The sequence below is a fragment of the Amborella trichopoda genome, chromosome 11 (assembly GCF_054954075.1).
Source record: "Amborella trichopoda isolate Santa Cruz 75 chromosome 11, AtrichopodaSantaCruz75HAP2 v2.0, whole genome shotgun sequence".
NCBI lineage: Eukaryota > Viridiplantae > Streptophyta > Magnoliopsida > Amborellales > Amborellaceae > Amborella > Amborella trichopoda.
This window is the reverse complement of record NC_142346.1, coordinates 829,529-887,132: the sequence shown is the minus strand read 5'-3', so window position 1 is coordinate 887,132 and position 57,604 is coordinate 829,529. Positions and strand designations below refer to the sequence as shown.

General features: G+C 37.4%; 3 protein-coding genes across 3 annotated transcripts; all 3 read left to right on the top strand.

Moving 5' to 3' along the window:
• The first annotated feature begins 26,293 nt into the window (after positions 1-26,293).
• On the top strand, positions 26,294-27,593 carry LOC148779660 (uncharacterized). The gene is made up of 3 exons (XM_088852301.1): positions 26,294-26,885; positions 27,168-27,505; positions 27,549-27,593. The coding sequence occupies exons 1-3, from the start codon at positions 26,459-26,461 to the stop codon at positions 27,591-27,593; spliced, it is 810 nt and encodes a 269-aa protein (XP_088708427.1). The 5' UTR covers positions 26,294-26,458.
• On the top strand, positions 27,578-43,084 carry LOC18441445 (DNA (cytosine-5)-methyltransferase 4). Its single transcript, XM_088851909.1, has 10 exons — positions 27,578-30,361; positions 31,159-31,326; positions 32,205-32,403; positions 32,839-32,950; positions 39,227-39,371; positions 39,654-39,836; positions 39,936-40,169; positions 40,300-40,485; positions 41,574-41,720; positions 42,830-43,084. Exons 1-10 carry the CDS (start codon positions 27,593-27,595, stop codon positions 42,977-42,979), a joined length of 4,293 nt encoding a protein of 1,430 aa, XP_088708035.1. The 5' UTR covers positions 27,578-27,592; the 3' UTR covers positions 42,980-43,084.
• Positions 43,085-45,323: 2,239 nt separating this feature from the next.
• On the top strand, positions 45,324-50,583 carry LOC148779659 (uncharacterized). The gene is made up of 2 exons (XM_088851908.1): positions 45,324-45,877; positions 46,146-50,583. Exon 2 carries the CDS (start codon positions 46,288-46,290, stop codon positions 49,954-49,956), a length of 3,669 nt encoding a protein of 1,222 aa, XP_088708034.1. The 5' UTR covers positions 45,324-45,877; positions 46,146-46,287; the 3' UTR covers positions 49,957-50,583.
• The last annotated feature ends 7,021 nt before the right edge of the window (positions 50,584-57,604 follow it).

The following is a 57,604-nucleotide window of genomic DNA, read 5'->3' as shown; positions in this document are numbered from 1 at the left end:
CAAATATCATGTGTAAGAAGATTATGGAAAATAAAAAAAATGTATGATATTACTTTTTATGTTTTTTTTATTTGATGGGAATTATGTTTAGGAAGTTGAATGATAACATTCCAGCACTTTTATTTGAATCATGATGGATGATCTAATAATTGGATGACTTAGATCTCTCACCCCACATGTCTCCTATACTAAATGGTATGGAATTAATTTCCATAAAGATGATTTACCCTAACCCTTGAAAAACTCTATAAATAAGGAGATCTCTCATCTCATTTGAACACCTCTCTTAAGGGTGGCACACCACCCTATCACCTCTCTCTCATCCATCTAATATCTTTTTTTCTCTCTCTCTCTCTTTATCTCTCTCTCTCTCATCTCTCTTAAAAAATTAGTAATAGAAGGGGGCACGCCCCAAGCTAGGCTCAAGAGGGGGGCATGCCCCATTCACACAAGGCATCAAGACCTTAGGGTTTGTAATACATAGTTTCATAAACTCTCATATTGTTAAGGGTTATAATCAGCGTTTTAAAAAACGCCGAGTCGAACCGGACTCGCCCGGTTCGACTCGGAAATAGTGAAAAAGGAACCGGATCGCCCCGAAAATCGGAAATCGTCCGGTTCTAGAGAGAACCGGACGATTCTGTACAGTGAATCGCCGATTCACTGTACGGAATCGGCGAGTCCGAACAGTGAATCGGCGATTCCGTACGGAATTTTTTTTTTTTTTTTTTTTTTTTGGTAATCCATGATAGATTTTTTTTGTAATCCATGATCGAATTTTTTGGTTTTTTGTAACCCATAATAGAATTTTTTGTAATCCATGATCGAAATGTTTGTTTTCTTTTCTTGTAATCCATGATCGATTTTTTTGTTTTTTTTTTTTTTTTTTGTAACCCATGATAGAATTTTTTGTAATCCATGATCGAATGTTTTGTAATATATGATCGAAATGTTTGTTTTTTTTTTGTAATCCATGATTGAAATGTTTGTTTGTTTTTTTTTAATCCATGATTGAATTTTTTGTTTTTTGCTTTTTTTGTAACCCATGATAGAGTTTTTTGTAATCCATGATTGAATTTTTTGTAATCCATGATCGAACTATTTTTTTCTTTTTTTGTAATCCACGATTGAATTTTTTGTTTTTTTTGTTTGTTTTTTTTTGTAATCCATGATCGAATTTTATGTAATCCATGATCGAATTTTATGTAATCCATGATTGAATTTTTTGAAAATTTGTGATTTTTTTTGTTTAATCCATGATCGAATTTTTTTTTGTAATCCATGATAGAATTTTTTGAAAATTTGTGATTTTTTTTTTAATCCATGATAGATTTTTTTGAAAATTTGTTTTTTTTTTTTTTTAATCCATATTATTCAAAGAGAAAACGAGAGAGATGATGATTCTGAGGCCACCCTATCCCAACCATATTATTCACATATCGAGTCCCAACAGCAACAGTGTAGGGATGAGCACGAAATACTGTAAATTAAATGCTGAATGGCGGTTCATGCAGGGAAAGAACATATCAATATTTGCATATTCATTCAAAAACATGAAAATTCTTAATGGAGTACCCTCATTTTTTATTGAATTCCTAAAAACCAATATTTATAATGAATTTTAATAATTTTTTCGGATTTTTTTGAAGCTTTATTCTGACCGATTCACCCGATTCCGATCCGGATCGCCGATTCGCCGATCCGGATCGGTTTTTGAAAAGCCCGATCCGGGTCACCGATCCGGTTTTTAAACCATTGGTTATAATCATGACTTTTCCATACTTTATAGATATGAGATAGACCATTTATCCATGCATCATTAGAGGAGGGGGCCTAGAGTAGAGTGTACTAAATCCAGTTGAGGTAATCTTTCAGCATTTTGCGTTTTGCTTTGCAATCTTGTACTTTGTCATGATTACTTATTCCCATAAGCTTTATGTTATTTTTATTTATTGAATAAAAATTATAATTAGTGGTAGAAAGTGAGAACCTCTTTCGGTTGTTTATTTTATTTACTTTAGTTGACTTAATTGTATTTTGACCATTGTGAGTGTTTTAGTCGGTGAAAAGAAAAAAAATTAAAAATTAAAAACTATATACGCTGTGCTAGATCACTTTGTTTAAATTTCATTGGTTCCAAAGCATATGTTTCTTGCTGCTGTTAGGAGGTTTTAATTCTTTTATTTGAGTATTGTATTTGCTTTGGGAAAAGAAAAATGGCTACATGCAATTTTATCTTCGAGATCATGAAGATCGAAAAGTTCGATAGAACAACTCTTTATAGAAGTGCAAGATTGACTATGTGCTTTATAAGGATGCTTTGCATGAGATACTTAACATTGTTCTCACCATCCTACAAGTGATGCTTCTCAAGCTAGAAGAGATGTATACAAACATGGAGGCATAAGAATACGTTTGCCAAACATATCTTACTTTGCTCTATGAATGTCTCATACGCATTTGAGTATGAGCCAATAGAGACTGAGAGGCTCGAGAAGGAATATACATATCCTTCTCTTGTGAAAAAAATAAATGAGTATGAAAAAGTACAATGATATGAAAATGGTCACGGGTACAAAAGAATCGGAGCATGTGTATACTTTTAGGGTAGTTTGAGAGATAAAAGACAATTGAGATGCAGTTATCGGAACCAATGCACGTCGTTCATATGGTACACACTCTCTATCCTCTCGCTCTCTTTCTCTCTCTTTGCTTGATGGTGTTGTAGTTGATGGTGGTTAAAATACAACAGGGGTATGTCATATTCACAACTATTGTGTATCCAAAATCACATAAATCAACAATAGAAACATTATATAATCAAAAGAATACTATGTAATGAAAATACAGTAGCAAAGGATTTAACATGGTTCAACCACAAATCGTGACCTACATCCATAGGCTCAGACTTCAAATTACTGTAGCCCTTTCTCACTCTAAACATGGCCCATAATAGGGCATTATGAAAACCTAGAAATGAGTTATTCTTGACATTTTCTCTCACTAAAATAGGACACAATGAACCCACAATGGAGCTCATGGTTTTGCTCACTTTCTTTCTCTAAAACAGAGTCAACACTAGCCCACAAGAGAAAACCTAGCGGCAATCAATTTCTTTCTCTCTCTCTCTCTCTCTCTACAAAATGGAATAAGCTCCTTTTAAGAGCAAAGTTCTTAGAACATCACAACCTTCGATTAGTTTCAATCCAAAGGCTTAAAACAAGAGATGAAAAGAAAAAATGAACCACATGTGTGATTTGGATTCACACATACATAACATATATCAATTTCTCTCTCTCTCTCTCTCTCCCCCTGCTTGATGTTAATTGCAATACCAGTAAGTAACCTTCTTTCCTTGTAACTTGGACCTGCCTCAGCCATGAAATTTACAACTATTAAATCCAAGTGGTTAATCTCTATGTTGTTTTTTTCATTTACCTAATGCGGCCAATGTTTGATTTGATTCAAAAAACATTTGTATGGATGTCATTCTAGTCCCTTCATTTAACAATGAACCAACATCTTCTTTTAAATTAAACTTGTTACCCATTGTATTTGTCACAGTGGTAATTAAGGTATTCTAACTAGTAAGTAAAGAACTCAGTAAAAACAAACACAAAACTTCTTCATTTAAATTAACTTTTAGTGACCTCAATTGTACATAAATATATTTAAATTCACTCAAATGTGCTTTAGTTGTTGTACCTTCTTTCATTTTTAAAAGAAATGACTTTTTTATCTCATGCATTTGTTTGCATCACATGATTGTTCAAAAGATTGCTCCAAAGATTACCAAAGCTTTGCAAATGTTTTACATTGACAAACATCAAATAAAATTGAAGGTGAAGTACAAGGTCTAATGACTGTCAAACAATTTCGATCAATAATATCTCATTCCCAATCTTCCATTCCGACAGATATGGCATCTTTTCCTTGGAGCGACCAATCTAGTTTTTCCAACAAGAAAATCTTCCATCATCATTTTCCATATTCGTCAATTACTTTGCTTTAGTTTTTTAAATGCCATTACCCTTTCCATTTTAGGAAAAATAACAAATAAGCATAATAATAAAACCCTTTTGTTTACAAACACAATAAAGCACAAACCTTAGGCTCTAATATCAGTTGTTGTAGTCAATGGAGGCAAAAATCCACTAGGGGTATGTCACATTAACAACTATTGTCCGTCCAAAATTACATAAACCAACAATAGAAATAATATAGAATCAAAAGAACATCACAGAATGAAAATACAATAGTCAAACCATCAAAGAATACAAGGATTTAACGTGGTTCAGTCACAAATCGTGACCTACATCTACATGAGAATAATACAAAACTTTCTTACTGATTTGAGAAGATTAAAAAATGAAATTAGGGCTCAAAACTTCAAATTACAACAACCATTACTCACTCTAAATATGCCCAAAACGGGGCACCAAGAATATCCAAAATGAGTTTTCCTTTACACTTTTTCTAACTAAAATAGGGCACACAACAAACCCACAATGGAGTTCAAGCTTCTGCTTACATTCTTTTTCTAAAACAGAGTACACTACAGCCCATAAGAAAAAGCCCAATTGTAGTCAATCTCTTTCTCTCTCTCTAAATAAAAATAGAATAAACCCCATTAAAGAGCAAAGTTCTTACAACATCACAATTCTTGGACATGACTTAAAACAAGAGATGAAAAGTAAAAAAAGACCACATGTGTGATTTGGATTTACACATATATAACATATATCAATCTCTCTCTCTCTCTCTCTCTCTCTCTCTCTCTCTCTCCTGCTGAAATGGGAAAGTATTGTCTGGCACAAAAGTGTGTCAGACTAGTAGTGAGGGTTTTGGAATTTGAAGCCATAATTCAGTGCGACACACTCGAACCATTAGATCCTCTTTCGGCTTTAGGCTTCGAATTTCAGAAGCTTGAATGCCGATCTGGCACATTTTTGTGTCTGACCACATTTTTTCAATACACTTTTGTGCCGGACTGCACTTTCCCATTTTGGGTGGAGAGAGAGAGACATTAGAGAAGGGGGAGAGAGATACTCAGGTGGGGGGAGGAGAGAGAGAGATGAGAGAGACTAATATCAAGTGGGAGAGAGAGAAACTGATATTAGGTGGGGGGAGAGAGATTGATATCAAGGGGGGAGAGAGAGAGAGAGAGAGAGAGAGAGAGAGAGAGAGAGAGAGGATTGAATGGATAATTTAGTCTTCAACATATTAACTTTTGATTGGGAGGTAAAAGCACAAAAAATTAGTAATCAGGCTGATTGTCATCATCATCATTTTAGTCTTTTTCCAATTACTTGAGGTCGGCTACATGAATATTGATTATCCATTCTGTTTTATTAAAAGCCATGTCCTTAGTGAGGCCATAATTCCCCATATATTTTCGGACAACTTCCAATCACATCTTTTTGGGGCCTATCCCTTGCCATTTTCAGTCATTCCTCTTGAACTAGCTCGCACCTCCTAACATGTACAATACTTGGTCGGCGCCATACATGGCCAACCACCTAAGTCTATTATCGATCATTTTATTACTTATTGGTGTCACACCTAAATTCTCTGGAATATATTCATTCAAATTATATCCCTCTTGTCTTGCCACTCATCCATCTCAACATCCTCATCTCCGCTACACATTTTACGGATATATTATTTTTGCTCATCCAACATTCCGTCTTATAGAGCAAAGCTGGCCTCATTGATGTCATATAGAACTTACCCTTCGTGATCACATAAAATTCCAGTTGCACATTTCCACTTCGCCCATCCAGCTCTAATTTTGTGTGCGACATCTTCAACGATCCCTCTATTTTCTTGAATTGATGACTCAAGATATCGAAAGTATGGTTGTTTTTGTACTTCTTAGCTATCAATCTTGATTACTTCATCGTCTCTACTCATATTATTACTAAACTTGCACTCCATATACTCTATCTTAGTGTGACTAATTTTGAAAGCTTTGTATTCTACAGCATCTCTCCAAAGTTCTAACTTTGTGTTGGCGTCGTTTCGGGTCTCATCAATCAAAACTATGTCATCTGCGAACAACATGCACCACGATACCTCATCGTGTAGGCGCCTAGTTAAGTTGTTCATAAACTAAGACAAAAAAATATGGGCTTAATGCAAACCCTTGATGTAGACCTATTGTTACGGAAAACTCACTTGTCTCTCCACTAATTGTTCGTACACTAATTAGCGCTCCATCGTACATATCTCTCACCAAGTAGATGTAGTGTTTAGAGACATTTTTTTTCAACACCTGTCAAATTAAATCTCAAAGTCCTCTATCATCAGTTTTGTCTAGATCAATAAATACCATGTGGAGGTCTTTTCTCTTTGCCCTAAACTTCTCAATCAATTGCCTAGGTAGGAAACTAGCCTCAATTGTTGATATTCTTGGCATAAAATCAAATTGGTATTCAGATAGTTTTCTGCCTTAGTCGTTGCTCAATGACTCTATCTCAAAGCTTCATAGTATGACTCATAAGCTTGATCTCTCGATAATTTGCACAATTATGTATGTCTCATTTGTTCTTGTAAATAGGCAACACAATAATTTTTATCCATTCGTCTAACATTGGCTTTGTTTTCAACACCCTGTTGAATATTTGCAATAATCAGTCGATGCCAATTCCTCCATGCACTTCCAAATCTCATTATCTTATAAGTAGGCATCCAACGTAAATTTTTGCCAAAAGTCATCGTGAATTGGGTTAAGGGTAGGATATGAAAACTATTGCAGCATTTGATGTTTACGAAATACATTCTAGAGGGTTATCCATAGTTTTTTTCCAAAAAAACAAAAAAAAAAAGTTGTCTCAAGATTGAACAAAGACCGTCCAAATATTTTTAAAGAACAGTATCTATACATTAAAAAACTCAAAATTCAAATTGTTCATTTTAAAATAATCACCTAGTGACTATTAGGCGATCCCCAAAATTTCAGACCGGAAAAAAATTTTCGCCTTTGAATGAGGGAGTAGATGCACAGTAACTCCTCCAGGAGCATAGTATATGCGTCCATTATTAATTACCCTGTTTATAGCGTCTATCATTTCAAAACAATAAAAAATTGAAATATCGTTAAAAACCGTTATTTGATTAGCAGATGAGTCAGCAGCTGTTCCTTGTCTGAGCAACGAACACAATCCCTCTTCCTTTTTCAAATAAACGCAAACTCTCTCTCTCTCTCTCTCTCTCTCTCTCTCTCTCTACAATTCCATTACACGAAGCTCCATAATCAAGTAGTAACAAAGTTCGTCACTCTCTCTCTCTCTCTCTCTCTCTCTATCTGTAGGCATTTTCCTCCAAATTTTTCTTGTTATCTTCCAATTTCCACCATTTCCTGTGCTCTGTTTTCTCTCTCTCTGAATCTTAATTCTTTTTCCCCTTCTCTTTCTTACTATCTTTCTCTGGTTTCCCTGCTGTAATGTTTTGATTAACCCAAGATCCATCCATGGAGGACTCATTCAATTCCCCAAAGAACAAAAGGCAAAAACCTCTAAAGCCCCAAAACGATGGTGATGATTCTTCTCATGACCAAAGAATGCCCAAAAGAAGATTGTCTTGGACTGATTCTCATGATCAAAGAAGGCCTTCTTCCATTTCGATGGAGGAATCAGAGCCCACCATGACTTCTTGCTCTGGTCCACAAGAAAAGGACTCCAAACCCTTTGTGGATTGTTCTCTTCCAGAAGAGAAAGATTCTCAATCTGAATCAATGGAGGTTTCTCTCTCGAATCCAGAGAAGAAGCCTGCATCAATGAAGCCTTCGCGCTATGGGTTGGGAAAATCCACATGGCCTGAGATGGCTCTCTTGCCATCAGGAGGCAGGAAGGCTTCATCCACTAGTCAAAAAGATAAACCCAAATCATTGGCCAAACCCTCTGTGATAGAATTTGGAGAAGAAGAAAAAGAAAAGGAGAAAGAACAAGAAGGAGGAAGAGGAGGGGGAGAAGGAGGAGGAGGAGGAGAAGGAGGAGGAGGACGAGGAGGAGTAATAGAAGAATTAGACCCTCAGACGCTAGTGGAAGTAAAGGATGAGATAGAAGTGATCCAAGTGACTCGGCTTGGTTTACATGACTGCCGGCCCCGAAGAAGGCTGAGAAGCTTTTCCATTACAAATTCAGGGGATGAAAAGGTAATGATTGATCATTCAAAACCGGAAAGCCTATTCATTTCAGGTGTGGTTATTCCTTTTCATCGATCGGCATCAGAAAAGTTACAGTATCGGTGTGGGCCTTTTGGGCCCGTTCGATCATGGTGCTTTACCGGCTTTCTTGCAAATTTCCTCTACATTTGGGTCTCGACGGAATTGGCAGACTACCTATGTGAAATTCCTGCGGCAAGCTACGTCGATTGCTATAGCTCCTTCAAATTTAAGGCTTCACTCTGTATTCGAACTTTTGAGAAACTCACTGTTGATCCCGAGGTGGAACTTGGCAAGCTTTTACTGTATCTGGTGTCCTCTCTGCTGAAGGATTGGCCAGGTTCTGCCTACTCTAATTCGATGTCAGAGACATTGAAGCCTCATATGGCTTTTGTGGCTGATCAGTTGGTTGCGCTTGATCAGAAGTTCTCTAAATTTAAGGCAATAAAAACGATATATGAGGTGTTTAAGGAGGATATGGAGAAGATCAGAATGCTTAGGCAAGAGAACATGGTGAATGGAAGGAAATTTTCAGGTTCTTTTTACTCGATCCACTTCTGCAATGAAGAATTTAACAAGGAGGCTTCAAACAAAAATGATGATGAGAAAGTCATGATTGCGGCCTCTTCCTCCCAACCTTCTTTGGAAGAAGAGAAGCGTTGTCCTCCAAAGAAGCGATTTCTTGCTACATATATTGAGAACCAGGAGAAGAATACAAAAGCAGTAAAGAAGACGGCCGTGGATACTAGGAAAATAGAAGAAGGAACAGAGGTGGTTAATGACGAGTTGGTTGCAGTAAGAATGACTGGGACGACAGATATCGAGATCCTTCGGGCCCAAAGAAGCCTCAAGGGATTCAAGATGTTGGACGAGGGAGAAGCATTGCAGCCCTTCGAAAATTTAGAACATGGTGGACTGTACATCACCTCTGAGATTTGGCCAAGCTACAATTCGAAAGAACCCGACCTAGGAGTTCTGTGCAACTCCTTTGGTCCAGCCGTATCATGGTGCATTACAGGTTATGAGGAGGGGGCCCCTGAGATATGGGTATCGACAGATTTGGTAGACTACCTTTGCCGAAAGCCAAGTGCAGACTACATGTCTTTCTTTAAGCCTTTCTATGAGAAGGCAATGCTCTGCATCCGAGCATTTCATATCATCACTGACAGTCCTGATTTGGAATTTGATGAGTTCTGTAGAGAACTGGTGTTAGATATATTGCCCTGTTTTGACACCTTCAAAGATGAAGAAACCACTTGGAACTATGTGAATTCTCACTTGGGTTTCGTAGCCGAGCAGCTTATTAGGCTCGATTGGATATCCTTATCTGAGAGACCATCAATAAAAAGCATTATTATTAAGTTCGGTGTGGATGTTGCAAAGGCATTGAATCAAAAGGCGTGTGGTTCATTTCTTTCACTCTATGACAGGACTTGGTGGAGCACAAAAAGTCAATCAGAATACAAGATCTGGGCCGAGAGAAGAAAGAAGCTTGAGATTAAGGTGCCTCTAAGTGGTTCAGAGATCTTAAACTCGATGATCAAGGCTTTGCAGGATCAGAAGGTGCAGAGAGAGAGGAAAAGGAAGCCATGGCGACAGTTGAAACTGGGTGAGGATTTGGCAGAGGAGGACACGAAATTAACTGCAACCAAGATTGTATGCAAAATATGCAGAGATTATCACTCTAAAAAGATGAGGCAAGAGGAGAGCATGCATGTACAACATGGTAAACCAGGGGGTATGGAACATGATAAAGCAGAGGGTGGTAGGGTGATGAGGAAAGAAGAGGCCATGAAAATGGTGAAGGGGGGCATGATTCAAGCAGCAGAGGTGATGGATGATGAATTGCTCATGACTAGGCCCAGATCCACTGAGATCCAATTTCGAAGGCTCACGGGATTCACGATTATTGATAAGAATAAAGATATGCATGCCATTGAGGATTTCGAACCCAAGAAGTACTATTTTATCGCTGAGATTAAGCCAGTTTCTGCAGTGATGCCGAGCGCAATGGCTCAACGCAGATTGTTAGGACCAATTACCGATTGGTGCATTACAGGCTATGATGTGGAGCACCCTTCTATTTGCGTCTACACAAGAGTTGCAGCCTATTTTTGCGATAGGCCTAGCACAGCGTATTTACCATTTTTTAAGCCCTTATACATGAAAGCAGTGCTCTGCATCCATGCCTCTCAGTTTCTCAAGAGAAAACCATCTGGGAAATTTACCGAGCTTTTTGAGGAACTAGTTTTAGCTCTAATGGCCCATTTTAAAATCTTCAAGCACAAAAAACAAGCTTGTGCCTTTGCCGATTCTCAATTGGGCTTCATAGTTGAGCGGCTAATTGAACATGACATGAAATTCTTCTCCAATTTACGAGCAATAAAAACCATGATAGATGTGTGCAGTGTGGATATAAGAAAGGCAGGAAATCAGACGGTGCATTTTCCATCTTTCTTTATGTATAGAAAGAACGAATTGCTTCATAAATGTCGCTCATATTCCTCGGCCAATCAAAAAAATGAGCAACATCAAAAGCATCAGTTGGAAGAGAACATTTAGAATGTCGGGAGAGATCACAAAGAAGCCAGAGAGCCATGTGAAAGTAAGCCAAGAGAAAGCAACCAGAGAAGAAGGAAGAAGGCAAAGGTGAAGAGACAGGAGCACCAGAAGCCAAGAATATAGTTAGAACTGTGAGGCAAGGGAAGGACATGGAAATGGAGCATAGTAAACAAGGAAAGGACATGGATATGGAGCATAGCAAACCAGAGGGAGGTCCGGAGATGAACAAAGAAGAGAGTAGTGGGAGTGGAGCATGATAGAACAGAAGGCCATCCGGAGATAAGGAAAGAAGAGAGCATGGAAGTGGAGCATGATAGTAGTGAAGGTGATCAGGAGATAGGAAAGAAAAATGCATGGAAGTGCAGCATGGTAAACCAAAGTAAACATTGATGTACGCATGAAGCTTTCTTGTAAGTCTCTATTTGGGCTACTATATGGCCCAAGTGATACTCCTCCAGTATATAGCATGCAATACATTGTAATAGTCAGGGGAATAGTGATACTCATCTCCATTGTTGTGTATTGTACACCATACACAGCATTTCCCTTGACAAAGAAAAGTTGGTCGTCTGAGAAATCACTGCTTGTGTGTCTTCGGTGTACATATGGAGATTTAATAACTTGCTACCTTGGAAACATTCTTGATGTAGTCCTCATATTTCAATAAAACACTTCCATATTGCAGAATAAGATTAGGATGAGTATACAATTAGACTATTTACTTTTGATATAAGGAGGTCACATCACTCTTGTCTATCGGATTTTAAATCCGGTAGTTGTAAGAATGTCATTGACTAGACTCAAGTTAAAAAAAAAAAATTCTCAAACTTTGTCACCCACCTCAAGCCATACAATTTGACATCTAATGGCTAAGAGTAATTTTAACCATAGTACAAATTATGACTTTTAAACGAGTTTTAGCGTATTGCTTTAAAAAATTTATAATAACTCAAATGAGTTCTAGCCTGGTAAATCTTTTCGTTGATTAAAAGCAAAACAAATCACCTTTTAGGATAAGAGAAAGAAATACAAGGGAAGTATTTAGAAGAACTGTATGAAGCTGCGTCTTAAAGGTCATCAGAAAATGTAACTCTAGCATCTGAAAGCTCACAAACCAATCATCCCGACTTCGAAAATAATGGATATGAAAATAATATTCCAAAATGCCACAAGTATTTTATCTTGCAGCACATCTTTCGGATATCCATTTTAAATATTCAAACAACTAGATCTGTAATCTTCAAATCCGACAGTCAATGATGAAAATCAATTTGCATGTAATCACAATGGTTTCTGGTATTGAAACTACATTTCTTGTTGGGGTTGGAGTTTAGTGAGAATTTATCAAGTTTGCAGCCCTACCAAAACTGCAACCATTAATATAAGATTATTAATGACTTTTAGCTTGGTATTAGCGTTTATTTCATGTCTCTTCCCATACGAAAACTATCCCAATGTGTCATTGTTTGAGTTTGACTATTGAAGATCTAAAATTGGTGGGGCTGCTATGCTTGCTCACAATTTTTTTCCAAAAAAAAAGTGGCAATGGCAGCCTATGGCCATTTTTTACACTTACCATACTTGCGAAAGCCCTAAGAAAATTGCGAGTCTAATTTTATTAATAGATTAGTAGGCATCATGCTAGGGCTTGAAGGGTTAAGAAAATTGTAAGTCAAATTTTATTAATAGAGAAGAAGGAATCAGGCTAGGGCTTGAATGGTTAACCGTTGAAGTAAGAAATGTTATATGTCATGATTCAACCTTTTTTTCTCACCTTTTTTTTTTTTTTTCTGAAACAAACTTTCTATGCAAATACCCACGAGGGAAAAAGTTTATTTTTTTAAGACAGAAATACTTTTTTCGTACACTAAAATCATTTTGCCCACGTTGACTTTTGAACCCCAGTAGCACTTTGCTAAACCACACTATCACATTGCCGGAGCGCACAAGTGTCGAACAGCCCTAAGACAACTATTGGACCGTCCTTTGCAACCATCGGACCGTCCTTTTCAATTGCTTGACCACATTTTAAATAGTGCTGAAGCCCTACTGGTAGACCACCCTTTACATAGTGCCGGAACCCTACTGTCGGACCGCACTTTACATAGTGCCAGAGCGAAGAGAGAGGCGTCGGAGTGAAGGAGAGGCGTTGGTAAAGTAAAAGGAAGGCATTGTAGTTTAGTTATTATTTTATTTTTTATTTGGTTGGGGTATTTGCATAGAAAGTGTATTTTAGTGAAAAAAGGTAAAAAAAAAATTTAGGTTGGGAATAAATTAGGTAGTCTTGAGGTTTTTTTTTTTTGTAATTTTTCTAAAATTAGGTAGTCGTGTGTGGTAAGTGGTCATTCATCATTCATCCACAATAATGGGCAGTAGAGATCTCTAACATTCACTCATACTTTAAAAGTGATTCAAATGTTATAAAAACAACATATCAAGGCGAATACGTACTCATGTATATTGATATATTTCACTAATATACTGTCCTTAAAATGTTTTAATTTCAAAAATTTCATTATATTTTTACTATAAATCCACTAGTACTCATCAGGTTTTAAACTTGACATACATGACTGTTTTCGCAGTATAAAATTGCCTAAATTAGAGTGTACAAAATTAGAACTTGGTTATAATCAATAAAAAAATCGCTTTAGACGTGCTTAAAAGAAACTGGTATTTTCCTAATTATCGATGCCAAAGGCATATCGCTTCCCTTAGCCCAAAATATGACATTATTGGAGTTCCTTTTTGTTATAAACCCTTCTCCAGCTTTAAACTTTTATTTTAAAAACTCCTTCAAAGTAGACATGTGTATGAGTTTGAATAATTTAAAATGCATAATATATTTAAAAATCAATGAATGAGATTGTTTTAATCATTATTATCATCATCATAGCTTTTTCTCAATTAATTGCGGTTGACTATATGAATCTTGATCCGCCATTATGTTATATTTAAGGTCATTTTGCTCTATTTAACCCTATATTTTCAGTGCGGCAATAAGTCCTCATATCCCTTCGAACTACTTCCAACCACGTCATTTTGGACTTATTTTCAATCATTCCACTTGAACTAACTCGCACCTTCTAAAATTATTTTAATAAATGTCTGTTTTAATGGTGGTGCTTCGAAAACTCTATTTATCCTTTTGTTTTTTTTTCTTTTCATAGTAAATAAATCCTTTTTTTTCTTTTCATTGCAATATTCCATAAAATACATGCTATCTTGAAAAAGAGCGTCGACGACCTGAGCAAATAATGTCCTTGCAGCACTATCTTCTCTCTTTCCCTTTCTTTCTCCCTAACCATGGTTCTCTCTAACCATCTCTCTCCCTCCTCTCTCTCTAACCATCTCTCCCTCTACAAGGCAACCACTAAGGGCACGTGTACTTTTCCATTTCATTTTTACGTTTTCAAAAATGATAATGATAATATAAGTGGCATGTGTATTATTACTTTTATTATTATTATTATTATTATTATTATTATTATTATTATTATTATTATTATTATTATAGAAATCAAAAGAAACATCCATTTTTATTCTTGAAATTAAAAATAAGCCTCATTTTTTTATTTTAAAAAATTGATCAAAATATGCTTAAATAGTCTAAAAAGATGAGGATCTTAAACTCTCTTAATCATTCTCATTATGTGGTAAAAGGGTTGAGTTGTATTAGATAGACATCCAATTCCAAAATATGACTCTTAATAGAGTAAGATCACGGAATAGGAATCATATAGACGATTCCAATTAATTGAGGAAAGATTATGATTATCATGATGATGATGAAAATACACTTAATTTTTTAGTTTAACACTATACCCTTTTATTTTGATGGTTACTCAAAATACAACTAATTTATCAGTTTAACGACATACCCTTTTCAACTATTGCAATTGGAGTATATTGTTCATTTACTCCCTCAGGTAAAATCCAATACAACATTAATTTTAGGACCTCAAATTTTTGGAATATAATCTTTTCTAACCAAAGTTGAAAAAAAAAAAAAAAAAAAAAAAAATATCCAAATTGAACTAGAATAAAAAATAAAGTCCCAAGATTGGTGGTATTCAAGTGTAAAAAAACTCAAAATTCGAATTGTTCATTTTAAAATAATCATCTAATGATTATTAGGCAATCCGCAAAATTTAAAACCGGGAAAAAATCCTAGCCTGAGGGAGTAGATACACAGTTACTCCTACGGGAGAATGGTATATGCGTCAATTACTAATTACCCTGCTTAGAGCCTTTATCATTTCAAAACAAAAACAAAACGAAAATATCGTTAAAAACCGTTATTTGAACAGCAGCTGTTCCATTTTCAAATAAACGCAAACACCCGCCTTGTCTCTCTACAATTCGAAGTTCCATAATAATCCAGTTGTAACAAATATGGTCACTCTCTCTCTCTAGGCATAGCTGCCTTCCACCCCTCTCCCTCGCAAAGCATTGTCTACTAGGGTTGGCGTCGCATCAGGTCTAGCAGTAGTACCTGTACCCAGACGCAAAATACCGTATATGAACCCAGACCTGGACCCGATGCCGATATTTTTCAACTCATAACTAACCTAAGTTAAAAATAAAAAAAAATCCATATTGAACTCGCTATGTACTAGAATAAAAAATAAAGTCTCAAGACTGAACGAAGACCCTCCATTTTTTGAAAGGGAGATCTAACAGTAAAAAAACCTCAAAATTCAAAATTTTAACCCTCGCCTTTAGAAAGAGGGAGTAGATGCACAGTTACTCCTACGGGAGCATAGTATATGCTCCCATTATTAATTGGCTGCTTACAGCGTTTATCATTTCAAAAACAACAAAAAGCGAAATATCGTTAAAACCGTTATTTGAACAGCAGCTGAATCAGCAGTAGTTCTTTCTCTCTCTCTTGACAATTCCATTACACGAAGCAGCAGTTCTTTCTCTCTCTTGACAATTCCATTATACGAAGCTCCGCAATCCAATTGTAACAAATTTCATCTCTCTCTATCACAGATATTATCATTTTTCCCATTCCCTTTCTTAGTTTCTTTCTCTGGTTTCCCTGCAGTTACGTTTTGATTAAACCCAGTTTCACCCATGGAGGACTCATTCATTTCCCCAAAGAACAAAAGGAAAAGATCTGTATCTCCCCAAGGAAAGAAAAGAAGATTGTCTTGGACTGATTCAGAAATTATTTCAGAACCCATTGTGCCTTCTTCCACTTTGATGGAGGAATCAGAGCCCGCCATGACTTCTTGCTCTGGTTCACAAGAGAATTTGGAAACAATTTCAGGTTCGTTATCTGGTTTGGAAGGGAAAGAAGGTCATGTACCTGGCTTTTGCTCTGCATCTGAAGAGAAACCCCAAGCCATGAAGGTTTCAGGAAAGAGAGCTGCATCCACGGATCTTTCTCATGATAGTTCAAAGAGAGTAAAGCCCATTTCAGTTGATCCTTTGAATTCCAAAGAAGCAGAGGCTTCTTTATCAGGTAAGGAACCTGAATTCGAATTTACTACAGCGTCCAGCTCTAATGAAGAAAAGGACTCCAAACCCTTTGTGGATTGTTCTTTTTCAGAAGAGAAAGATATATCTATGATGGGTCTTCAATCTGGATCAATGGAGGTTTCTCCCTCTTATCTAGAAAAGAAACCTGAATCAATGGAGGTCTTTCTCTCCAATTCAGAGAAGAAGCCTGAATCAATGGCTCCTTGTCTCTCTGGTTTGGGAGTGAAACCCACACACCATGACATTGCTCTTTTGCCATCAGGAGCTGCTATGTCTCTCTTGATATCAGGAGCCACGAGGACTTCATCCATTGGTCAAGAAAATGAACCCAAATCCTTGGCCGAACCCAATGTGGGCTCTTCCTCGGCTTCTAAACCATCGAAAGATTCTGATTCAAACAAGAACCCTGACCTCTCCATTCAAGAGGAGCAACACTCACGAGAAACATTAGAAGGAGAAGAGCAAGAATTAGAAGGAGAAGAAGAAGTAGAAGAACAAGAAGGAGGAGAAGAAGAAGTGGAAAAAGGAGAAGGAGCAGAAGAAGAAATAGAAGAAGAAGAGGAAGAAGAAGAAGGAGGAGAAGAAATAATAGAAGACTTAGACATGGAGGACATAGTGGAAATAAATGATGAGATAGAAGTGATCAAAATGACCTTGCTTGGCTTGGATGGGGACCGGCGGCCCAGAAGGAGGCTGACAAGCTTTTCCATTACAAATTCAATGGGTGAAATGGTAACATTTGATGATTCAACACCTGAAAGCCTGTTCATTTCAGGTGTGGTTATTCCTCTTCAGGGATGTACATCAGAAAAGTTACGGTTTCGGTGTGGGCCTTTTGGGCCTGTTCGATCATGGTGTATTACAGGATTTCGTGAAATGTTCCTCTCTATTTGGGTCTCAACGGAATTGGCGGATTACCTATGTGTAATGCCTAGAGAAAGCTACTTCCATTACTATAGCAGCTTCAAATTTAAGGCTTCACTCTGTTTTCGGACCTTTCAGGAACTCATTACCAATACAGAGTTGGAATTTGGGGATCTTTTAACATCTCTAGCATTCACTATGATAGAGGATTGCCCAGGTTATGCTGACTTTGACTTGATGTCGGAGGCAGCGAAGCCTCATATGGTTTTTGTTGCTGATCAGTTGGTTGCGCTGGATGAGGATTTCTCTGAGTTTAAGGTGATAAAAATGATAAATGAGGAGTTCAAGGACGATATGGAGATGATCAGAATGCTTAGGAAAGTGAATATGGTGAGCGGAAGGAAATTTTCAGGTTCTTTTTACTCGATCCAAGACTGGAATGAAGAGTTTAACAAGGAGGGCTCAAAAGATAATGGTGAGAATGCCATGAGAGAGGCCACTTCCTCCCAAACTTCTTTGGAGGAAGAAAAGCATCATCCTCCAAAGAAGCAATCTCTTCCTACAATTATCAAGAGCCAGGAGAAGAATACGGAAGCAATAAAGAAGACGGCCATGGATGTTAGGAAAAAAACTGAAGAAATAGATGTGGTTAATGACGAATATCTCGCAGTTAGCATAACTGGGACCACAGATATCAAGACTACTAAGGCCCAAAGAAGGCTCAATGGATTCAAGATGTTGGACAAGGGAGAAGCAATGCAGCCCTTTGAAAATTTAGAATCTGATCGATTGTACATCACCTCTGAGATTTGGAAGAGCTATAATTTGGAAGAACCCGACCTAGGGGTTCGGTGCAAGTCCTTTGGTCCAGCCATATCTTGGTGCATTACAGGCTATGGGAAGGAGGCCCCTGAGATATGGGTGTCAACAGAAATGGCAGACTACCTTTGTGGAAAGCCAAGTGCAGATTACATGCCTTTCTTTAAGCCTTTCCATGAGAAGGCAATGCTCTGCATCCGGGCCTTTCATGTCATCAATGCTACACCTGATTTGGAATTTGATGAGTTCTGTAGGAAACTGGTTTTAGATATATTGCCCTGTTTGGACACCTTCAAAGATGAAGAAACCACTTGGAACTATGTGAATTCTCACTTGGGTTTCATAGCCGAGCAGCTTATTGGGCTTGATGAGATAGTCTTCTCTGAAATACCATCACTAAAAAGTATTATACATAAGTGCAATGTGGATGTTGCAAAGGCATTGGATAAAAAGGTGTGCGGTTCATTTCTTTCACTCTATGACAAGAATTGGTGGATCAAAAGCTGTCAATCAGAAGACATGAACTTGGCAGAGATCATGAAGAAGCGTGAGATTAAGGTGCCTCAAGGTCAGAGTTCAGAGTCCTCAAACTCAATGGTCATACTTCTGCAGGGTAAGAAGAGAGAGAAGACAAAGAAATCATGGCCACAGTTGCTGTGTGAGAATTTGGGAAAGGAGGAAATGAGTTTTACTGCAACCAAGGGTGTATACAATATTTGGAGAGATTATCACCCGAAAAAGATGAGGCAAGAGGAAAGCATGGATGTAGAGCACCATAAACCAGGGGCTATAGAACATGATAAAACGGGGCGTAGGAAAGCCCTCAACCAGTTGCTGTGTGAGGATTTGGAAAAGGAGGAAATGGGTTTTACTGCAACCAAGTGTGTATACAATATTTGGAGAGATTATCACCCGAAAAAGATGAGGCAAGAGGAAAGCATGGATGTAGAGCATGGTAAACCAGGGGCTATAGAACATGATGAAACAGAGGCTGGTAAGGAGATGAGGAAAGAAAAGGCCACGGAAATGGAGAAGGGGGGCATAAATCAAGAAGTAGAGGTGATTGAAGATGAATTGGTTGCAGTCTCCATGACTGGGCCTAAATTAACTGAGAGAAAATCTCGAAGGCTCACAAGATTCACGATTCTGGATGAGAAAGAAGATATGCGTTCCATTGAGGATTTAGAGCCCAACAAGTTCTATATTTCCTCTGAGATTAGGCCATTTTTTGGAGAGATTTTGAGCAAGGTGGTTCGATGCAAATTGTTTGGACCAATCACCAAATGGAGCATTAGAGACTACGATAAGGATCATCCTTCTATTTGGGTCTATACAGAAGTTGCAGCCTACTTTTGCGATAAGCCTAGCACAGCGTATTTACCCTTATTTAATCCCTTATACATGAAAGCAGTGCTCTGCATCAGTGCCTCTCAGTTTCTCAAGAAATATCCTTTTGCGGAATTTGGTGTGCTTTTTGAGGTACTGGTTTTAGCTCTAATGGCTCATTCTAAAATTTTCAAGTATAAAAAACAAGTTTGCAATTTTGTAGATTCTCACTTGGACTTCATAGCAGAGAGGCTAATAGAACATGATATGAAATTCTTCTCAAATTTACGAGCAATAAAAACCATGATAGATGAGTGCAGTGTGGATATAAGAAAGGCAGGTAATGCGATGGCACATTTTCCATATTTATTGAGCTATAGAAAGAATGAATCGCTTCATAAATATCGTTCATATTCCTCAGCGAATGAAAAAAATGAGCAACAACAAAAACATCAATTGAAAGAGAACATTGAGAAAGTCAGGGAAGAGATTACTAAGAAGCCAGAGAGCCATGTGAAAGTAAGCCAAGAGAAGAAGGCAGAGGTGAAGAGACAGGAGCTCCAGAAGCCAAGAATATAGTTGGAACTGTGAGGCAAGGCAAGGACATGGAAATGGAGCATCGTAAACAAGGAAAGGACATGGATATGGAGCATAGAAAACCAGAGGGTGGTCGGGAGATGAACAAAGAAGAGAAAGGTGGGAGTGGAGCATGATAGAACAGAGGGCCATCCGGAGATAAGGAAAGAAGAGAGCATGGAAGTCTAGCATGATGGCATTGAAAGTTGTCAGGAGATAAGAAAGAGGAAAGCATGGAAGTGGAGCATGGCAAACCAAAGTAAATGTTGATGTGCACATGAAGTTCTCTAGTGAGTCTCTATTTTGACTACTATGTGGCAATACATATTTGAGGGAATAGTGATTCTCTTCTCCAGTGTTGTATATTGTACACCATACATATGCTTTCCCTAGACAAAGAGAAAGTGGTCTTCTTTAGAGGGAAATCGCCTCTTGTGAAAGGTGCCTTGGGTGCATATATATATGTGTACCATATGGAGATTTAATAACTTGCTACCTTGAATACATTCTTGATGTTAGTATAAGATTATAGTTTCTAAATGAGTTTTAGGTTGGTGCCTTTTTTTTTATAATAATTCAAATGAGTTTTAGCTTGGTAATTTTTCTCATCGACCAAAAGTAGAACAAATCACCTTTTAGTACAGGGGAAGTATTCAGTAGAGCACTATGAAGCTGCATCTCAAATCTCAAAAGAAAATGTAATTCTAGTGCTAGAAAGCTTGAATAATCATAACGACGTTGGCAATTATGGATATGAAAAAGATATTTCAAATGCTACAAATATTTTATCTTGTAAAACATTTTTTGGACGTCTATTTTAAGTATTCAGAGATCAGCTGATCTGCACATTTTGAAGCTTCAAATTCAACAGATAGGGGAGGAAATCAATTTCAAAGTAGGTGGCAATAGCAGCTTATGGAAATTTTTTAAGCTTCACCCATATTGGGGTTTTTCCCTAAGAAATCGAATTAGCATAGATTAATAGGAATCAGGCTTGGGCTTGAATGGTTATCATTTGATGTAAACAATCCTATTGTCAAGTTCGATTCCTACACCTGAACCACCCAAAAGGAAAAATAAGGAAACAGGTTAAGGGAAAAATGTGCGTACTTCCCTCTCTCAAATCATAATCCCAAATAAACCCCCCTACTCTCCGAGTTCAAAAAATAAAAGAAAAAGATGTTTAACCCTATTTTCATCTGTCATTGTCCTAATCACAATATGTATTCTTTTTATCTTTTCTAGTGACCCATTCATAAAAAATCCTAGAAAAGCTCTCCCTTTCCTTCTTTCTGTTCTCACCCATGAATCTCTTCCTTCCTCTTTCTCTCACGACCTTCCTTAAATCCTCATCCCTCTTTCTTTGACAACCTCCCTTGAACTCTCATATCTCTCTCTCTTGTTTGAGGTTTGATGAACCTCACCAGTAGGTTCAAAGAGGCATCTTAATTTCATTTATTTAATGTGTTATTAGAAAAAACAAAAAGGGTAAATGATGTAATTTTGATAACAAAAAATATAAGGAGAGGGTAAAATGTCTTTTTCTTTTAATTTTTAATGTTCCAAAATTTTATTAATCAAGAAAGATTAGAATGCAATCAAATAAGCAATACATCCGAAATAATCAAAACTTGCATCGAACCTCCTTTCTTTGTCAAAGCGTCCCCTATCTCATTACCTTCTCTGTAAATATGTTGGAAGGACACCGTCATACCTCGACACAACTCCATTACTTCCCTCCATTCTGATCTCAATTTCCATGGTGGCCTGGAAACACATGTACACCAGTTTATCACATTTTGAGAATCACATTCTATCACACACCCTTCCAGCAAACCACGATCTTTAAAAATCTTCAGACCTTGTAACACTGCGAGTAACTCCGCCTCATTTGCTGTTGTGAAACCACACGGGCCCCCAAAGCAAAAGATACAATCACCACGGTGATTCCTTAATACACCCCCGACCCCAACAATCCCCAGATTTCCTAACGAGCTTCCATCATAATTCATCTTTAAACTTCCCACCATCGGGGCAATCCATCGCCCTTTCTGTCTCACTTTCACAATATTCAGCAGCATTAAGTTCCTAACAATTGCCTCCATATCCACCTTTTGACACCCCAAATCCTTCCTTTGTAATAGAGAACCAACTCTAGGTTGTATGCTGAATTTTCCTCTTTACCAAATCCCTCTCCAATACCACCCCCTCAAAAACCCTCCTATTTCTCTCCAACCAAACTTCCCAAAGAACCGCAGCCCTTCCAATCTAAAAGATCAAGTTCGCCACCTTTGGCAAGCCGTCAAAAGACATATACTCTATAATGGTAGTATGACTTTGGGGTAAGGGACCAACAATTCTCAGTATGCTAAGAAGCCAACACCATATATCATGAGTAAAGGGAGAATGTTGGAATAGATGATCACCACTTTCATCACACTTCTTGCATGTATGCTAGTAATTATCTTACCCCTCTTCACAAGATTATCAACTGCTAAACACGTCCCTTGAAACAGCACCCACAAGAACACCTTCACTTTTTGTGGTATCTTCCAAGACCAGATTTTCTGCAATGATCCCCTGCTCCATCTTATCTTGTCATGGAACAAGAGATTTTAAGCTGATTTCACTGAAAAAAGTCCATTCTCAGCCTCCCACACCAACTCATCTTGAGAACCATGAAAGATTTTCACATTTTCCAATAAGGTTAGTAACTCCACCATCTGTAGAATACACCAACTCATCTCATGAAAGATTTTCACATTTTCCAGCACGGTTATTAACTCCACCATCTGTGGAATAAAATCATCACCGACCGTATTGTATATGCAGTTTATATCCTCCTCCCTACAATACATCTCACTACTTTGGCCCTTGGATTTGCAGAAACATTATAGATCAAAGGGAGCTGGAGTCTCAAAGGTGTCTCCCCATTCCACTTCCCATGCCAGAATGGAGTCCGTTAACTGTCTCCCACTTCCCATCTAGAGCACTAATCACAAACGTTCTATTGTGCATGACTCCTTTCCAAATCAATGATTTTACCTAGCCACAAATTATTTCTATCCTCACCATACTTAAATTTAATAACCTCTTGCCATAGAGCATCCACATCATCCATCGATCTCCACCACCATTTGGTATACTTCAATTTCCTAACTCCAAGACCCCCTTCAGCAACCGGAGTACAAACTCTATCCTAACTCACCAAGTGGTACTTGTTTCCAACTTTACTAGAGCCCCACAAAAAGCTCCTCATCAGTTTTTCAATGGCGACTTAAAGAGGATCTAAAGGCGTCCTATGGACCTAGGGGGTTTAAGATTTTAGAAAGAGGGGTATACATCCTTTTCCCAAAAGTTAAACACTATACATTGCCTATGCATGTAGTGTATGGTAGTAAAGTGGCTATCCGCCGTTCTAGACAATAATGGATAGTGGAGATGACTGTCATTCGCTGTCACGTAGGGATGAAAGAAAGAAAATAAAAAAATCAGAAATATGAAAGGCAAAAATTAATGTTGAAACATTATACCCTCTTTAAAGGTCTACAAAAGAGTCTCACCAAAAGATCTTTTTATAAGACCCAAAATACATTAGTCTTCTCTCTCCCTATCTATCTATCTCCCTCTCTCTTCTAGGTCTAATACTTGTTTTTTTATAGAAGAATAAAAACTCTAGATCCTAACTTGCTGCCTAATAAACCCTAATCAATATCAAATACTAACCTCTTATCAACTAAAAAATAAAATTCAATTCCCTACAACTAAAAAACGAAATAAGTACCCCTAAAACAAAATAGAACATTAAAACAACTCCAAACCTAAATTTTAATCATCCAAATTATTACTAAACAAAGAATAAAACCTAATTACTTTGTTCACCTGGGATTGGGAGAAGCTTGACATTGACCTTGAAGACTCGAACTATGAATCAAAGACTATCCCATTTATCACCATGTAAGTGTGTCCTTGGACGTTGATCTTCTCCAGGAATTCCATCCGCTTCTTTAGCCAAGTGTACTTAGGTCCTCCTTTTTGGGCATCACATGCACGGTGTCCAATGTCATTACACTGATAACACGTAATCTTAGAGATTTCCTTCTTTTTTTTTCTCTCTCTAAGTGAGGAATCACTTGTCAGTGCTCCATTATGATTTGGTTCCACTTGTAAAGCAATTTGAAAAGTCTGGCTTAAGGTTTGTTGCTAATGTCGAAAGGCTTCTTCCTTAGTGGTTGGTTGGAAACCATTAACATAATGCAACCTTTTGTCTTTTAGTCTCTTGAAGATTGTTTCAAGCCACAAGTATATAAAATTCCCTTGAATAATCATTTACTTTCTTCTCATTCTATTAAATATTCCTACCATAGGTTTAACTTTATACTTTTTTAGAAATTCACTCCATTGAAAGAAAAATTGACAGTGTTCAACCAATCAAGAAAAACCATGTGGAGGTAACCGTAAAACTCGGGAGATTGATCTTAATATTGATATCTCGTGAAGCTCTACATGATGTGGATCTTGCCTATAACTTTGCTTGTTATGTTTAAGACCAGTATCCTAAGTTGTTGTGGAACTTGATTTGTCTGTGTGAAGAGTTTGAGGTTTTTTTTGAAGAGACTCAATGTCCATTATTTATATAAAGGATGCGGTTTCTATAAGGTTGCAACTTTAAACAACCAATTAAGACGCACCTCCAAATTTTATCATAACATGTAATTTTGTTGTAAAAGTTTTTTAGGATTATCTTAAAAACTATTTTCATATCTAATTAGAAAATTTTAAACTCCAAAAATGGTTGAAATTAAGTAGATATATAAACATATGAAAATCTTAATGTGATGCAAGATGAACTATTTTTGGGACTCAAATTTGTTTTTTTTTAGTATTCATACATCTCGATGTCGAGATGATCAATTAGAAGGCTTTTCAACATTAAAACAATCTTTTCGATAGATTTTTGAGGTGCATATGTGCTTCTACATTTAAGGTTGTAACCTTATATAAACTTTTCCCTTATATAAATATACATACTTGTCATATAAACAAATTGCACATGAAAAGACAGAAAATAAATCACAGATACCTAAACTCTATCTAGACTTACCATAAAATACATATATTGTAAGGTTGCACAGGGACCAAATTGTTATTTTTTGAAACAATTTCCCCCGGACTTTAACTTTTTAGCCGTAAGTCTGATTCAGGCGATTCTTAGACCGTTGGAAAACTTGTGACCTCCTATACAATTTAAAATCAAATTTGATATATTTTTTAGGAGTTTATAAGGTTATGACTTTAGGGATATCGGTTTTAGGTTTATGGGTATCCGATCGATGTTCGGATCAGTTTTCTTGGTTCACAAGGCTCATGAGTGTCTAAAGTCACTATGTTAGGGTATTGAGATAAAATTTGGGATAATTCTATTAGTTTTAGGTCATCTATGATCTACTAGGATTTGTGTGGTCATTTGGACTTAGAATCGATGTTTTTTTTAAATAATTTCCTCAATTTCAAGGGGGGTGCCTACAGTGTTTTAGTTGGTGAGAAAAAAGAAAAATTAAAATCTATATACATCATGCTAGATCACCGTGTCCCACTATCAAGAACTTTAGAGGGATGCTCTAAAATCTTAATATTTTAAAATTACTTGGACTAAGTGTTAGAAAACTTGAATTTCAAAGTGTTAGAATCTAAATATTTTAAAATTACTTGGAATAAGTATTTTAGATTGTGAGATCTAAGTGTTAGTAAATTTGAATTTCAAAATTTTACTTTTGAAAATAATATCTAGCTAGGTGCTTCCCAAAATTTCAAATTGAAAATTTCCCCCCAAATAGGTCTTCTCACGAAAGGTTAGAAGTGTACTACGCTTCCCTCGAAAAAAATACGATACACATTCTCAAAAAGTGGAAATTAAGGGTACGGGTGAAATATAAAATATATAAAATTATTTCTTAATTTTGATACTAAAAAGGATTTTTGTTTTTACACGGGGTATAAGATATTGTGGAATAATTCGTCGGGCTGTTTCCAGCGTTATCATTTCAAAACAAGACAAATTGAAAAATCGTTAAAACCGTTATTTGAACAGCAGCTGAGTCAGCAGCTGTTCCGTGTCCGAGGTAACGAAGCCAACCCCGCTTCCTTCCTTTTTCAAATAAACGAAAAACCCCGCCCTCTTTCTCTCTCTATCTCTCTCTCTCTAAAATTGCATTATACGAAGCTCCACAGCCCAAATTTCATCTCTCTCTCTCTCTCTCTAAAATTGCATTATACGAAGTTCCACAGCCCAAATTTCATCTCTCTCTCTCTCTCTAAAATTGCATTATACGAAGCTCCACAGCCCCAATTTCATCTCTCTCTCTCTCTAAAATTGCATTATACGAAGCTCCACAGCCCAAATTTCATCTCTCTCTCTCTAAAATTGCATTATACGAAGTTCCACAGCCCAAATTTCATCTCTCTCTCTCTCTCTAAAATTGCATTATACTAAGCTCCAGAGCCCAATTGTGACAAGTTTCATCTCTCTCTATGTTTGCATTCTACAAAGCTCCATTCAGCTCTCTCTCTATAATTTTATTCTTTTTCCCCTTGTCTTTTTTAGTCTCTTTCTCTGGTTTCTCTGCAGTTACGTTTTGATTAACCCTAATTGCATCCATGGAGGACTCATTCAATTCCCCAAAGAACAAAAGGGAAAGACCTCTTAAGCCCCGAAACGACGGGCAGGACTCTTCTCATGACCAAAGAATGCCCAAACGAAGATCTTCTTGGACTGGTGCAGCAGATATTTCAGAACCCATTGTGCCTTCGTCCACTTCGATGGAGGCGTCAGAGCCCACCATGACTTCTTGCTTTGCTTCACAAGAGCATTTGGAGACAATTCCAGGTTCGTTATCTACTTTGGCAGGGAAAGAAGGTCATGTACCTGGTTTTTGCTCTGCATCTGAAGAGAAACCCGAAGCCGTGAAGGTTTCAAGAAAGATCGACACATCCACAGATCTTTCTTATGATAGTTCAGAAAAGAGAGTAAAACTCACTTCAGTTGATCCTTTGAATTCCGAAGGAACAGAGGCTTCTTTACCAGGTATGGAACATGAATTCGAATTTGCTATGGCTTCCAGCTCTAATGAAGAAAAGGACTCCAAACCCTTAGTGGATTGTTCTTTTTCAAAAGAGAAAGATATATCTATGATGGATCCTCAATCTGGATCAATGGAGTTTTCTCTCTCTCTAATCCAGAGAAGAAAAACCTGAATCAATGGAGGTCTGTCTCTCCAATCCAAAGAAGAAGCCTGAATCAATAGGGCCCTCTCTCTCTGGTTTGGGACTGAAACCCACATCCTCTGACATTGCTCTTTGCAATCAGGAGCTGCTATGTCTCTGTTGACATCAGGAGCCATGAAGACTTCATCCACTGGTAAAGAAAATGAATCCAAATCCTTGCCCGAACCCAATGCAGCCTCTTCCTCGGCTTCCAAACCATCGAAAGATTCTGATTCAAAAGAGAAACCTGACCTCTCCATTCAAGAGGAGCAACATTCACAAGAAAAACTAGAAGGAGAAGATCAAGAATTAGAAGGAGAAGAAGAAGAAGAAAAAGAAGAAGACAAAGAAGAGGAAGAAGGAGAAGAAGAAGAAGGAGGAGAGGGAGAAAGAGAAGGAGAAAAAGAAGAAGAAGAAGAGGTAGAAGGAGAAGAAGAAGAAGTAGGAGAAGAAGAAGAAGAGGAGGAAGGAGGAGGAGGAGGAGGAGGAGGAGGAGGAGGAGGAGGAGGAGGAGGAGGAGGAGAAGTAATGGAAGAAATAAACATGGAGGACGTAGTGGAAATAAATGATGAGACAGATGTCATCACAGTGACTGCGCTTCGCTTAGATGAGGTCCGGCCCAGAAGAAGGCTGACAGGCTTTTCCATTACAAATTCAATGGGTGGAATGGTAATGTTTGATGATTCAACACCCGAAAGCCTGTTCATTTCAGGTGTGGTTACTCCTTTTGAGGGATGCACATCAGAAAATTTACGGTTTCGGTGTGGGCCTTTTGGGCCCGTTCGATCATGGTGTATTACAGGCTTTCATGAAAAGTCCCTCTCTATTTGGGTCTCAACAGAATTGGCTGATTACCTATGTGTTATGCCTGCAGAAAACTACTTCCATTACTATAGTTACTTCAAATTTAAGGCTTCACTCTGTCTTCGAACCTTTGAGGAACTCAGTTATGATACAGAGGTGAAATTTGGGAATCTTGTAACATCTCTGGCATTCACTATGCTAAACGATTGCCAATTTTCTGCTGACTATAACTCAATGTCGGAGTCAGTGAAGCCTCATATGGCTTTTGTGGCTGATCAGTTGGTTGCGCTTGATAAGAACTTCTCTGAGTTTAAGGTGATAAAAAAGATAAATGAGGTGTTCAAGGAGGATATGGAGAAGATCAGAATGCTTAGGCAAGTGAACATGCTGAGTGGAAGGAAATTTTCTGGATCGTTTTACTCGATCCAAGACTCCAATGAAGAGTTTAACAAGGAGGGCTCAAAAGATAATGATGGTGACAAAGCCATGAGAGAGGCCACTTCCTACCAAACCATTGTGGAGGAAGAGAATCATCGTCCTCCAAAGAAGCGATCTCTTCCTACAATTATCGAGACCCAGGAGAAGAATATAGAAACAGTAAAGCCGACAGCCATGGATGTTAGGAAAACAGAAGAGGAAATAGAGGTGGTTGATGATGAAGATATCGCAGTTAGCATGACTGGGACCACAGATACCAAGACTACTCAAGCCCAAAGAATGCTCAAGGGATTCGAGATATTGGACGTGGGAGAAGCAATGCAGCCCTTTGAAAAATTAGAATCTCATCGATTGTACATTACCTCTGAGATTTGGACAAGCTACAATTCGGAAGAACCTGATCTAGGGGTTCGGTGCAAGTCCTTTGGTCCAGCTGTATCTTGGTGCATTATAGGCTATGAGGAGGAGGCCCCTCAAATATGGGTGTCGACAGACTGCGCAGACTACCTTTGTCGAAAGCCAAGTGCAGATTACATGCCTTTCTTTAAACCTTTCTATGAGAAGGCAATGCTCTGCATCCGGGCCTTTCATGTCATCAATGCTTTTCCTGATTTGGATTTTGATGAGTTCTGTACGAAACTGGTTTTAGATATATTGCCATGTTTTGACACCTTCAAGGATGAAGAAACCACTAGGAACTATGTGAATTCCCACTTGGGTTTTGTAGCAGAGCAGCTTATTGGGCTTGATCGGATATTCTTCTCTGAAATACCATCAATAAAAAGCATTATACATAAGTTCAATGTGGATGTTGCAACATTGAATAGAATGGCATGCGGCTCATTTCACTCACTCAATGACAAGAATTGGTGGATCCAACAATGTCAATCAGAAGACGTGATCTTGGCAGAGACCTGGAAGATGCCAGAGATTAATGTGCCTGAGGTTTGGACTTCAGGGACTTCAAACTTTAGGTTCAAGCTATTGCAAGGTACGAAGAAAAAAGACGTGAAGAGAGAGAAGAAAAAGAAGCCACGGCCAACGTTGAAACCATATGAGGATTTGGCAAAGGAGGAAATGGGTTTTGCCGCAACCAAGCTTGTATACAATATTTGGATAGATTATCACTCAAAAAAGATGAGGCAAGAGGAGAGCATGGATGTTGAGCATAGTAAACCAGGGACCATAGAACATGATAAAACAGAGGTTGGTACGGAGGTGACAACAGAAGAGGCCATGGAAGTGGAGCATGTAAAGCCAGAGTCTAGTATGGAGATTAGGCAAGAAGAGAGCGGGGAAGTGGAACATGGTAAACCAGAGTCCACCATGGAGATTAGGCAAGAAGAAAGCATGGAAGTGGAGCATGATAAACCAGGGGGTGGTCCAAACACTTCTGAGAAAATGGTGACGTGGATCAAGGCACCTATCCATGATCCCGTGTCTGGTGATATGTTGTTTGGAGGAGCATCCCTCAATGGAGAAAGCTTGCTGGTTAAAGAGGTGGCATTGGTCGAAGAAAATGGGTGTGATGTTTTGGTCCTAGTGCAGTATATGTATCAGAGGTCTGATCAGTCCAAAATGGCCCATGGGAGAGTTTTAGAGAAAGGTTGTGACACTTTCTTAGGGAATGCCGCAAATCCAAAGGAAGTGTTCTTGAAAGAGAACTGCATAGATTTCATGCTAGAGAATGTGAAGAGAAAGGTAAAACTAGACTTGAGGTTGAATCCTTACAAAACGGATGAGTCTGCTGAATTTTTTTGTAGGAATGTTTATCTGAAGGAAAAAGGGGCCTTTTTAAGGATTCAGAAGAAAGAACTTGAGCAACGGATAGGGAAGTGTTCAGTTTGCAGAAAGATAGAGGCTTTGGTTCCTCAAAAGTTAGAGAGAGGAGAGTATGTGTATGTAAAGGCTATGTTTTTGGGGAAAGATGACATTAAAATAACACATGTGGTGTGTGAGGTTTTGAATGTTGATGAACGGTGGGTGGAAGTGAGAAGGTTTTACAGGCCTGAGGACATTTCTGCCGAGACTTCTTACGAGGCAGACCTTAGAGAAGTGCGTTGATATCTCACTCTCTCTCTGACACACACACTATCTATCTATCTATCTATCTATCTATATATATATATATATATATATATATATATATATATATATATATATATATATATATATATATAAGAAGATACTACAAAACGCCTATAGGCGAAAATGAACAGTGATTTCAACTACCTTCGTTACCATCCAAACTTCATTGCATGGTCACAGTTGTCTGGTAGTGTTTCAATTTTCATTTTGTGTTTACTAATCGGAATGAGCTGAAATTTGGAGCGTATGTGCATCTTAGGGAGGCTCACCTAATAAAAATATGAAAAACATAATTCGGGGGTATTTTGATCAATTTATATTTTACGAATTATTGCTTTCATATTTTTATTAGGTGTGCGACACTAAGATGTACACATGCTCCAAATTTCAAGTAATTTGGATTTGTAGAAAAAAAATAAAAATTGAAACACTACCGGACAACTGTGACCGTGCTATGAAGTTTGGATGGTGATGAGGATAGGTGAAATTATTGTTCATTTTTGCCTATAGGTGTTGGGAAGAGTTTTCTATATATATATATATATATATATATAACATGAAGTATGCTATTGAGTAATCTTTACTTGTTTTGCCAAGTAATAAGTGGGGTTATTAAAAACTTGTCACAAGAAGAAATTTCTCTCTCTCTCTCTAAATAAATAAATATAAGAGAAAATAGACTTAAGGAGTCTTATTTGTTTTTGCTAAATGAGAAGAGGGTTGCTGAACAGCCTGTGACAGGAAATTGCTTATTGATATTGTAGGTGTATTACAGTGAAGACATATACCATGTTCCTATTGAGGGCGTGATACGAAGATGTGAGGTTCGTATGACAAGAGACAACTTTCCACCTCCACAGAGTCTTCTTCTCTTTGAACACATCTTCTATTGTCGATATATCTATGGATCAACAAATGGCGTTATGAAGATGGTATGTTCTATTTTTGACTTAAGTAGTTCAGTTAATCTGTGTCTGTAGCAAATAATTTGTAGTTCAGTTGATCTGTGTCTCTAGCAAATAATTTGTTTATAGTAATTTGGTCATTATTTTCCAATGAATGCAGTATGGCGATATATATATATATATACACAAAATGGCTATAGGCGAAAATGAACAGTGATTTCGCCTACTCTCATCACCATCCAAACTTCATCGTACGGTCAAAGTTGTCTGGTAGTATTTCAATTTTCATTTTTTTTACTCATTGAAATGATCTAAAATTTGGAGCGTGTGTACATCTTAGTGTGACGCACCTAATAAAAATATGAAAAAAATAATTTGCAAAATATAAATTGACCAAAATACCTCCATAAATTTTCATAGATATTTTGGTCAATTTATATTTTGAGAATTATTTTTTTCATATTTTTATTAGGCGCGCCTCACTAAGATGTACACACACTCCAAATTTCAAGTAATTTGGATTTGTAGAAAAAAAATTGAAACCTTCTAGACGACTGTGATCCCGTGATGAAATTTGGATGATGATGAGGGTAGGCGAAATCACTATTCATTTTCACCTATAGACATTGGGAAGAGTTTTCTTTTATATATATATATATATATTATGGTCTATCACTTCATCAGATGGTGATGATATCATGGCCTGCAGTCCATTAGAGTGTACTCTATTTTGTCATAATAAGCATATAAAGTAAATGGATCAATTGAAAGTATATGTTTCTGAGGACAACTTACCTGTAACTTCTGCAAATGTTAAAGCAACTTAGAAGATAACATCTAGTTTAAAAACTGACTATAATTCTAGAAAGACATGGAAAACAGTGGTTGATGTTATGGTTATTCAGATACCTGAGAATTTGTTGACTTGGAAAAAAGAAGCACAAATCAAGAATAAAAAAGAGGAGGGGAATGATGATCGTAAGAGGAGTAATGAGGAGAAAGAAGCCAGTAAGTCCGATACTCTATCTCCACAAGATAAAGGGTTGGCCATTTTGGACATATTCTCAGGCTGTGGTGGCTTCACACAAGGATTGCAAGAATCAGGTAGCTAAGCTCGACACTAGCTTTTCTTTTCTTTCATCAAATTCTACTTCATGCACACACATGCACAGAGCAGAGAGAGAGAGAGAGAGAGAGAGAGAGAGAGAGAGAGAGAGAGAGAGAGAGAGAGAGAGAGAGAGAGAGAGAGAGAGAGAGAGAGAGAGAGAGAGAGAGAGAGAGAGAGAACTTGGATTGTCGTTCATTCAGGAGTGGAAATCAAAGTCTCGGTTGTGCCCGTTAACTGAAAAAGAAAACCAGACTGAAATTCCGAACATTTGATTGATTTTGTATTCTTCAAAGCATATGGGGCTAATATTATTTTTTTAAAACTATTTGGCTATATTTTCCAGAATTAATGCTGATTTTCCTTAGACTGTTCATCTTTTTTGTCCTAACAATTAAGCTCCTTTTGATTGGTGGTTTGCTATTCACTTGCAGGAGTTGGATTCACCAATTGGGCATTTGAGCATGATGAAAATGCAGCCAAAAGCTTCAAACTCAATCATCCTAACACTGAGGTTTTCTCTGTTAATTGTGCTGTGATGCTGAGGTGCTAAGCTGAAACCCATAATTCCTTTTTGCTTTATCCTTTTTATGTGAAAAAGCCACACATGTGGCCCTCCCTGATGCTATTACCTCATTCTCTTTAGACGTTTCATATAAGTCAGTTGTTAAAACCGACAATGAACAAAAGCATGGACCAAACGTGGACCATTATGATCCATGTAGTGAGGCAGTTCAATGTGCTTATAAATAGGGTGTGCGTGCAAGCCTTAAGGAGAGTTAGAAATATGTTGTTATATGAGTTAGAAATAGAGGAGGGGTTGGATGAGTGTTAAAACATGTTGTAATAATAAAATTCGGTGCTTTTTCCTCTTCCTTGTTGTGCCGGATTATACATTTGGTATCAGAGCTTTCGCAAAACTCCACAATTGGTATCAGAGCAGGTTCGGTCAGGGGCCATTGTAAGTGAGTAGTTAGATGTTGTGAAGCCGATCAGCAGGGGCTGAGCTTCTAGGTGTTGATATCGAAGTGCGATCACACCAATCACAATGGCAGACCTAGCGAATGGATCTGGAGGAATCGAGAAACTAAACCACTTCCAGGTGTTGAGATCGAAGTGTGATCACACCAATCATGATGGCAGGCCTAGCGAATGCATCTGGAGGCATCGAGAAACTAAATCACTTCTAGGTGTTGAGATCGAGGTGCGATCACACCAATCACGATGGCAGACCTAGCGAATGCATCTAGAGGCATCGAGAAACTAAACCACCACAATTACGATGATTGACGTTCGTGCATAAAATCGTACCTGTAAAGATAGGACCTCTGGGAGGTCGGCGGCAGCAACGAAACCATACCACCCACGAGAGAGAATACTGAGGCACTACCACGATGGTACATCAAGGCCGGGAAGGCCATGTTCGTGTTAAAAATAACAGTTCAAAATGAACTCTTGGACCACATTCGAGAAGCCACCGTACCTAAGGAAGCCTGGGATGTGTTAGCAATACTATTTTTCAAGAAGAATGATGCTCGATTGTAGTTCTTGAAAAACGAGCTTGGATCGATGTCACAAGGGACTATGACGATCAGTCAGTACTTCACTAAGGTGAAATCTCTGTGCCATGAGATTTCAAAACTTGATCTGAAATCTCAGATTAGTGAGACTAGAATGAGAAGAATCATTATTAGAGGACTAAGACCCGAATACAATGGGTTCATGACGGCCATCAAGGGGTGGCAGACACAACCGTCTCTTCTAGAGTTAGAAAGTTTGCTGGAGAATCAGGATACGTTGGCCAAACAGATGGCCGGTATATTTGTGAAGGTTGAAGAGGAGGCTCTCTTCGTACGAAAGAAGGCAGGAGAGACAGTCGAGACCAATCAAAGGAGAGAGGGCTTCCAACCAGGGGGAGTTAGATGACGCAATACCGGCGTAAATTGGCGACCAAGGAAACCCCGATGAGACATCGAGTGCTACAATTGTGGCAAAAAGAGCCACTCTTCTTAGGAGTGCTGTTCAAAGAAAAAGAAGTCAGCTGAAGGAAATATGGTGACTACAACAAGTCACCAAGACAAGATCGAAGAAGATTGGAATGCACATGCAACCTTCGTAGTAACTAAAGAAACAGAACTATCGAGTTCGGAACTACTATCGGCCAATCAATGCAACGATAAGGCGACAAGAGGAACCTGAGGAATCCAAGGAAACCCTGATGAGACATCGAGTGCTACAATTGTGGCAAAAAGAGCCACTTTGCTTAGGAGTGCGGGTTAAAGAAAAAGAAGTCAGCTGAAGAAAATATGGTGACTACAACATGTCACCAAGACGAGATCGAAGAAGATTGGAATGCACATGCACCCTTCGTAGTAACTAAAGAAACAGAACTATTGAGTTCGGAACTAGCCGACTATCGGTCAATCGATGCAAGGATAAGGTGACCAAAGGAACCTGAGGAGCTCGCATGCAGCACAGTCTCCAGCTCTGAAGACATCAACTACAATCAAGACTGGATTGTAGATTCAGGATGCTCAAATCATATGACTGGAGACAATGGCAAGTTCCTCAATTTGACTGAGTACAAAGGAGGCAAAATCATGGTTACTGCTAATAATACAAAGCTACCAATCACCCATGTCAGAAAAGCTATCTGCATGCCTCAATTAAGTATAAGAGAGGCCCAGTTACAGGATGTATACCATGTGCCAGGAATGAAAAAGAATTTGTTGTCAGTATCACAACTAATAGAAATCAGCGACTTCTTCGTGTTTGGTCCAGATGAGATCAAAGCGTATCGAAGCAAGAAGTTTCCAGACCTGCTGATTATGGAGGGCTGACAACTGGACTCCATCTACATAATGTCAGCAGAGTCATCTTATGAACAAAAGGCCCGAAGAATCGACTGCTGATCTCTAGCATGCTCGTTTAGGGCATGTGGTCATCAACAGGCTGAAGAATATGATGGACCGATCAATGGTGAGGGGACTTCCTCAGCTATAAGTCCAAACTAATGCTGTGTATGGGCTGTCAATTTGGCAAGGCTCATCGAAAACCATACACTAAATCAAACTACCAATCTAAAAGGCCGTTGAAGATTATTCACTCAGATGTATTTGGCCCAGTAAAGCAACACTTGGTCAGAGGCATGAGGTACATGCTTACTTTCATCGATGACTATTCAAGGTACCTAATGAAGGAAAAGTCAGAGGTCTTTGAAAAGTTCAGAATTCCGAACAAAGATTATGGGGGAGATTAGCCAGAAGATTCGATGTCTATACACTGACAATGGAGGAGAGTACACATCGACGAAATTCTCAGCCTACCTAAAGAAGATTGGCATTCGACGCCAGCTAACCTGTCCCCACACGCTACAGCAGAATGGAGTAGCCAAACGGAAGAATCGACATCTAGCTGAAACATGCAGAAGTATGTTCCATGCTAAAAATGTGCCCGGTAGATTTTCGGGAGAGTGTATGAAGACAATGGGGGCACATCATCAATCGACTACCTCAACCAAATTTGGGATTCATCACACCATACGAGAGACTCTGGAAGGTTAAACCAACTCTAAGTTATTTTAAAGTATTTGGTTCTACATGTTAAGTGCTTGTTCCAAAAAGGAAAGAATTGAGGTATTGTGACCCTACAACCAACCGATGCTACATGTCACGGGATGTGGTATTCGATGAAGCATCATCTTGGTGGATTCCAGAAACTACCAAAGTCTCTAATATTGGAGACGAATAAGGTCAAGGAGACTCTAGATGGAGAGCATGAGGAACAAAACCAGGAAAATGAGATGCACCATAGCTCACCAGTCACACCAAGAAGATCTTCCAACCCATGGAGAGATGGTGTCTACCAGAGAAGGACCCCTAAAGAGACTCGACCAAGTCAACTAGAAGACATCACTAAAGAGCCTCAATTATGACGTTCAACCAGAGTAAGAAGAGAAAATCCCAAATATGTGGATACTGCATTAGCCTAGGTAGATGATATACAAGAACTAGTCTCATACGAAGAAGCCTGTCAAAGTGAAGAATGGAAAAAAGCTATGGAGGAAGAAATCTTTGCACTAGAGAAGAACCAGACATGGGATCTAGTTCCTAAGCTGAAGGAGGTTAAGCCCATCTCTTGTCGATGGGTATACAAAGTAAAGACTCTTGTCGATGGGTATACAAAGTAAAGATATAAGGGCAGACTAGTCGCTCATGGTTTTTCACAATAATATGGGATTGACTATGAGGAAAATTTTAGTCCTGTGGCTAAAATCACGACAGTACATGTACTACTTGCATTGACAGCCAGCAAATCATGGAAATTATGGCAAATGGATGTGAAGAATGCTTTTCTTCATGGAGAGGTTGATCGAGATATATATATGGAGCAACCGAAAGGTTTTGAAAACGAGGATAGACCAAACTATGTTTGCAATAAAGAAGGCCTTATATGGACTAAAGCAGACACTAAGGGCTTGGTATGGCATGATTGTTGAGTTCCTATTGCAAAATGGATAATCAGTCACACCTGCAGACTCAAGCTTATTTGTAAAAGTCAGAGACGGCCAACTATCCATTATACTTGTCTATGTTGATGATCTGATTATTACAGGGGACGACACTGAGGAAATCTACTGCACAAAGAAGAATATGTCAGTCAGATTTTAGATGAAGGAGACTAGAGAGGTCAGACATTTTTTGGGTCTCGAAATTGATAAAGTCAAAGAAGGACTCTTCTTGTGTCAGCAGAAGTACACTAGAGACCTATTACAAAAGTACGGAATGGTAGACTGCAAAATAATCTCAACACCAATGGAGACAAACGTGAGACTAAGCGTAGATGAAGGAGAAGATCTCAAGGACCCAGCCATGTACAGACAGATTGTCGGTAGCTTAATCTATCTATAACATTGACTAGGCATGATATTTCACATGCTGTTGGAGTAGTCAGTCTATTCATCCAGAATCCAATGAATTCTCTTTTACAGGCCGTTCGCAGAATCCTGCGATACATCAAAGGTTCGGCTGACTACAGATTGTTATATAAGAAGGAAAAGTGCGAGTTGACCGGATATTGTGATGCTGATTTTGCTGGTGACCAAACGACTCGTCGATCTACCATTGGATATTCTTTTAGTTTCGGATCAGCAACAGTCTCTTGGTATAGTAAGAGACAACCCACGGATCAGCAACAGTCTCTTGGTATAGTAAGAGACAACCCACTGTTTCCTTATCGACCACCGAAGCGGAATATAGATCTGCAGCAATGGCTGCACATGAATTCACATGGCTATCACTTATGTTGGAGAACTTGCATCAGCAAGTTGAGAAACCAGTGTCACTTTTCTGTGACAACCTATCAGCCATTCGACTGGCTGAGAACGCTGTCTTCCATGCAAGGACAAAACACATTGAAGTGCATCATCATTACATACGAGAAAAGGTCCTAAATTAAGAGCTCTCACTGATATCAATAAGGACAGAAGAACAAATTGCTGATATATTTATAAAAGGGCTTAATCTTACCAAATTTGCTAAACTCAAAGAAAGACTCGGCATAATCAGAAGATCAGTTGTAAAGAAGAGCCAGTGTTGAGGGGGGGAATTGTGAAAAAGCAACACATGGCCCTCCCTATGCTATTACCTCATTCTCTCTAGAGGTTTCATACAAGTCGGTTGTTAAAACCGACAATGAACAAAAGCATGGGCCAAACGTGGACTATTGTGCTCCATGTAGTGAGGCGGTGAGGTGGTTCAATGTGCTTATAAATATGGTGTACGTGCAAGCCTTAAGGAGAGTTAGAAATATGTTGTTATATGAGTTAGAAATAGAGGAGGGGTTGGATGAGTGTTAAAAATATGTTGTAATACTATTTCTTTTAATAATAAAAGTCGGTGCTTCTTTCTCTTCATTGTTGTGCCGGATTCTACAATTGGTACCAGAGCTTCCACAAAACTCTACATTTTATTTTTTTCTCAGTAAGAAAAGACTATTTCTAAGATGGGCACCAACAATTCTTTTGATTTTTTATGCAGAAAAAATGTGGTCGTATACTTACTGTAACAATTTATATGGCAGGGCCATTTAACCGCATAGCACTTGTTTTTTCTCAGATAATTCCAAGAATTAACACCATGACCTATGTGGTGTTGGATTAAGGACTTGTTTCTGAAATGAAAAACACATTTGGTTAAATATGCCATATATATACAAATTACGAAAGTTAATGGCTTCCATGACCAGATTAAGAGCAAAAAATAAAGCTAGCTCCTTAAAAAATCAAGTATTTAGATCAAAGAAAAAGGTTGGAGGAACTTTAATCATTCAGTCAGCTTGAGCTACACTCATCTAATACAAATTCAACTCTATTGTTGCTCTCACTTTTCCAGCCTATATTGAGTTTTATCTGTAATTTTGAGCATGCCTAGAGATACTTAAGCTTAGTCTTTTCACTAGAGAACCATAAGATTATGGGTGGGTGGGTGTGTGTGTTTGTGTGGATGCACACAACATATAACATATGATCCTTCAGAATGTGGAGATCATCTAAAACGGTAATACCGGACATAGGCTTTTTATCTCATAAAAAACCAAGCAAGGTACCATCCAACATGCATAATTAAAGTTGTAAATCTTTATAAGTGTGGAAATAATCTCAATCACATTGGAGTCACACAGCAAAAAGAAAAATCAGAAAAAGAAGAAGAAGAAGCTTTTACCTATATGTGCAAAAACATGCCTCGTACCAGTCTAGTTGCTTGTAAACTCTGAAATTTTGCCTGATTTAGTAATCTTTCTCATTGATGGTTTTCTCTACAGAAATCTAATGGAGATGAGTGGAAGTATTCATTATTGCATCTCTGACACTAAATCTGTTTCACTGGGTATGAAACTAAGCAAGGACCAAGAGAAGAAGCTCCCATTTTGGGGTGAAGTACAGTTAATCATTGGGAGCCTTCCCGAGGTTTGAAATTTTCCCATTTTGTAATATGTACCGATAAAAACTAAGGAAAACTTTGAAAGAATTACTCTTCCAATACTTAATGTGGTTCTCCATTTTATCGTTTCTTTTTCCAGAATTCAGTAAGCTTTCGTAAGAGCTTTCTATGTTTTTTGAGTTTGTTTTGGATTCCAGCTTCTTCTTCTTTTTTCCTTGGGAAGGGGTTTAGATTCACAAATAACACATGCATTTCTATGAAAGGGCCTTTGAATAGAATCGATCATGTCCTATTCCTTGTGTTCGCAGGTGACAGATGGAAAGGACTTGATTAACGAGCATGAATGGAATAGGGCCACAACGCTTCTATCCTATGTTGATTTTTTGCGACCCAATTTCTTTTTGCTTGCGAGTGACAAGAAATTGGTGACTCTCCCCACTAATCAGATCTTTCGTTTAACTTTTAAGACACTCTTGCAACTGGGTTATCAGGTAAGGAATTAGAAAATGTAGCTACCCATTTTAAGACCTCCTATAGATTCGTTTGGTTGCATTTTGCTCTCTCCTGGTTTAATTGGTCTATGGTTTCAGGTGAGGTATGGTATCATAGAAGCCGGATGTCATGGTGTTCCCCAAGCTGGAAGGAAGTCTTTTATAGTTGCAGCTTATTATGATGAAATCTTACCTGAATGGCCGGAGCCAATGCATGTTTCCTTGTGCACTAATTGTGATATTGGTGCCCCATTTCGCTCAATAACTATCAAGGACTCCATTGGTGATCTAATGCTTTGTCTGGATTGGGATCTCGAAGAAGGCTTTTTATATGTGCGTAGTCTCTTACCTTGACTTATGTTCTCAAGTAGCATCACTGGCATGAAATGGCATTTCATCGTTTACATATGTGCTCCTCAATCTAAGTACATGTGTGTAATGACATTTCGCTTGTGTTATACAGTTTAAAAATCAACCTGTTTCATGGTTCCAAAGCATCATTCGGGGAAACCAGAAGGTCTTGAAAGATCATGTAGAATTGAATTCAAAATGGGTTGATTTGAATTGGGTGAGAAACAAATTATTCAAAGAGGATTTGGATCTTAATTTGAATTTGGTGAGAAAGCAATTATTCAAAGAGGAACACGAGGTACGTAGCGCATCACTAATGTATGCTTATATGTTCAGAATTATGGATTCAAACATGTATAATCTGTGAAAGGTATGCATGAATATTGTATGTCTGACATTATTGTCGGCTCACTGCTAGCCGTTAGATTAGGATCATACATATAAATGTTCTAGACACTTAAATTATATACCTGTGGAAGCATAGAAAACTCACTTTTTTTTTATGGGAAACCTTTTTATATACTTTATCTTATTTGGGGACCCACAATCATCTGAATAAATATAAGATGACTAGGAGAACTAATAACAATGCCATAGGCCGGTACCAGCTATGTTGATCAGGCCATATTTGATGCCATTGATGTCATATCGCTCTCAACTATCTGATCATAATCGAATGGCTGGATGTCTATAGACCCATATAAGCTATATGTGTCGTTTAGACACGTACACAGCTTGCTCATTATATATTTAAGCAATAGCTCATTATATATTTAAGCAATAGAAGAAGTTGTCTATATCAAAATTACAGGGTCTTGTAGCACTCAAACATGACGACCTTGACAACCTTTCATATGCATGGTATCTTACATAGAATACATACACACATAACATAGCTGCATGTAGAAGAAATTAGAGGAATAGAATACGATCCAATATGTCAGACAAGTCGCAGTATATGTCAACCCAAGCTGCGCTTCCTCTCAAAGAATCCGAAAAGGTATTTTTGGAGCACCAGTGGGCATGAAAAAAAAAAGGAGTTAAGCACTATAATTTGACTTTGATGCGGAAATGTAAGAGTGGGTTTATTCATCTTCATGATATTGTCGTTTATCATATTTTATTCATAGATAGATATAATGATTGATTGAAGGAGGGAGAGAGAGAGAGAGAGAGAGAGAGAGAGAGAGAGAGAATTACTTAATCTCTTAACATTGTTGCTCCTTGGCTTCTTCTGTAGAATTTGTAATTATGTTGTTGTGTATGTGTGTGAGCGTCACTTCTTGGCTTCCTTTGTAGAATTTGTAGTATTATGTTTTGTGTGTGTATGTGTGCTTGAGAGAGAGAGACCTCTGTGTTCTGATGTCAAGAGATGGTTGATTTCAGAAAATACAGGGGCTCTTTGGAAAGTTGGATTGGCTAGGTAAGTTCCCAAGCGCTAGTCCTCATCCCAAGCCCATTGGAAAGCTGGGAACTTGGTCTCATCCAGGCCATAACAGACCTCTCACTGTACGTGAATGCGCACGTGCTCAAGTAAGTCTCTCTCTCTCTCTTCCTCCCCCCACCCGCTCCCCCCCTCCCTATATATCTCTCTAACATGCCTCACTATAAAACACATTATCAATTATAGAATCAATGTTCTAAAACTCATTGATCTGGATCTAGAATCATGGATCCGAATTAGAAATTGATAGGGATAGAACCGATTTCGGGAAGGTATCAGCACTAACCTAGTTCCACCTGAAACCCCCCCTTACATATATTTTTTCTTGTTTCCTTTAAAACCCACGCCTTTTACCCCAAGATAAACTCCTATCTTAATGTTTTCCTTTTTGTTTTGTATATATTTTTAATGGCAGATTGCTGATTCGGACCAATACGGATCATCAATCCTGCAATATAACATGGATATTGAGTGGACAATCTACCCAACCCAACCCAACCCATCCTGGTTTTGAATCACTGATTGTTCCGCTCTAAGATCACATAACCATATTTTGGACCTCACTGTGATCGCAAGGCCACAATATGGATCACTTTGTGGTGGTTCACAATTGGATTCTGTGCACGGTTTCTAGACCATAATGTTTGATTTTTTTTTGATTAATTAAGAGGGAAGAGAGGGCCCCTACCCATTTTTTCAAATAGTTTAGTAATTAGTTTTTTTTTAAAGATGTCAATGAAGTGGTGTAAGTAAGAATGAATGAAAACCACAATATAATGACTAGAGTATGGGGTTACTACCATCACGATCCCAACCCCTTTCCCCATAATGTCTAATTGCAATACACAGTGAACCAAAAGGATGGACCGATAAAACATATGCATAACACTGTTTGAACTAAAATTCTGTAGTATGGTCTCTTTTTTAAGCATGAGTTGGGACACGTGGCAGTTAGCCATGCGGCATCACGGAGGTGACACTTACTCCCTCCAAGGCTCTATTTAAATGTGCTCCATCAAATTGGCCGTATTATTATGTGAGTGTACTCGATTGATCTCGGTATTCGGAGCTCTTAAAGTTTGAAGACTTCAATAAAAGCGATATCATATTGTACCTAGGGCAGTGACAGAGAGAGTGAGAGTGTGAGTGCGAGTGTGAGTGTGTTAATCTATGTTTATGTTTTTGGTACTGTGTGCAGGGATTTTCGGATAGCTTCATATTTTGTGGTGATGACATTCATGAAAAGCATCAACAAATTGCGAGCTCAGTTTCTCCAGTTGTGGCTATGGCCCTCGGCAAGAAACTACTCGAAGCTGTCCAAGCCAAACGCAAACAATCTTCATCTTGAAGTTTTATATTTTCTCTCTCTCTCTCTCTCTCTGTAGCACGTGATCTCTTGTATTTGTGAAAATATTTTGTATAAATCATTCAATCTCGGCATGAAAGTGCATCAGTCTTTCTCATCATGTTCACCACAGGAGTCTTTTGTGTTGGTTACAATTTAGAGAGAGAGAGAGAGTTTGTGGAGACCAATTACAAAGTATAAACGAGTAAGCAGAAACCAACTTTTTTTTTTTTTTGGTAACTGAAAGGGGATCATGAGCCTTTACCCTCTTTTGATATAAACGAGTAAGCAGAAACCAACTTTTTTTTTTTTTGGTAACTGAAAGGGGATCATGAGCCTTTACCCTCTTTTGAAATCGTTAGTGATTTTTAATGCTTTAGGTTAAATTAAAAGCCTAGATTTTAGTTGGGGCATAAATAGTGCTACCACCACAACTCCAACCCCATTCTCGAAACCTATTTTTTGAGAGAGAGAACAAATACAAACCAACCTCTTTTTTGGATGAATACTAGTGTATATTATGTATAAACCCAAAATAATTACTTAAAATATAAAATGATCTAATTATAGGTGAAAAGTACAAAGATGGTCAATTAAAAAGGTTTTTTTTTTTTTTTTCAAAATTGCGCGTGATCCAAAGATGGGGATCTCAAAATGTTGTTTTTCTCAAAAAATGAGAAAAAAAAAGTATGGGGACCTTGTAAGGCCTACTCAATCCAAAGAGCAGCACGGGGTCGTTGCCCCTAACACATGGGACACTGCCTTACTAATAAATAAAAATTAAAATGCAGTCCGATAATGGCATCCTCGGATTAAAAAAACAATTATAGAGAAAATAAAAAATACGCGTCAAACCAACCTTCCATATAATTTTTACCCAAAGACCCATTTTGTATTTTAGATAAAGTTTTGCGATCCATACATACATCACTCTAAAGAGAAGCCAACCTTGGGAGAGACGTTTCTTCTTGTGGGAAGAGAAAGGGAGACAAACGTGTTAAGAGAACTACTATTTTGTTTTTGTTTTTGTTAAATGAATTGCTCAGATTAGTTATGATATTACCCTTTTGACATTTATTGTCAAAGGAAGGGATGGAGAGCATGAGAGAAAAGAAGAAAATCAAGAGATACGGAAAGTAGAAAGCATGGTAAACCCAAGTACCTATGAATGTTCATGTGAATCTTTCATGGTTTGAAGTTATCCTCATGTCTTTTTTGGAATGAGAGAGTGATCTCTCTCTCTCTATCTCAAGGTAACTAAACAGCACACACAACATTATATACCACATGGACTAACCAATTCATTTTTTAATTTTTATTTATTTAACTCTAACTTCTCTTTCAGTTTTCATTTGAAAATAAAAAAGTCCAATTCTGGATTTTGGAGAAAAATGGATTTTTTATTTGTTAAATAAAACATTGAAGCTCAATGAAAAATTCAGTTTCTAGATTTTGGAAATTCTACTTGCTTATTATTTATCAAGCAAAAGGAAATTCGAATTTCTTATTGGTAGAAGTAATAATATAACAACATAATAATGAATTAATGAGTAATTGCGCGTATCTTCGTAAAGTTTTGTTATTTAAAAAATATCCAAATTTCTCAAGTTATTACACCTATACCTAATTTTTGCTCATTTTAGAAAAAGAGAAATGATGTTATAGGACCCTTCCCCACCCATATATGTAGGACCTCAAAAGAGCACAATTGAATTTGTACGGATCTCTAAAATAGTAAATCCCATACCCATGCAATAACTTTTATATAAATTCATATCAAATTTTATAGTGATCCTTTGAGGTCCTATACACATGGGTGGAGGAGGGTCCTATAAGATCATTACTATTGAAAAAATGATGACATAGCTCATTCTTTTGATCTTGAAGATATCAAGTTTATCCTATTTGTAATAAAGGGCTGATACCTTTTCTTTTGGTGATTATAATGCTTACAAATACTTCAAATCTGAGACCTTTTCTTTTGGTGATTATAATGCTTACAAATACTTCAAATCATGAAAATATAAAATTCTCTATTTTCCTACTAAAAAAATCTGAACTTCTCTCACGCCTTCAGCAAGAGTGCACAAGTTCTCTCCGGGCTTGTTGGGCGCTAGAGAGAACTTTGGATTTTGAAAATCCGAAGTTCATACTGCACACCTGGAAGCCATCACATAACTTTGGATTTTGACAATACAAAGTAAAGGGAATTTGAAGAGAACAAAAAAAGAAGAAGACAATATATCGTTAAAACCGTTATTTGAACAGCATTTGAGTTAGCAACTGTTTCTACTCCCCCGCCTCCTTCCCAAAATAATAAAAAACCCCCACCTTCTCTCTCTGTTACACAGGCTATAGAATCTTGTTCTTTCTCTCCATCTCTATGGTTTTCTCTTTCTATGGTTTCTCTGTAATTACGCTTCCTTAACTCTGTTCCATCCATGGAGGACTCATCCAATGCCTCAAGAAACAAAAGGAAAAGACTTGCAGACCTACAAAGCAGTGGCGATGAATCTTTACCTGACACAAGAACGCCCAGAAGAAGTGTTTCTTTGACTGATTCAGAGCCCACCATGACTCCTGCTGCTGGTTCACGAGAGACTTCGGAAAAAACTCTGGGTTCATTATCTGGTTTGGAAGAGATCACGAGTCTAGTTCATGGTTCTCGCTCTGCATCAGAAGAAGTACACGAATCCAGGGAGGTTTCAGAAGAGAGGGAAAACCCAATCGCAGTTTCTTTCTCTAGTTCACTGGAGCCATCTCAGCCTGTGGAAGAAGAGAGACAAGCACCCATTGTGAATTCTGGAGCCATGTCGTCCTCTCATATGGACCAAAAAAGGGAACATGTACCAATGGAGATTACTCCCCTGAATTCCAATGAAATGGGGGTTTCTTTATCAGGTATGAAACCCGAATTCAAATTGGTTATGGCTTCCTACTTCAATCAAGAAAATAATTCCAAACTCCTTAAACATTCTTGCTCGATATATGTATCATGCTTCCTCAAGGTGAATCAGTAGAGGTTTCTCTCTCTCTTATTCAGAGAAGAAATCAGAATCAAATGAGGTTTTCTTTCTCTGGTTTGGGAATGAAATCCCGACCAATATCTGTTTCTTTCTCCAAGGAAGGAGAGAAAGCCTCATCCACTGTCATTTATTTCTTGATGCAGAACATATTGAGGCTTTATCCACTGGTCATGAAGAGCGCGGTTCAATGGAGAATCCCGACCTCACTAATCAAGAAGGACAACATTCACAAGAAAACCAGAAGAGGCAGAAGCGGGAGGTGGAGAAGTAGAAGAAATACCACAAATGGCAGAAGTAGGAGGAGAAAGAGAAGTGGAGGAAGGAGAAGAAGTAGTAAGTGGAGGATCACACGCTCATGCAACAACAAACGACTCAGACATCGAGGTCATCGTGAAAATAAATGATGAGAGAGATGTGGTCGAACTGACCAAAATTGGTGCAAATAAGATGGATCGAGCCTATAGAAGGCTTGTGAGTTTTTCCATTACAAATGCAGCGGCACACAGGGTTCGCTTTGATGACAGAAGCTCTGGAAGCCTCTTCATCTCAGGTGTGGTTCTTCCTTTTAATGGCCCCGTATCAAATCTTAGGTTTTATTGTGCGTCTTTCGGGCCAATTCGTTCGTGGTGTATAACAGGCTTTCATGAAGGGACCCTGGAAATTTGGGTCTCGACGGATATCGCTGACTACCTTTGTGTAAATGCTGCAACAGAGTACCAGAGTCTCTATAGGTTCTTTTATAATAAGGCCATGCTATGCATTAAAGCCGCTCATGAGCTAGACGAGGATCCCGACTTGGAGATGGACACACTTTCAAATTGTCTCACCACTTTGTTTCATGGAGAGCTTGGTCGCTTTGGCTATGATGCAGTAGTGATTATGGTGAAGCGCCATCTGCCATTTATTGCCGATCAACTGGTTGGGCTTGATCGAAGGTTCTCTGATTTTCAGGCAATAGAAAAAATCAGTGAGGAGTTTAAGGATCAGGTAAAGAAGTATGAAATGCTTAGGCAAATGAACATGATGGATGGATGGAAATTGTCTGGTTCTTTCTACTCGATCCAAGATTATAACAAGGAGAACTATGGGGAGTGCTCGAAAAGTAGTCATGAAAGATCCATGACTGAGGCTTCCTCCCCATCCACTCCTTCCAGTTGTAAAAAGAGCGGTTCCCTCAAAAGTATTGAGACATATGAGAGGAATCTCGATGTGAATAGGAAGGCACTCATGGATCCTCGGGACATAGGAGGAAAAATGGAGTCAAAAGCAGTTAGCATGACCCGAACCCGAGATAGTGAGGCCAAGCGATCCCTTCGAACACTCAGGGGATTCGAGATTTTGGATGGGAGAGAAGCTATGCAACAAATTGAAGACTCAGAGTCCGATGAATTCTACATTACCTCTGAGATTTGGCCATTCAATGTAGCCAATTCAAACCAAGTGGTACGATGTGAGATGTTTGGGGAGATCACCTCCTGGTGCATTACAGGTTACAATGAGGGTTACTCTTTTATTTGGGTCTCAACTCGAGTTGCAGATTACCTTTGCGAAGAGCCCAATGAAGGTTACTCACCTTTCTTTAAGGTCTTATACGAAAAGGCAATGCTCTGTATTCTAGCCTTTCACATTTTAAATAACGCACCATATATGCAATATGATGAGTTTTTGCTAAAACTGGTTTTAGATCTAATGGACTGCTTGGGCACCTTCAAAGATGAAGAAGCCACTCGATACTATGTAAATTCTCAGTTGGGCTTCGTGGCCGAGCAGTTAATTGGACTTGATACAAGGTTCTTCTCAAAATTGCCAGTCATAAAGATCATTATAGATAAGTTCAATGTGAATATTGGAGAGGCATGTCATTCATTTTTCTCGATTGATGAAAAGAACAAAGGGAGAGAGGGAATGAGAAATCTAGTGATTCATGCAGAAGAGAAGCCTAGGCCAAGAGAGCTCGACGTGAATGGAAGGAAATTTTCCGATGCTTTTTATTCGATCCATGACTGCAATGAAGAGTTTGACAAGGAGGCTTCAAAAGACAATGATGGTGAGACAGTCATGACGGAAGCCACTTCCTCCAAAACTTCTTTGGAGGAAGAGAAGCGTCCCCCTCCAAAGAAGCGATCTGCTCATATAAATATTGAGAACCAGAAGAAAAATATAGAAAAAGCAAAGAAGGCGGCCATGGATACTAGGAAAATAAAAGAAATAATAGAGGTGGGTGATGACGAGTTTGTCGCAGTTAGCATGACTGGGACCACAGATATCAAGACCACTCGGGCCCAAAGAAGACTTGAGGGATTCAAGATGTTGGATGAGGGAGAGGCATTGCAGCCCTTTGAAATTTTGGAATATGAACGACTGTACATCGCCTCTGAGATTTGGCCAAGATATAATTTGGGAGAATCCGACCTAGGGGTTCGGTGCAAGTCCTTTGGTCCAGCCGTATCTTTGTGCCTTACAGGCTATGAGGAGGGGGTCCTTGGGATATGGGTGTCGACAGAAATGGCGGACTATCTTTGTCAAAAACCAAGTGCAGATTACGTGCCTTTCTTTAAGCCTTTTTATGAGAAGGCAATGCTCTGCATCCGGGCCTTTCATATTGTTAAAGCTCATCCTGATTCGGAATTCGATGAGTTCTGTAGGAAACTGGTTTTGGATATATTGCCCCATTTTGACACCTTCAAAGATAAAGAAACCGCATGGAACTGTGTAAATTCTCACTTGGGTTTCGTTGCAGAGCAGCTTATTGGACTTGATTGGATATTATTCTCAGAAAGACCATCAATAAAAAGCATTATAAAAAAGTTCAATGTGGATGAAGTAAAGGCATTGAATAGAATGCCGTGTGGTTCATTTCCTTCACTCGACTACAAGAATTGGTGGATCAAAAACTGTCAATCAGAAGACATGTACTTGGCAGAGATAATGAAGAAGCCGGAGATTAATGTGCCTCAGGGTTGTGCTTTAGGGCCGTCAAACTCTGTGGTCAAGCTTTTGCAGGGTATGAAGAAGGAAGAGGTGAAGAGGGAGAGGAAAAACAAGCCATCGTCACAGTTGAAACTGGGTGAGGGTTTGGCAAAGGAGGACATGGCTGTAACCAAGCATGTATGCAATATTTGCAGAGATTATCGGTTGAAAAAGATGAGGCAAGAGGAGAGCATGAATGTAGAGCATGGTAGACCGGGGGAAGGGGCCATGAAAATGGAGATGAGGAAAGAAGAGGCCATGAAAATGGAGAAGGGGGGCATGAATCTAGAACCAGATGTGATTCAAAATGAATTGATGGCAGTCTACTTGACTGGGCCTAATTCCATTAAGAGCAAATATCGAAGGCTCACGGGATTCACGATTCTGGATGAGAAACAAGATATGCACGCCATCGAGGATTTAGAGCCCAACAAGTTCTATATTTCCTCTGAGATTAGGCCAGTTCCTGCAGCGAACTCGAGCGCGGTGGTTCGATGCAAATTGTTTGGACCAATTACTGATTGGTGCATTACAGGCTATGATGGAGAGCGCCCTTTTATTTGGGTCTACACAAAAGTTGCAGTCTACGATTGTGATGAGCCCAGCACAGTATATTTACCCCTATTTAGGCCCTTATACATGAAAGCAATGCTCTGCATCCATGCCTCTCAGTTTCTCAATAGAAATCCTTCTGGGAAGTTTAGTGAGCTTTTTGAGGAACTGGTTTTAGCTCTAATGGCCCATTTTGAAATCTTTAAGGACAGAAAACAAGCTTGTACCTTTGCGGATTCTCACTTGGGTTTCATAGTAGAGCGGCTAATTGAATTTAATATGAGCTTCTTTTCCAAGTTACGTGCAATAAAAACCATGATAGACGTGTGCACTGTGGATACAAGAAAGGCAAGTAATACAGTGGCGGATTATCCATATTTCTTGATCTATAGAAAGAACGAAGCGCTTCATAAATATCGTTCATATTCCTAGGCCAAGAGAAAGAAACCAGAGAAGAAGGCAGAGGTTCATATTCCTCGGCCAATGAAAAAAATGATCAACATCAAAAACATCAATTGGTAGAGAACATTGAGAAAGGGAAGAGATTATGAAGAAGCCAGAGAGCCATGTGAAAGTAGGCCAAGAGAAAGCAACCAGAGAAGAAGGCAGAGGTGAAGAGACAGGAGCACCAGAAGCCAAGAATATAGTTGGAACTGTGAGGCAAGGGAAGGACATAGAACTGGAGCATAGTAAACAAGGAAAGGACATGGGTATGGAGCATAGCAAACCAGAGGGTGGTGAGCATGGAAGTGCAGCATTGTAAACCAAAGTAAATGTTGAAGTGCACATGAAGCTCTCTAGCGAGTCTCTATGTTGGCTTCTATATGGCCCAAGTGATATTCCTCCAGTATATTCCATGCAATACATAGTCAGGGGAATGGTGATACTCATCTCCACTATTGTGAATTGTACACCATATATATGTTTTCCCTAGACAAAGAGAAAGTGGCCTTCTTCAGACGAAAATCGCTCTTGTTATAGGTGTTTTGGGTGTATATTTGTATGTGTATCATATGGAGATTTAATAATTTTACCTTGAATACATTCTCGATTTTAGTATGAGACTATAGTGTTTCTAAATGAGTTTTAGCTTGGTGTTTTTTCTTTTTTTAAAATAATTTTATTTCAAATGAGTTTTAGCTTGGTAATTGTTCTTACTGACCAAAATTAAAACAATCACCTTTTAGTATAGAGAAATAAGTAGAGGGGAAGTAACAAGTAGAGCTGTATAAATCCGCATGTCAAATCTCGAAAGAAAATGCAATTTTAGGGCTAGAAAGCTTGAATATCGATATCTCGACGTCAGCAATTTATGGATATAAAAAAGATAATTCAAATGCTACAAATATTTTATCCTATAGAGATTAACTAGATTTGCACATTTTGAAGCTTCAAATTCCACAATGAAAGGAGAAAATCAATTCTAAAAGTAGGTGGCAATAGCAACTTATAGCAATTTTTATGGTTCACCCATGTTGGGCATATTGAGCAAAGCCCTACGAAATTGAATCAGCAAAGATTAATAGGAACCGGGTTTGGGCTTGAATGGTTACCATCTGACGCAATGGTTTAAAAACCGGATCGGTGACCCGGATCGGGCTTTTCAAAAATCGATCCGGATCGGCAAATCGGCGATCCGGATCGGAATCGGTCAGAATAAGGTTTCAAAAAAATCCGAAAAAATTATTAAAATTCATTATAAATATTGGTTTTTAGGAATTCAATAAAAAATGAGGGTACTCCATTAAGAATTTTCATGTTTTTGAATGAATATGCGAATATTGATATGTTCTTTCCCTGCATCAACCGCCATTCAGCATTTAATTTACAGTATTTCGTGCTCATCCCTACACTGTTGCTGTTGGGACTCGATATGTGAATAATATGGCTGGGATAGGGTGGCCTCAGAATCATCATCTCTCTCGTTTTCTCTTTGAATAATATGGATTAAAAAAAAAAAAAAACAAATTTTCAAAAAAATTCTATCATGGATTACAAAAAAAAATTCGATCATGGATTAAACAAAAAAAATCACAAATTTTCAAAAAATTCAATCATGGATTACATAAAATTCGATCATGGATTACATAAAATTCGATCATGGATTACATAAAATTCGATCATGGATTACAAAAAAAAACAAACAAAAAAAACAAAAAATTCAATCGTGGATTACAAAAAAAGAAAAAAATAGTTCGATCATGGATTACAAAAAATTCAATCATGGATTACAAAAAACTCTATCATGGGTTACAAAAAAAGCAAAAAACAAAAAATTCAATCATGGATTAAAAAAAACAAACAAACATTTCGATCATGGATTACAAAAAAAAAACAAACATTTCGATCATATATTACAAAACATTCGATCATGGATTACAAAAAATTCTATCATGGGTTACAAAAAAAAAACAAAAAAACTAAAAATCGATCATGGATTACAAGAAAAGAAAACAAACATTTCGATCATGGATTACAAAAAATTCTATTATGGGTTACAAAAAACCAAAAAATTCGATCATGGATTACAAAAAAATCTATCATGGATTACCAAAAAAAAAAAAAAAAAAAAAAATTCCGTACGGAATCGCCGATTCACTGTTCGGACTCGCCGATTCCTTACAGTGAATCGGCGATTCACTGTACAGAATCGTCCGATTCTCTCTAGAACCGGACGATTTTCAATTTTTGGGCGATCCGGTTCCTTTTTCACTATTTCCGAGTCGAACCGGGCGTTTTTTAAAACGCTGATTTGACGTATACAATAAACTACTTAAAAGGAATACAAAAGGAAAAAAGCAAAGGAAAATACGTGTATACCCCTCACTATAATTTGGAATAAACCCCCTAGTCTCCAAGTTATTAATATGTATACCTAACCCCATTTGCATATTTTTTTATTGCCTTAATCTATACATCTATCTTTTCTAATGACCCATTCACTATACTAAAAAAAATATCCCTCTTCCTTTCTCTCTCTTCCTCCCTCTTCACCTCACATCCTCCCTTGTACCCTCATCGCTCCCTCTCATTTGGTGAACCTCACCAGTAGGTTAACAAGGGCATCTTAATTTTATTTATTTAATGTATTATTAAAACATGGCTATGTTAGGGTATTTACATTATGGAGTAATTTATCATTGTACTCAACAAAATTTGGATATTTATATGCTTTCGTTTTCTGCAGGAAGTTTTTTTAATAAGGGTATTTTTTATCATAGGAGGGATGTGACACCATCTACATGAGGAGTAACATCACCCATATAAAGCATTTTTCAGTAGTATGTTCTATGTGGGTGATGTTATATCCCATATATCCCTCTTAATGATAAAAAATACCCTTATTAAAAAATTCCTCATTATACAAAACAATGGTATAGAAGTGTTCAAAATTTGTTGAGTAGAATGATAATTTTTTTTAGTAGTGTAAACACCCTAATATAACCCCTTAAAAAACAGAAAAAGGGTAAATGATACAATTTTGACAATAAAAAATATAAGGATGGAGTGAAATATATTTTTTCCTTAACTTAAAAGGGGTTTTAAAGGCTTCCCATGACTCTTCGGGGTTCAAGATTTTGGAAAGAGGGGTTTACTTCTTTTTCCGAAAAGTTAAATACTTGCCATTGCCTATGCATGTAGTGTATGATAGTAAAGTGGCTATCCACAATTCATCCGCAATAATGGATAGTGGAGATGACCGACATTCACTAGTGATGTAGGGATGGGAGAAAGAAAATAAAAAAAATCTGAAAAACAAACGGCAAAAATAAATACTGAGACATTTACCCTCTTTAAAGGTCTACAAGAGAGACTACCCCAAACGATCTTTTCATAAAACCCAAAATACATTTATATTCTCTCTTTCTCTCTTTCTTCTAGGTCTAATAGATGTATGTATGTAGAAGAAAATAACTCTAAATTCTAACTTACTTCTTAAGAAATCCTAATCAATATTAAATATTAATCTTTTATCTTTTAAAAAAAAACTTCAAATTCTACTGGTCAATTCCCTACAACTAAAAAAAGAAATAAATACCCCTAAAGAAAAATAAAAACTTAAAATAACTTCAAACTTAAATTTTAATCTTCCAAACTATTAATAAAATAAAAAATGAAACCTAATTGCTTCATTCACCTATGATTGGGAGAAGCTTGACATTGACATTGAAAACTCGAACTATGAATCAAAGGCATTCATCACCATATACGTATATCTTTGGATGTTGATCTTCTTCAAGAATTTCATTTGCTTCATTACGCTGATAATAAGTAATCTTAGATATTTCCTTTAAAGACTATCTCATTCATCACCATGTACGTATATCTTTAGATGTTGATCTTCTTCAATAATTTCATTTGCTTCATTACGCTTATAATAAGTAATCTTAGAGATTTCCTTTTTTCTTTTCTTTTTTTTTTCTGCCTCCCTCAAAGTGAGAGATCACTCATTAGTGCTCCATTATGATTTGGTTTCCACTCGTAAAGCAATTTGAAAACCATCGCTAAAGGTCTATAGCTAATGTGGAAGGACCTCATCCTTAGTGGTTGGTTGGAAACCATTAACACAAGGAAAAAAATTATATAGAGTCGAGGCTCTAAATAATCAAATTAGAGCTCAACTCAAAAATTTCACTAGAAAAGGTTGTTTTGATGATCAAATATCCTAAAATTGATCATCTCGACATCAAGATGCACAGACATGAGAAAAAAAAAAAAATGGATTTCAAGTTTTGAAAATAGTGCATCTTGTAACGCATTTTTTTATTGTCAATTTTCAATATTTTCAAGTTTTCATATATCTGCTCGATCTACACTATTTTTGAAGCTTTGAATTTTATAGTTAAACATAAAAACATATTTTAAGGCTATCACAAAGATTTTCCGTAATGAAACCACATTTGTCGATACTATTTGAAGATGCGCTTTACTTTGATTGTTTAAAGCTTCGGCTTTATACAAACCGTACCCTTAACACAATTGGCAGCCTTTTGTCTCTTAGTCTTTTGAAGATTGTTTCTAGACATAGGTATATAAAATTCCCTTGAATAGTCATCTACTTGCTTCTCATTCTGTTAAAGATTTTGGAGGTCTTGATAGAAAATTTGCTCATGATCTATATGAACAAATTTTTTTTTTTTTTTTTGGGTAATTTAACCAATAAGGGATCCCTCACCTATGGTAAAAACAAATTTTCTTTCAATTTTTTTTCATCGTTTGCCACTAAATTTTTTTTGCATTTCTATTATGAATTTCAGATGGTTGAACTGGTTCCCACCAAGCCACCACATTCCTACCAAGATTTAATTTTACACTCTGTTTAGCAATTCACTTCATTCAAAAAAACATTGTTTGTGTTCAATCATCAATAAAACCTGTTATGTGAAGCTAACTATAAAACTTAAGAGATTGATCTTAATATTGAGATCTTGTGGAACTCTATAGGATGTGGATCTTATTCTAAATTTGCTCATTACGTTCAGGTACGGTATCCCATGTCGGCCGTAGAACTTGATTTGTCTCGATAGGGAAGTTTGGTACCAGATTTACATGGTTGTGAGCATTATCTTTTCGATGAATAATATACTATCTTTTCGATGAATAATATTTTTCAATCATTACAACAGCTATTTTATTTCTTGGATCTCTCTTGGATTTTTGCCAATCTCTCCTCATATTATGTGGATTTGGCTTTGAATATATCACATGGTTTAATTTATGCTTTATTTAATTTATTGATTCATGAGTTACATGATTTGTAGTGATATTCCCTCGATTATAACAGCGGGTTTCTGTGGCATTATGTTTGATAGATCTTTTAAAGCTCTGTTATCAATTGATATAGTGATGGGAGATAGAAAATAAAGAAATAAAAACATAAAAAAGCAAGAATAAATATTGATAGATTATAACATCTTTCAAGGTTTGCAAGAGAATCCACCCTAAAAGATTATTTCACAATATCTGAAATAAATTAATCTTCTTTTTGTTTTCTTCTTTTTTTTTGGTCTACATATTTAGAGAAATACAACTTTAAACCCTAACTTGCTTCTTAAGAAATCTTAATTACTATTAAATATTAAGCCTTCATCGTTTAAAAAATAATATTCTGATTCTACCTCTCAATTCTCTATAACTGAAATAAATAAATAAAACACCTCTTAAGAAAACTAAAAACTTGAAATAACTACAAACATAAATTCTAACCCAAGGCTAAGAGAAGCTCAACCTTGAGCATGGAGTCTTGAACTATGAATCAAAGACTATTCCCTTCATCACCATATATAAGTGCATCTTTAGATACCGATCTTCTTTATGAATTTCATCTGCTTCTTTAGCCAAATGTACCTCCTTCCTTTTTGAGCATTCATATGCATAGTATCCATTTTCATTATACAGATAACAACCTTGGAGATTTTCTTCTTTGCTTGATTAAAATTTGTTTGGTAGGAAACCTCTCTTTGAATGAGAAATTGTTTATCAATGCTCCATTATAATTTGGTTTCACACACAAAACAATTTGAAGAGATTCGTTTAAGGTCTGTGGTCCATGGAGAAAGACCTCATTCTTTTATTTGTATCTTTAGATTTTAGATTTATTTATTTATCATTTAAACATCAACTGGACATAGCCTTCTCTCTCTCATCTAAAAAACCATGTATGTACACAATAATATAAAGTTAGCATCCTTAAAATGTAGAATTAAAGATGCACCTAAAAAATCCATCGGAAAAAGGTCGTTTTAATGTCCAAAAACCCTCCAATTGATCATCTCGACATCGAGATGTATGAATATATATATATATATATATATATATATATTTTGAGTCCCAAAAATAGTGCATCTTACAACATATCATCTAGACCGTCAATTTTCAAGATTTTCATATGTTTATAGATCCACTTGATTTTAACTATTCTTAGAGTTTAAAAGTTTATAATTAGATATGAAAATTGCCTCACCAGAGTTTACAAAATTAAAGTTTGAATATAACTAGTCCATTATAGAGGATCCTCTTCTTGGCTTAGTCATCTCCTATAGTATTTTGTTTTTACTGTAGACATGCGTAAAAGAAACTCGTATTTTCTTATTTTTTTTACAGTGCAAAGTATATAAATCCACTAATCCTCATCACATTTCAAAATCGATGTACATTATTATTTAGGCGGTATAAAATTTCCTAAATGAGAGTTTGCAAAATTCGAATTTGGTAATAAGTAATATGTCCTCTTTGGCATTTTCTTCGTTGTAGATGTGCTTAAAAGAAAATGGTATTTTTCTAATTACAAATGCCAAGGGCATGCCATTTCCCTTTAGCCCAAAGTTTGACATTATTGGAGTATTTTTTTGCTATAAACCCTTCTCTAGTTTTCTAAGATTGCCTAGTATTGCCCAATTTTCAAGAAAGACCTCGAAGGTTCAGAAATTTATCAAGGAATGCATGTCTTCTCTTGTGTGGCTTTTGGCCTCTAACAATCTCTCATATTCCGGAGCGGCCTTGAGAGTTCCATTTCTTTTAAATAGGACATATGGTCATAAACATTTATTTCCTATACTTCTTATTTTCCATTTGCCCATGATATAATGGTTGCTAAGAGCTTTGCCTCCAATGAAAATGTCAGTTGCCAGTGTCTTAGATTTTTTTTTTTTTTTTTCCGGATGAATTTATCAAAATACACTTGAGAGATGGATTATTTAATATTTTACTCATTTCTTTTAATTTTATCAAAAACTCATTAAAATACAAACGATCATGAGTTAGAACAATTGAAAAAAAATAAAATAGTAAAAAAGCTAATAACAAGGTTGTTTTTAATTAGTTTCCTTTTTTAGTGGTGGTGATTTGACTATTTGCCTTTTTTCGGAGAACCTGAATTGCGGTAACGATTGTAATCTTTCTCAAAATTCATACTATCTTGGAGAAACATGGTTAACCACTAGAACAAACATTCCCCCTCCCCCTCCCCCTCCCCCTCTTTCTATAGCAATTACTATGTGGACTTCCCCATTTCATTTTTAAATTCTCGAAGATGATAATACTAGTAGTATATTTATTATTAATTTGTTATTATTATTAT

Coding starts and splice junctions, on each gene's coding strand:
- LOC148779660 (XM_088852301.1), top strand. CDS start 26,459: ATGGAGGACTCATTCAATTCCCCAAAGAACAAAAGGGAAAGACCTCTT. Junction 26,886..27,167: donor AACAGAGGCTTCTTTACCAG/GTATGGAACATG, acceptor CTTTGCAATCAG/GAGCTGCTATGTCTCTGTTG. Junction 27,506..27,548: donor TAGAAGGAGAAGAAGAAGAA/GTAGGAGAAGAA, acceptor GAGGAGGAGGAG/GAGGAGGAGGAGGAGGAGGA.
- LOC18441445 (XM_088851909.1), top strand. CDS start 27,593: ATGGAAGAAATAAACATGGAGGACGTAGTGGAAATAAATGATGAGACA. Junction 31,327..32,204: donor CAAATGGCGTTATGAAGATG/GTATGTTCTATT, acceptor ATGGTTATTCAG/ATACCTGAGAATTTGTTGAC. Junction 40,170..40,299: donor TCGAAGAAGGCTTTTTATAT/GTGCGTAGTCTC, acceptor TGTGTTATACAG/TTTAAAAATCAACCTGTTTC.
- LOC148779659 (XM_088851908.1), top strand. CDS start 46,288: ATGGCAGAAGTAGGAGGAGAAAGAGAAGTGGAGGAAGGAGAAGAAGTA.